Source organism: Zingiber officinale, chromosome 2A, assembly GCF_018446385.1.
Source record: "Zingiber officinale cultivar Zhangliang chromosome 2A, Zo_v1.1, whole genome shotgun sequence".
NCBI classification, from domain to species: domain Eukaryota; kingdom Viridiplantae; phylum Streptophyta; class Magnoliopsida; order Zingiberales; family Zingiberaceae; genus Zingiber; species Zingiber officinale.
Window position 1 is genome coordinate 106,124,455 of NC_055988.1, and position 72,089 is coordinate 106,196,543.

At 37.4% G+C, this 72,089-nt stretch overlaps 3 protein-coding genes and 1 long non-coding RNA gene across 20 annotated transcripts; 3 read left to right on the forward strand and 1 right to left on the reverse strand.

The window, feature by feature from the left end:
• Positions 1 to 9,677: 9,677 nt before the first annotated feature.
• LOC122043874 (CBL-interacting protein kinase 21-like) lies at positions 9,678 to 10,847 on the forward strand. The gene is made up of 3 exons (XM_042604442.1): positions 9,678 to 9,975; positions 10,215 to 10,354; positions 10,398 to 10,847. Exons 1-3 carry the CDS (start codon positions 9,678 to 9,680, stop codon positions 10,845 to 10,847), a joined length of 888 nt encoding a protein of 295 aa, XP_042460376.1.
• A 3,725-nt stretch (positions 10,848 to 14,572) lies between these two features.
• LOC122041869 (RNA-binding protein 38-like) lies at positions 14,573 to 19,308 on the forward strand. 2 transcript variants are annotated; one of them, XM_042601726.1, is made up of 6 exons: positions 14,573 to 14,973; positions 15,056 to 15,188; positions 15,632 to 15,743; positions 16,079 to 16,115; positions 17,803 to 18,103; positions 18,175 to 19,308. In XM_042601726.1, the coding sequence occupies exons 1-6, from the start codon at positions 14,794 to 14,796 to the stop codon at positions 18,273 to 18,275; spliced, it is 864 nt and encodes a 287-aa protein (XP_042457660.1). In that variant the 5' UTR covers positions 14,573 to 14,793; the 3' UTR covers positions 18,276 to 19,308. The 2 variants fall into 2 exon arrangements, with proteins under 2 accessions (XP_042457660.1, XP_042457661.1); XM_042601727.1 differs by having other exon boundaries at positions 14,576 to 14,973; positions 15,584 to 15,743.
• Positions 19,309 to 50,980: 31,672 nt separating this feature from the next.
• Positions 50,981 to 63,222, forward strand: LOC122041871. Of its 16 annotated transcripts, none has more exons than XR_006129094.1 (8): positions 50,982 to 51,261; positions 51,527 to 52,042; positions 52,127 to 52,350; positions 52,418 to 52,474; positions 52,542 to 57,535; positions 58,158 to 58,230; positions 60,869 to 61,179; positions 61,379 to 63,222. It is a non-coding gene; the product is annotated as an uncharacterized LOC122041871 (long non-coding RNA). The 16 variants fall into 16 exon arrangements; XR_006129102.1 differs by having other exon boundaries at positions 50,984 to 51,261; positions 52,127 to 52,734; positions 54,339 to 54,446; positions 55,301 to 57,535; XR_006129107.1 differs by having other exon boundaries at positions 50,986 to 51,261; positions 52,127 to 52,734; positions 54,339 to 54,446; positions 56,571 to 57,535.
• On the reverse strand, positions 61,483 to 65,465 carry LOC122041870 (PHD finger protein At1g33420-like). Its single transcript, XM_042601728.1, has 5 exons — positions 64,873 to 65,465; positions 64,567 to 64,693; positions 63,386 to 63,601; positions 62,547 to 63,140; positions 61,483 to 62,444 (listed from the first exon to the last, which is right to left on the reverse strand). The coding sequence occupies exons 1-5, from the start codon at positions 65,225 to 65,227 to the stop codon at positions 61,604 to 61,606; spliced, it is 2,133 nt and encodes a 710-aa protein (XP_042457662.1). The 5' UTR covers positions 65,228 to 65,465; the 3' UTR covers positions 61,483 to 61,603.
• Positions 65,466 to 72,089: the final 6,624 nt, after the last annotated feature.

Here is a 72,089-nt window from a genome sequence, read left to right on the forward strand (position 1 = left end):
AAAAGTACTCGAGAAGGAGAAGATTTAGAGGTGGTAAATCATTAGGACTAGGCCTTGGATTAGTCTCCTTAAGAGACGGATACCAAGTAAAACCAAGGTATTGTACATGTGGCGTCAAGTTTAATTCAAGTATTCCGCTACACATTTAAATAACAAGCCCACAATCAAGACAAAGTGATCCAAGCTATTCAACCCCCCTCTAGCTTCCAAGGTCCTAACAGGAGGCTCCTACCTTGGGCATATGACACTGTGCAGAGACAACAGAATGAAAAATTTGTTGGGAGATCTTTGGATCGGCTAAAAAGGGGGTTGAATAGCCCGTTACCCAAATCGCTTTCCTATGTATTTGTTAGAATAGTGGAAATACAAACAATACAAATATGAATATGAAAGCTAAACTACAAAGACAAGAAATCAAACTATTGTACGTCGATTTACGTGGTTCGGAGATAACTTGCTCCTACTCTAAGGTTGTCCGTAAGATGGACGATCTCTATTCATTGGTGAATTAGCCTTCAACAAACTCTTGCTACCTCAAGTCTCCTTGTGAGTGAAGAAATCTCACCACAATACCAACCAAGACCTCTTGGATTACAAAGAGCACTTAAGAACTAGTGCCTACTTATTAGAGTTAACCATCACTAATTTTGTCAACTCTAACTAAGCTCCAAAGCCATGGTTATATAGACCACGGGTTGGAAAACCCCACATATCAGTCGATTGGTAAGTATACCAGTAGACTGCCCTTGTGGAAAATTAACCATTACACTTCAACGGCTCAATAACAATCGACTAGTGACTTTACAGTCAACTGCTCCACGTTAGCTGAACAAACAAAAATATTATGTTCACTCCCAGTCGACTGAACCAGTTAACTGACAAAGTCATCAGTTGACAGGTAAACCCTAAGTCTGGCATTTTACCTTGAGTACAATCTCTCAGCAGTCGAACCCTCATGACTCACTTGACTCTTCCTTGTAGCTTGACATCTTGTCTTTAAGCCTACTTCCTTTGGCTCTTGTCCCTCGGATGCATTCAAGTCCACAGTTTGCCCCAATGTCATCTTTCGCGTATGCCTTAAAGTGCGCTTCCCTAGGCTTATCTTTGTTACCTAGCTTGTTCACGATCTCTTCGATGCTCCATCCTTCACCGGACCTGAAGCTGTCAAGCTAAGTCATATGTGTATCTTGCAAATCTGCACAACTCAAATATACATATCAAATATAATGATAAACCTAACTTAAACCCTTTGCCTAAATATAAAAACTCATGGTCACAACAGACCCTCAAGATTGCTATAACAAAATTCATTCAACTTTATCTCCTACATTCTCTACCTCCCTGTCGGGCAACCTTGCTGGCATCTCTTCTTTTGTTTTCCTGATGATAATGTCTGGATACAAATCAATTTGCTACAAGTTATTTGTACTTGATTGCTAACATAGACAAGTCATTGTATCTTGAAAAATAGATACTCTTGTAAACCTCTAAGCACCATCAAAGAGGGAACAAATCTATTTTTAAAAAAATTGTGGTAGACTAAGACCTTGGTAGTGCTCAGCGCATCTCTTTGCCTGAAAGCCCCCCTTCTCGCCTGGCAACCTAGCTATCTTATCGGCCTTGACTTCACCAAGGTTTTCTAAAGTATTTTTAAAATCATTTTCAAAACAAATTTTCAACTACGATCTATGAGCTAAATGCACATGACCTGCATGTTAGTTTTTCCCATAAATGTACTTCACAAAATCTATGTGTTTTAATAAAATTAAAACTCAAATAGATATACTAAATCAACATCTTGAGTTTTACTTATCTTTCTAATATTTTACTTGTATCTAATATATTTTAATATATATACAAGTTAACTCTTAGTCTTTATAAGATGTAAAATAGATTTTTCCTAAACTAAGAGATCATGCACCTCTATCTAATTAAGCATTTTAACTTTTCAATTTATGTTATTGTTCTTAATTTCAAGAAATTAGGAATTTATGCATGTAAATGAATATGACATACATCAAATGAGCATTTTACAAAAAAAACTATTATAATTTAATGATGCAGGTATGACATAACATGTAACATTTGTCAAAATAATATAAATATAAAATATGATATCATGGCATATGATAGGGCATACAAAATATGACAATTTTAGCATAAAGGCATATCTAGATTTACTATCTATATTTTAATAACTAATCACTATGACAAAAGAGTCATAAGTTGCCCTCATTTCCTTAGAAAATATCAAAATTCTAACTTAGCATTCCTTTAAATTGTATCCTATTTGTGTCAATTTGATCAAGCTCAATATTTTAAAATTTTTAATTGGCACACTTTTACTTTTTAAAAGTAAAAAATTAACTTCTCATTTTTAAGCTATGACAATACTTTGAAAATTTCTTAAAGTGTCAACTTCACTATGGTTGGGTTAACCACCCTTCCAATTAGAGTTGACACATTCTAAACTCTTTTCGTGTATAGAGATCATACTCTTAGGAACCCAAAATCTATTGATGCTCATTAGGTGTTCTAGGTATTCACTAGGGATAACTTCCTTAGAAATCTTCCTAATAACTTTCCTAGGCTTCTTAGAAGATTTAATCACACTAGTCTCTTCAAAGTCAACTCTAGGGGTAGTCTTCCTTGTAATCTTGACTTGAGTTCTAGACCTAGAGTTAATTCCATAGCTATATGGAACTTTATAATATAATTTCTCCATTAAAACAAACTATTGCTCTATGTCTACCATGAAGAAGTTCTCTATTCTTGATTTTCATAAGTTGAAGCTTCCAACTATGAAGGGAGGAGGTGCCCAGACATCATATCTAAATCTATCTCATGGATTCATTTTGAAGTTGAGCTCCCTCAATGATGAGTCCTTTGACATGTTGATATTTAGGACTTCACTTTCAACTTCTTCTTCTTCCTCTAGTTCATTACTCTCTTTGACAATTAGTCCATAGAAGAACAACCTCACTTTGATATCACTTGTTAGGACATGTATGAGCTAGGGGTGAATAGCTACCTTCACCTTTTCAAACTTAATTTGCAGCGAAAACTTGGAGCATAGACTCCACAATGCTAACTCCATTTTTACTTGGCATCCACCTCCTTGAGGTGACTAATTCAAAGGTTCACTCCTCACTCACAACTTCACTATAAAAACATCCTTCTCAGAGACGGAGAATGTTGGATCGGGATGCACGTAAGAGGGGGGAGGGTGAATCAATTGGTTTTAAAAACTTTTCTTTTTCTTTTTAAAACTAAGTACAAATGCAGCAGAATAATGAGAAAACAAGAAAAAGAAAAACACACATTCTATTTTTACTTAATTCGGAGCCTTCGACGACTCCTACTCTAAGATCCAGGTCTCATAGACCTATCGATGAGTAATCCATTAATAACCTCTTGCGGAACTACCAGAAGAGGGGATCGACTACAATAAAAAATAATACAAGTGTAACACACTACACTTTCTTTTTCTGTAAAAATTAAGTACAAAATTTACTTTCGTTACTTAACACTCGTAGATGATATGATCAAATTCGATGTTGGTCGACTTTTCAGTGGTAGTCGACTGCAATAGTATCGTAGCAGAGCAGCAACATAAAGCTGAAGCAGTTGGAACATTAAACGGATGCATAGAAGCTTGTAATTGAAGTGTTATGAAAGCTTTGATCGAATGTTTCTTTTATAAGGGATGGAAGGCGCCTTCGATAGCACCGAAGGCACCTTTCATAGGCAAAAACTTATCCTGCAAAGCCAGTGTTGTATCACTGTTGAGATCTTCTGAGTCATCTGATTGAAGGTGTCTTTCAAGCTCCCAAAGGCGCCTTCCATGAACAGTACTCAAGGCGCCTTCTATCACATTGAAGGTGTCTCGGATACTGTTCACCCAAGGCAACTTGTGCTCTTACCCTACAAGTTCATGTTCGTCCAAAACAAATAATAATATGCAAAACAGAGTTAGCACAATAAATCTAGTATTAAACAGTAATTAGATCTTATCTCCTCGAGACCAGAATTTAGTCAGGGTCTAAATTTAGGTTTTCGAAATAGACCTAAATTGGACCGACGCCTACTATCCTCTCAATCGGGATGATTCCTTAATGAGTCACCCTCCTCCATTGACTTACCTCCACTTACTATAACGCCCACCCTCCCTGCTAACCCTAAGGGACGGGGCTACAATATTCTACGTACGTACTACAGCGGAAGACTTAAAATTTATTTTTCTTAACTTAATTAAAACCGAACTACACTAACATGGTTTCATAACATGATAACGAAATAAATAAAAACTTAGTATCAAGTCACTCATATTGTAATACATTTCACAAAACCAAAGCATAGTTCTTAAAGGTTTTAAAGCAGGTTCTTAATTAGTTGCCTAGCCACCGCCACACACATCTTTGTTGCCCCTCCTGCTGCTCCTTTAACTCATCCAGCTTTTTCCTTTATCTGTGGTACAAGGAAAGTAAGCTATGAGCACTCATGGCTCAGTAAGTTCCTTTCCTACTCACTAAAGCCAACAATCAGCACATAATCAAGAATGTATCAACAAGTCATAATCTCAGCTAATCATGGCATAACATAGCATTCTATTCAAGCTTATCATGCATCATAATATAATCACAACTAGTCATGGCATATCAAACATCATCATGGCCGAAACATATACATAGTGCATTGCATAAAACATAGCTAGACATAGCATAACAAACAAGTATCATGGTATATCAAAGCATGGCCGAAACATGTATATCAAAGCATCATAGCTATGGCCGAATATGTACATCAAGGCATCATCAAATCCATGGCCGAAATCTATATATATCAAGCATCAACATATCCATGGCCGAAACATGTCTATAAGGTATAGCATGAACATAACATAAACATACCTTATCATGGCATATCATAATCAAGAGCATAGCATGAAACATAGCATAATCAAAAGGTGTATGCAATATGATTTTGGAAAACATGTATCCGAAAAACATGTGTATGTCTCATGATCTTTAAAACCATTCTCTTTTATATGTATATATACTTGAAAATAATCTCAACATAAGGGGGATCCCGGCTATGTACCACTTACATATTGCGCGCAACCTTGTAGGTCTAAGGTAGCAAGTCTTCAACCCTACAAGGCAAACATACTAGGCCCTTAGTCCTAGGGGCACTTAGGAGCCCATCCCTAACGAGGTCCTTAGTCCCCGGGGCGCTTATGGAGCCCACCCTTGGTACAAGCCACTCACACATAAAGTAAAGTACATGTCATACATATCATGTATCATAAAAGCATGCATCACTTAGGCACACATCATAAAAGTATGCATCACTTAGGCATACATCATGTCATAAAAGTATGCATCACTTAGGCATACATCATATCATAAAGGTATGCATCACTTAGGCATACATCATGTCATAAAGGTATGCATCACTTAGGCATACATCATATCATAAAGGTACGCATCACTTAGGCATACATCATGTCATAACAATATGCATCACTTGGCATAGATCATAAAAACATGCATATCTTAAGCATAAAGCATATCATCAAGCATGCATATTTTATCCACATAGCTTATCATAAAAGCATGCATATTTTAAGCACAAAGCATATCATATCATAAAAGCATGCATATCATATCATAAGTCATAAATCACAAGCATACATATTAAGCATAAGGGTGTATCTTGTGATTATCCTATCATAGGAAACATGGTATCATATTTATCTTGGTTCTAAGCTTCCTAAACCCTTGTGGCCGAAACCCCTTTAGAGCTCAATTTAGGCTAAACACAACATCCAAGCATGTGGTACCTAAATTATCATCATAACATTTTCATAGGAAGCATTATAAACATGATTAACTTAGTTTCTAAGTTCTTCAAGTCCCTAATTTCATGTGGCCGAAACCTTAAGGTGTGAAACAAGGTTCCATATGACATAAAAACATAGACAACTTGAAATCATATTTATAACATTTTTACCAAGAAATAAGGTAAACACATTTGACATATTTGAATTAGTTCCTAAGTTCTTTAAGCCCTTAACATATGTCATGGCCGAAATTTAACAAGTTCTCATTAGGGCTACAAACAAGCATACAAGCATGTGAACTTGGACTAACATTATGTATAAATTCATACAAAGCATCATACAATAGTTATGGCCGAAACATACCCTAGCATCATTTTAGGTCATAAAACAACATATAGCAATTGAACCTTGGCTTTCTACTTATCACATTTCATGTAGGGTGACATGAGCATATTTAATTTAAGTCCTAGGGTCCCTAGGGTGTCTAACCCTCCATGGCCGAGACTTACAATAGTCCTTTTAGATCATGGAAAAATTATACAAGCATGTGACACAATCAATAGGTTATCATATTTTCATAAGAAGCATTTTAACACCTTTGGTTTAAATTCTAAGGCCTCTAGGTCATTTAAACCCTACTTGGCCGAAACTCATCAGTGTTTAAACTTGCTTCAATAACATAAAAACATGTGAAGTCATACGAGTTTCATAGCATGTGTAAAGACAAGCCTAATGAGTATACATATGAATTGTGTCTTAGGCTTTCTAGGTTTCTTTTTCTCTTTTTCTTTTATTTTTTTCCCATGGCCGAAACCTACCATTCTTTAGCTAGGTTTTTAAGTGGCCTAAAGCATGAAAAATCTAAGTAAGTTTCATGGCAAAAGTTACTAAGAAACATATATACAAATTGGTTCATGAGTAAACTAGGACCCCTTGTGGTTATACATGATATATGTTATGCTACTAATTTTTCTACACCCTAATTAAGCATGAGGGCATTAAACAACTTTCATATCTAAACAGCACAGAGGTCTTGAGCATTTTAAAATTTTGTTTAAGCTTTCTAAGCTATCCATCTCATCATGGCCGAAAAACACTAAGAAGGAGTTCATGAAATTCTAGCAATATTCAAGCATACAAATCCTTTAAGATCTTTGTATTCTATAGCATGAGCATGGTTATTTAAATTTAAAGGTCTTCCTAATCCTAAACCCTTCCTTGGCCGAAACATATGAGTGGGTTTTCTTTTAGTTTCAAATATCTTCTAAGGAAGAAAACCAATACATAATCCTTAATATTTCATAGGGAGAACCTTGTACTTGTTGGGTAAAACAATAAATTTCCCTAGCCTCTTAAGAATATTTTTGGCCGAAATTCTAGGGTTCAGTACTCCTCTGATCAAGCATCATATAGGTATAAAAGCATGAAGAAGAACCCCTCTACATAGCATAGAAAAATCTATCATATAGTGAAGACTAGTTAAACATCATTAGATTTTGAAAGCTCTTCTTGGCCGAATTTTCTCAAACTTGTTTCTAGGTTTTAAAATCCTCATAAAATCTGAAAAGTACATAAAATGCCTTGTACCACAGGTGAGGGGAAGCGTACATCCTTTTTCGCTTGTGGATCTAAGGTATGGTGAAGAAGAAATAGTCTCTTTTTCTAGTTCCTTTCCCTTGATTCCTTTGCTAAGTCCTCCTTGTATCTTAGGCTTTCTTAGGGACAAACTTGGCTTTGGGGCCGAAGATGGAGGAGAGGGAACTGTGGTGTTCTCGGTGAGGGAGAGGATGAGTGAAAGAAAAATGAGAGAAAAATAATTTTCTCTTTTCTTGCTCCCTTTTATGTTAAGGGGGAAGAGGTAGCAAACTTGATTTTTGCTTTCCTTCTCCCTTAGCCTTTTTCTCTATTTTTATTTTATTTATCTTATTTTCCATTTATTCTCATCATTCATGATAAAATAAGGGGGAATGAATCCCCTTAACTCCTCTTTAAAATTTCGGCAAGATCAAAGAGGAAGAGGGAGAGAAAGGGAGGAAGGCAAGTTGCCTTTCTCTTGCTCTTTTCTTGTTTTCTTTTGGCTATCTTTTATTCTCACCTTTATCATGAGTTTCTCTCCTTTGCTATCAATATCTTTTCTCTATCCCAATTGGTTTCTACTAATTAATTCTATGAATTATAATATAAGAGGTTCAAGGTTCAATCCTTGACCATCACTTCTTTTTATTTCATTTTATTTCTTTTTACTTCAACTCACTTCTTATTATTTTTCTAAGGCAAATTCATCATTCTCATATTTATTCTTAAAAGCTTAGTGGGTGTTACACTTACCAAGTGGCAAGTTACCTCCTTGACATCCAATCTGACACACCAGGTCTTCCTACTAGAATCCCATATCAGGACTTCGTCAATTGAGAATCGAACATCCCGATATCCTGTCGGAATCGCACATCTGAACTTCCACCCGTCGGGAATCGAACATCCCGACCTCCTGCCAGAATCCCACATCTGGACTTCTCTAATAGGAAATCGCACATCTCGGGTAGACTTTATGCCTTGTGTCTGGTCCTCTTGACTCGTCAAATTACTATACCCTGCGCACTCGGTAATAAGATTAGATCAACAACACATCTAACTTTAATCTACTTATCATTCATCAAAACTTAGGTTTAACTATTGGCGCCAAATGCACTAACAAAGAAGTCTCGTACAAACTCGAGCATGAGAATACAATAAGAAATGAAAGCAAATACAATGAATACAAACAACTTTACATGAATCTTGCTTTCTTGTTGCTTGGAAATACCTTTTGATCGATTAGAAATGTAGCGGCACTTCACTTCAAACTTCTCAAGAATTGGCGTGTTGTTCTTTTTGTGAAATCCCCTTTTCTAGGGTTTCTCTCGGGCTAGAAAATGCCTCATAATAGATTGATCTTACCCTCAATCGATTGTCATGTCAGATCGACCATTCAAAACTTATAGAATGACTCTTTTTCGCTTGTCCAATCGATTGATGAGTCATACTAATCGATTAACAATTTCTAATCTATTGACTCAATCAATTTAGAAACTTTCTATTCTCGCGAAAAGCACTCTAATTTATTAGGCCAATCAATTGGAGCTACTAAATTGATTAACTCAACCAATTGAACAACCTTTTGTTCTCTTCACGAAAATACTCCAATCGATTACCTCTAAGCCCAATTGATTGACTATTCGATTCCGGCCCTCATTGTGCTCTCGTGAAAAAATTCCCGATCGATTATCCCTAATCGCATGGCCTTGGGATAATCGATTGTCCAACCTTAAATTTTGAATCCGAGTTCCTTTGCCCAATCCTAAAGTCATATGTGACTCGTTAGGACTTTCTGTTGCTTAGCATCCAATTAACCTTGACATGTCAAGACTTTTTCATTAAGTATTGGTCATCCTTGATCTACTTGGGCTTTTCTTTAACAACTTCCCATTGGACTTTTAATCACTAAGTGTTCGTTCAACGTTTGATTTACTTGAACTTTTTTCATCAAGTATCCAGTCCTTCTTAAGCTACATGGATTTTTCTCTTGCTAACATTTTCGTTGAACTTCCCTTACTTAACCTCCAGTTAGGACTAGTCACTTGGTAGACTTCTCTCCCTTGCCTAACCTCCATTTTTAACTTCTCTTTACCTAACCTTAGTTAGGATTTTCCGTTGTCTAATCTACCGTTAGGACTTTCTCAGTCAAATATCTGTTCTTCCTTTGATCTACTTGACTTCTCTTTTTATATTGTCAGACATCGAAATTCAAACTCAAGTCCATCCAAGCTTAATCAACTTGGTCGATCTTGATTCGAGAATGATTGCACTAACATATATCAACGTGCCCGGTAAGAATGACCTCAAGTTTTTTGACTCTCGTAAAGTTAGGAAGAATGACCTTGAGATCCTCCATGGCGATATGAAGATCTATTCATTTGACGAGGAGGGGGGTGAAGTCAATGACAATAAGATAGCGAGGTGGAGAGCTGTCAAAAGGGAGAGACCTTTGTACCCAAAGGATGTCAATGTTTGGCACTTGTTCGAAGAGGGGCCTAAATTTGAGGATGAGCCATTAAAATACGACTCAAAGGTCTACAATGAAGAATATGCCGAAGGTGTCAAGGCATTCTTAGGAGCAGAAAAGCCAGCATAAAAGAAAGCACCATTTGTTGACAATGATTGTGAAGAAACAGAAACAGAGTTCACGGGAGATCCAGTATATATATATGACGAGTAGACCGTAAACGAAGTATTGTTGAAAAGAGATGTCGGGAGGGCTTTGGCAGTTCGGCACTCCTGTTTGATGCCGAAATCAGTAGTGAACGATGATTGATTGTGGAATAATCTGTTTCAGTCGAGTCGACGTGTACCATCCTTGGTAAGGTCTCAGTGAGCACAACTAAGATTTACATGGTCCTGGAATATGTTAATGAGGGCAAGTTGTTTGACAAAATTGCGTTGAAGGGAAGGCTCTCAGAATGTGAAGGGAGGAAGGTCTTCCAGCAGCTGATTGATGTTGTATTACTGCCACGATAAGGGTGTCTACCACATAGACCTAAAGCCAGAAAACGTTCTTATTGATGCGAAAGGGAACGTCAAAGTATTTGATTTCGGCCTCGGTGCTTTACCACAACATTTGAGTTCTGATGAATTGCTGCACACAACCTGTGGAAGCCTCAACCATATTGCTCCTGGGGTCCTTTCAAATAGAGGCTATGATGGTGCAAGATCAGATATATGGTTTTGTGGTGTCATTCTATATGTTACTCTGACAGGATCTCTGCCATTTGATGACAGAAACCTTGTTGTACTGTATCAGAAGATTGTTAGGGGCGATATAAAGTTTCCTAAATGCCTCTCTCCTGGTGCTCAAGACATCCTAAGGAGAATCCTTGATCCAAATCCTATCACAAGGATAAATAATATAACTGGAATCAAAGAACATGTTTTCTCCTGCTGTCCCATTGATGATGCTGAGGCCATTTGAGAGCTAGGAAGGAGGAGATCTAAATAAGCCAGATTTTGACAACGAGGATGAATTGCTTGGCCTTCCAAAGGGATGGGATTAGGGATATCAAAAATGAATCCGATCCGACGACTCAACCCGAGTCGACCTGAAAAAAATCGGGTTCGGGTTGGGCATTTTCGGATTCGGGTCAGGTTTGGATTGGAGGATTGGAGAGTAAAAGAGTCTCGGATTGGGTCGGGTTGGGTTCGGGTTGACCCGGGTTGACTTAAATATAGAATTTTGTGGGTTTTTTTTTTTTGTGTTAAATCAAATTTTATTTTAAAATTTAGATGTGTTTATGTATATTAATATCATGTTTGTATGATAATGATGGAATATTGAGATAAAAGTGAAGAATTATAGGAAAAATAGTTCAAAAAAGTTATTTTGAATCGGATTTTCGGGTTATATGGGTTGGGTTCGGGTTGATCGGGTTGGTCGGGTTTGGGTTGAGGTGTTTTGGGTTGAACTCGGGTTCGGGTCGGGTTCGGGTTGGGTTAAAAAAAAAAAAAAAAACTCAACCCGACCCAACCCGACCCGACCCACCCGAATTGACACCCCTAGATGGGATGGGAGTGGAAAAGAGCAAACCGAGTGGGCTTTGAATCCCATTCTCAAGCATAGTGTGTTTAAAGATTGAAAGATTAAATCATGTGAGATATTTAAAAAGATCAACGATAATATTTATCGATCGCGTCTTCTTAGTCACTTAAAGACTCCTGATATTTTTAATACAAAATATTTGATTCTTTTCCATGACGATTCTTTTAATGATGATATAATCAACAATTCGAGAGTTAATTTTCTTAGCCCTACAAAGAATAATGTGGGAACTGAAGAGCAATTATATTTTAATCCTTTTTATTATTTTTATGGAGTTGAGATTTGAAGGGTATTTTAATATTAGAGTCTTGAGTCTTTTAAATAATCAATTAATTGATTTTAAATCCTTTAGTTTTAAATTAATAAAAATTCACGTTCGGGTTGTTTCTTTCCAAATGTCGAGTGTGGTTGACTATATTTTGATATTATGTGAAATCAACATATTTAAAAAATTATTTTTAATATTCATACGTGAATTAATGGATTCAATAGTTTTGTTTTGTTGTATTAAAATGCAAAGAAGGAAAAGAGATGACAAAGACAAAGACGAAGACGAACCACGAAGACAAATTTATCAATCTAATGAAATTCTGGGATGCCAAGAATTGAAAGATAATGAACTTAAAAGTCAAAAGAGAAACGACTTACATAACTCCTCTAAAATTATTAATAATTAAATATAAAATTGATATTTGACTTATGGGCAATCCGTGAGCCGTAGAGTTAAATTTCATTTTTTAAAAAAACATTTTTTTTATTTAGGATTTAATGTGCTAAATAAAGTGATTTTTAAAAAAGAAATTAACACTAAATGTACACCGTTTGTCCATATATATGGGTGAATACAAAACTGATTTAGTTCAGATTTTTTGGAAGTGAGAATAACTTTAAAATAATGACAAAAATTTTTTGGAGCCTTTTAAAAGGTTTAAATATTTTTTTTTTGTCTAAGACTTGGTCGTTAAGCTAATTAAGTTTTCGTTCAATGATCCTCGAGTAGTTAAAAATGATGACCCCTCAAAATTCATATCATTCTACTCATGAAAAGGGAAAATTGCTGAATTGCCCACCCTTGGATTTTTTTTTTTTTTTTGTTCAATCTTCAGACCTCAATATCTATTTAACATTTTGACTTTTCATTTATATTCATTACAAATGCATAATTTGTAATACTATCTAATGCGGTGAATAAGGTAAGATCCAGAAATAGGGTCAAAGTTAATAAGACCTGATAATGTGGCGGTCAAAATTAAAGAGATGTCAACACTTAGGACTAAAACGGTAGCATGACACTGGACTAGAATGAGAGTCCCCCCTCCACCACCGTGACTTGATGAAACCCGAGCCATATTAGTGCGATTGGGAGTCAAGTCCTCTTGATATGATTGGATATATATGATAGACATACGGATCGACCAGATATCCTTGGTCGAGCGCAGAAGTCGAATCTTCAACGTGATCAATATTCCTTAACTGATCCGACCCCCATCTGAGAGTGAGGTCCGGTTGGGCTCCTTGGTTAAGAGAAGGTCGAGTCAAAAGGAAGGTCGAGTCCTCAAGATGGTTAATATCCCTTAGCTGATCCAACCTCATTTGAGATGAGGTCCGACCGGACGTTAGAGGGAACTCGATCGGCATACTACCAAAGCGTATTCAGAGTCCGCCAACCCAATGATCTAATATTCCTTTTTGGCGTTTCATATAATGATTGTTAGAGAATAAGGGAAATATTTCCTGTACATACTAAGGAAATTTCTATCCTGTACTTTACAGAAATTGTGGCTCTATTTTATGAAAGTTGTCAAAGCGTCAGAATAATCAATCTTTTTTAGAAATATATTGATATTCATGTACAAAGAAAATTTAGTACTCTATAAAGGGTCTCCTCCTAAAGGCGCAGGTATGCACAATTCAACACTTGGAATTCATTACTCATTTTTATTATTTATTGCATTGGATTTTCTCCCGACCACTTGCCTGATTTGAATGTCGGAGTATCTACATCAAGTATCCTTCCTTGACTCAGTTGCTAACATTCTCTTTCGTCTATATTTTTTTACACGTAGAACCGCTCGACGCTATCTTCCTCCGCCCAAAATTTTTTCACGATCAACAATAAATCCAGCTAACCTACTGGTCGTCTTTCCTGATTCTAAATAGGATGAATATCCAACTACTCAACTAAAAAGTATAATATATATCTACTTAATTTATTCGATAAACTAATTATTGAATAAAACTAATATGATTATTTGTAAAGCACTAAAGTATATGAGTGTAAGCATGTGCTCCCCTGTCGAAGAACACACCGGCTGCAAAGCATGTGGCGCTTCCTCTCGGTGCATATATCAATCCACTCCAACTCCTGAGGTCATCGTTGGCAATCCATTGGACAAGCACCTTTGCGGTTTGCCCAACTCGAATACTCCCTCTTCTGTTCTACTCCCCACATACCGTACGTGACAATGTGGCAAACTCACTGCCACCAAAGTGCAGGTGTGGTTTTATCATGATACACTCCAACGTTGAAGCCCCTTTAATTTACCTGGTTTAATCGAGTTTTATTTGATAAGATAATTGAGTCAAATCTAAAATGAATTAAGTCGTTCAAGTTTGATTTAATTTTTTTTATGAGTTTGAGTTTGATTCAATTTTTTAACTTTAGCTTTATTCGTTTATATGTAATTGAACTCTCAATTTAAAATTATTTGATTGTTTAAAATTTTTACATAATTAAACTTATTTATTTACTTATTTTTAAAGTTTTTTATTTCTTCAAAAGGTTCTTACAAGTTAAAATTTGTCCATTTAATTTAACGAGTTAACCAAATTTAATTAATTTTATATGTATTCAACAAAGATAAATTAAATAGGCTCTTACTAAGCCAAAATTTATTCAGTTTAATTCATTCACCACCCTACCTTTATCCGGCTAATTAACTCGATTTCTTGCCTACAAGTGGCCAAAAAAAAAAAAGGTGAAATCGTTCGCTTGGCGCCCGGTGGTCATCACGAGAGAGGTAAATCACGACAGCCGAAGGGACAAGTGGTGATGGGATGAGTCGATTTCTTGCCTACAAGGTCGCACATATGTTTGCATGACCTAATTAGAGTTAGGCCAATGCTGGCTATTTTCTCTCTCCTCTCTTTTGTGTTTACTAGGTCTCTTGCTTTCTCACTGGCCTTCAACTTTTCTTAATCTGTTCCTCCTCTCTCTTTCTCTCCCTCCTTCTTCCCTCCCTTATGCTAGGCATCAGCTCGCTTCTTTAGGGTTTCATCAGCAGGCTGCTGCTGGAGGCTGGATTAATCGGAGATCAGGAAGATGAGCCCTAATTTAGTAGGACAATTTGGAGACACCACCTTCACCAAGATCTTCGTAGGGGGGCTGGCTTGGGAGACCAAAAGCGAGACAATGAGGAAGTACTTCGAGCAGTTCGGGGAGATCTTGGAGGCCGTGGTCATCACCGACAAGGCCACCGGGAGATCAAAGGGATATGGATTTGTGAGTCCTTCCTGTTCTCGATATACCATCATCATGCTCTATATATATATCTATATGCGCGTCTATAATGTTCCGATCGCAGGTGACCTTCAAGGAGGCGGCAGCGGCAGTGAAGTCTTGCGTCGATCCAGCTCCGGTGATCGACGGTCGGAGGGCCAACTGCAATCTCGCTTCGATCGGCGCTAAGCGGTCTCAGCCTACGACACCTCGCCACGGTACGACTGCTCATGATAAGCTAGCCAGTTTTAATTTTGCATCAGAAATTATGCCTTCAAGCAGAAGCAATGAAGGAGTTAATTAAGTATAGCTTAATTAATTAGGTATCATGGCACTAATGAAGTGCCTAGACCTGCAAATATTATTATATTGATTAAGGTAGAAGCTAAGAGAGCTGTCTGGAAAGGAATCTCTTGGCTTTGGGTAAAAGTGGGCACGTATAGTCAAGGTACAGGATGTTAGTTATCCTAGGAGTGAGAGATCGATCCAGACAATAATGTTCGGCTTAGTGCACTGTGCACCCTTTGACCGGTCTTGATTCTCGAGCATGAAACCTTCAAATATGTTTTTTTTTGCCATTTATGATCATGCGTGATCTCTCGTGCATTTACAGGGGGAAACAGGAGTTTTAGGGCGGTGAAACCTTTTCATAATGTTACAGGATACCAGCAAGGTGTGGGTGGTGCTGGTGCTGGTGCAGCTTTACCTCCAGCCATTGCCAGCTGCTTCCCTCATTATGCCATCCAACAAGGTGTCCCTTTTGGTCTCTACGGGTAAGCCTCCGATCGAGATGATGGGTAGTTAGACTAATCTCTTTAGTTAATTGCGTCATTAGTGATGATTAATTGGAAAGAGGCAGCACATGCACGCTGATAGCTAAAGCTGCCATTTGGAGTGTGCACAGTTGTGCATGAGGAGGGCCTTTGAGGGCATGCTTGCTGTCTTTGCTTTTTACAGCTCTTTAATCACTTCTTCCGGACTCTCTCTCTGTCTCTCTCTCGAAACAATTATATATATAATGCAGTGTAGTGTAACATAACAGAAAATTAAGGTCCATCTCTAAATATTATAAGTTGTATAACTTAATTTGTATGTCATTAAATTGCAGGTACGCTCCTTACTCCTTGGACTACAGCTACCCTACGGTATGTTGCTTAACTCCTTGTGTTTTTTTCTCATTACGTGCTAATTACAAGCTCCATATATTTCTTAATTATATATGCTCCTCTAGATATTGCCGAACTACACCTTGTAATTAATTATGCAGTTGAAACTAACTTTCTACGTACGATAAATTGTAATTAATGAACTTGAGATGTTAAAACTTTGGAGGAGTTTTTGAATGTTCCTTTGGGCACTTGATCTTAATGAGGGCGAGAATTTTGAAGTATTTTCTTTTATGTTCTTCTACTTGAAAGATTTCCAAGAGTTTATATCTTTAGTCAATTGAAATAGCCATTTAATTGAATGTTCATATTGCTCAAAAATTAGACTTTCAATCTCCACTACAGCTTGAATACTACTAGTTGTTATAATATTTTCAAATTGCTATAATATTTCTTGTTTGTTATTGTAGTTTCAGCCTGGGCAAACTCCTTACATTTATACCTCTAATCATGATTTCAGACATGATTAAAATCCTAGAAAAAAGAGTTCTAACTTCTAATCATGTGGCTTACATGTGGGGCTATGCTCTTGCACATGATAGGCCACCTGCATGCACCACTTGTTAACCCTAAAAAATAACTTTTATAAAAGATTTTTCACAAAGGAACACTTTGAGAGTTATTAGGAAAGAAATCAATTTATATAGATAGCTAATTAAATTTCTCCATCTAAAACTAATGGACATAGAACCACCTCCTAGCTTCAATAATTTAAATGTAATATACCAAAGGATGATAATATTTAGGACAATAAATATGGTTGCGGTAGAAATTGATACAAAAAAAAAAAAGTAGCCGTCTTTATTGATAAATCTGAAAAAAGAGTTGATAGAAAATAAAAAGTACAAAGTCTTATATAGAGAATTATTAGAAAATCTAAACCCTAAATTAAAAGGGTAAAAGACTAAATTACTCTCAAAGGTATAAATAAATAATTCTAATTATATAATCTAACAGTCGCAATGAAAGAGATGATGACAATCCACATCATTCGTCCTTGAACAGTAAAACTTTTCGACTTTAGGTGCAACTACATGATCATAGGGCAACAACTTTGATTAATAGATAGATGACAATTGATAAGATATTAGCCACAATATTTTACATACTTAAACTATACAAAAGCTTCAAAAGGGAGCTAGCTTCTTTTGAAATTTGACAGTTTATAATTAAGTCAATAACAGACCACATGAATACTTAAATAGGTCTGAAGACTTTGACAGATGTCCAATCTAGATGTAATGTTCAAAGACCCCTTAGTCATTGAACACCAACTTTAAACTTTGTGTTGACATGTTTCACATTTCTTACAACATTCATATATATCTTATATATATAATTAGAGACCTGTGAACATGAATTCAATGGTCAAGCACAGCACATGGCCTGCTACCTTTTCATCCCCAAACAATGTGTAGGTTATCAGTCCTGATAGAGCAATGGAGGTGTCAGGTGTGGACCAAGTCATTCACTATTATATTAAACTTTGGTTCAGTGAAAAGAGAGTTAAGCTTTAAAACCTTTCCATTGTCTTGTACTTTAAAATCTAAATTAAAACAATTGGGAGCAAGTTAGTTAGTGTTGTTTGCTAATTAATTTGTTAGATTACAAGTAAAAGTAATGCTATTGTTTAGCTTAACTAGACTGCATGATCAATTTTGGGCAGAGCTATTACAATGTGTATGAAGGAGCCACCGCACAGTATCCGGCATATGGCTCGCCGGCGACCTACTACCCCAATTATTTCCAGTTCGGGGGTGGCGGCGGCGCCACTGGCAGGACTGCTCCGGCAGCAGCAACTGCTCTGGCCAATGGTGGACAAATGGGCTACAACGTTTCATACCCAACGGCAATGCTCCATTACCCGACGGCAGTGGCATCGACCCCGACGGGAATAACTGCCTTCGGGCAGCATTTCGGAGCCGGGCCATTGCCCATTGCTGCAACTTCTACTGCACAATCTGGAGGTACACATATTGAAGTAGTGTACTATTGTTTTCTTGGTTACGCTCAGTGACTGAAATTTCCCTTAAACTAGGCATAACGACGACCCTGCCGCCGTCGCCCACCGGCTATCCTTACCGCCTGGTTCCCGCTCACTTCTCTGCCTCAACGGCGCCACAGCAGCCCTTGGCTTAACCATGATTCACGTTGATTCTTCCAAACTCTCCAAATCATGCACCATATTTTTTACAAGTCATGCATACCTCAAGTTTAGTCCCATGGAAGGGGCCTAAACTATCCGAATTCTAGTGTTGAATTTGGAGAATCCTCAAGTTGCCTTCAGGCCCTCGGTTGGGTTCGAAGCAATCTTCTCCCATGGCGGAGAACACTAACTTTGCATATATAAATCAACTAATTTTCCTTGCATGCATGGCCTTAATTAATTAATAATTTCAAGTGTTTAAATCAGTCCGAGGAGGACGCCTACCACTAAGACGAAGCAAATTCAAGGAGAGAACAAGACAGTTCTTCTCTTGGAGATCAACACCAAGAGCGATATCAGTGGGGTTTAGGAGGCTGTGAGAAAAGAAGAATTAATTGAAAACCTCAGTGACTCCTTCCCAACCCATTAACTCGACCCAACATTGGGTTTGAGAAATTAACCATTAGTTAAGGTAGATGGCAGACACCGGTCACACTGAGCTTATCCAGGAATTGGTGTGATCAAACAGGCATTCATGAGGTTGTGGTAGAACACCCCATGCAAGCAAAGGCACAGGTTCAAGGAGCACTGCTGATGTTTGTTTATTCTCGGCATGCTCTTGGCACTACCTCCTGGCCTCCATCACTTACTGACTCCATTAATGAGCTCCACAGGGTCTGGGGCTCCAAACATGAAGCTGAGGGTGGATATTTATGATCCCTTGGGTTCCACACTTTCATCTCTCTCTCGTTCACTCACTGATCTGCATGCATGCATCACCATGGTTTAGCTTCACAGCATATCTCTTCTCTTTTGTTGAGGACATTTGGAGCTTTTAATTTGTGTATTGAATAAGTACGCAAGACTTATGGATTGTAATAATACGAAGAGTACTTAACATTCATATTCAGGCATCATGAGTTGTGTAAGGGATATTCAAGGCATGCGCTGCCTTTGATTTCTTTTTGTACTTTTAGGGTGTGGCCTTTGTTTAAAATTTGGCTTTTAGTGTGTTCTTAATTGTAATTATTCAAGTCATCATCGTAAGATATTAGCCTTAACTAGAGTCGCCAAACGGACCGACTCGTGATAGAATGGGCCGACTCCTAAAGGGATGGACCGGCCTGTGGTGGCTCAGGACAATGATATATAATTTGTAAGTGTATAGTTGTCGTCAAGTAATAAAAAATATTGAACCTACAAGGAATGGATATAAGCACTAGAGACTAATTACGATGAATTAACTAAACGATCGGGAATTGAGAATCTTTGCACTAAAGTAGAGAGAAGTAGAGAGACATAGAGTAAAGAGAGCTTGGTTGAGGAAACTTGGTCGAGGAAATCATTCTAGGAGCTCGGTTTGATTGTGATATTAATCAATGTATTAGGAATCACCAATTATCCATCCTCTATCCCTATACATATGTAGGAAGTTTTAATTCAATTCCGAGACTATCCCGTGACAGTTGGGACGGAGTGTTATCTCTATTGGTATCAAATGCTACCGAATGGAAGTGGTTCCTAGGAAGTTCGGTTCAAGGGATATTTTTATCACTAAGGCCCTCGCTCATATACATTCACAAGGATGCACTAAACATTTGATAACATAGATATAGAAATAATCCATTAAGTCTAATTCCATACTTCCTTATAGAGAATTATCCTCAGTCATATGATCTAGAGCATCTCCTCTACGGGGTAAACAAATCAATACAATCATTCAATCATACATGAGATTTAAGTACAAATACACCGTACACATATAAGATCAAATAAATACAAGACATAAGCAATGTCATATGGAAAGGAAATTGACAAATTCAAAGAGTATACATTAATTTCATACCACAACTACTTCCTCAATTCTAGAACAATGAGATATACTCCATGAAAGGAAGAAATGAATCCAAAGACATTAAAATTAAAAGCTTAAAACTCAATCTACAAAGAGAAGGGAGAAAAGCTTCTCCAAGTCATTGAGTGATCTTTGGATCTAATCCTAAGCTTTTAGAGTCAAAGTAGATAATGAAAATAGATTCAGATCTTCGATTGGAGTGCAAAGAAGGTGTAGATCTGGACCAAGATTAGTCTTCCAAGAGGGAGAACCTTCCTCCTTTGAAAAGGGGAAGAACTCACCTTTATAGAGCTAAACACGACCCTGCACATGACCCGTGTCACGACCATGCCTTTTGGCACAGCCACAACTTAAAATGGCTATGTTGAAATGGCATGGTCATGCCAATTGGCACGACCAAAGTGTGAAGCTACTCTGCTAGAATGGCACGGTCGTGCCAATTGGCACCGTCATACCCTATATTGACTCTAGTTGAGTGGCATGGTCGTGCCTTTAGGCACTACCATGCTTTGCCTGCCCAAGGGTGAAGAGCCACGGCCGTGTGAAACTACATGGTTGGGCTCTGCTCTTCTTCTTTTGTCTCTCTGAAGCACGTTTCAACACCATTTTCGCTCCAAAAATGCATCCTATCAACAGAAAATCAAACAAGAGCAGATCTCCGACAAAGAGAATAATTATACTAAAAATATGATAAAGACGAGTGAAAATACATAAAATATGTGCAAAGAAAGCAAGTAAATGTACGTTAAAACATGCATAAAAGTATATATAATCTACGTACATCAGACAGGGTGGCCGACGAGTCATCTTGGCAGATTAAAAAATCCTCAACCTAACTGAACTCAACTCAAGGTATATATATATATATATATATATATAGACTGATAGGACAATTAGGTAAATCAAATGGCGTTTGATCCATTAGTTTTTATCATAAAAAATAACTTCACCTCCAATTTGTATTATGCCCATGTATCCCCTTGCGAAATAAACCTTGGCATAGCCAAGACTTGCAAAAACACCACTATTTATCAAAAGTTAGGATTTGAATGAGGTTAAGTTGTGTGAGAAAAGAGGGTCGAGCAATCGCTAGTCAACAAAAAGGAGGGGCAATAATGATACATAGATAACTTTGGTGTGCTAAGAATTGGTGATGATCATACAACAAAGTACAAGCAAGAATTGGTGATGACCACACAACAAACTCCAAACTCATAAACCCCACTAAAGAGGACATAATATACAAAATAGGGTGATAATGCATGTACAAGAGTTAAAACCAAGTGGCTACGTACTAGAGTACGCTAAAAAATATTCCACTTTAGCTTTAAATTTAGGATAATTATTTTTTCCTTAACATGCGGACCAACCCAAGACAGGCGCAGGCCAACCCGCGTGGGTCACGGGCCCAAGTGGGTCAATGTGTCTGGATCCATCTTTAAACGGGTTGATAAAATTTCAACCTAACTCGTTTAAATTGTTTAAAAGGGTGGGCCAATCTGACATGCCCAACTCAAATTGATAGTTCTAGTTTTGGCATACTTAAAGCAATTGATTGAGTAACAATAACACTTGGTCGAGTGACTAGGTGGTCAGTCTAGCAACCACAAATGTGACATCAAATGGTTGGCAGAGTGCAACAACATATGCGACCAGGCATCATTTTCCTAGGCAACATTGAAATGACAAGGTGTTTGATAGATTAACCAAGTACCCATAGTTCAATTCCAAGCTATGCCATAATATAGGGCATTTTTCCTAGTGGTATGGAAAATCTGGGAAGTTAGCTACTAGGTGAGGAGTCGCACGTGCTTCCGAATTTATCTTGGTGGCGATAAGAGCTTTCGTGGGATCAAGTGAGTCACCTTTAAGACTTAGTTGGTTCGAAGAACTAGATATCTAAATTATAAAAACAACATATGTGTTATGTAGGTAGGCAAATGAGTGATTGATGGACAATATCATATGCAATAGGTTGAGTGGGAACTTCTCCTCTCCGCTCTCTCGTTCTCCAATGTATAAATGTAAACGAGCCAAGATGAATCAAGTTTCATGATGTTCAAACTTATTTGATAAGGTAAATGAGTCAAGTCAAGCCGAGTCTAAAATGAACCAAGTCATTACGTTGAAATGGTTGTTCAAGATTGATTTGATTTTTTTTTATTAGTTTGAGCTTGGTTCAAGCTTGACTTAAATATTATCAAACTATCAATTCAAACTTATGTAATTGTTTGAAACTTTTATATTTGTTCCGGCCAAATACCGTGGATAGTCAAGTCACCAATCAACGAACAATCCAATGTACACCCTCTCTGGAGATTGTCGGTGCAGGGGATGAGGAGGACATAAACACACTTCAATAGAGGGTTAGAATGATGCCAGGGAGAGATCCCGGTAGGCCACTCTGATGCTTAAATTAGGATTTGCTTGAGGTATGAAACCTAGCGAAAGAAGGAGAAGAAGATGAGAGCTTAGTGTATCCGATCGAAGAGAGTGTGTAAGAGAGTGCCCCCCCCCCTCTTTGCGCTTACCTCCTCTGGGGTTTGTATAACTGTCAGAAGTGTATCTTCACATTAGATGCTATTGCATTCTCATTTATCATCCTCGTATAGGTCAGTGAGGGGACTATTGGAATGTATACTGAAAGCCTAAGCTTTGTAAACATTTATTATGAATAAAGAATCACATTTGGTCTAATTGTCTACATTTGTTTGTAGTTGTTCATTTAATTTATATTGTAGATAACATAGTATGTGGTGTCACATACAGAAGATGATGTTATCAGTACCTTATAAATTATAAACAGTAGCTCACGACCAAAATGGAAAAGGAACAAACCATTAGAAGGTCGTAGTGTAATTAGGTATTAGTTTATCTTGACTATATAATTACACTAGTACACTCAGAGTGTATTGAGTAGGACCATTTGAGGTCGTTTCTTTTATACTGACTTTATAAAGGAACAAAGACCTCAGTTATTATGGAAGTGTGTGCTCTTAATCCTAATATAATAACAAGCACATATATTTGATATTTATTTCTTTAATTTATCAATGGGTGAGATTTAGTTCGTTGAATCAATAAACCCGATAAGTTGGGAAATTGTATCACTTATAGTGTGTGTTGTTGATTATAGAAGGAAACGGTGTCCTAGAGATACTAGATTGATCATGTCCTCAAGAGGAGCTCATAAAGATTGTCATGTTAAGCCCCTCAGGTGGACTTAGTCCGACATGACAATAAGGTTGAGTGGTACTACTCTTGGACTTAGATATTAATTAAATGAGTTGTCAGTAACTCACTTAATTAGTGGACATTCGATATCTTAAACACATGGAGACTAACACACTCATAATAAGAAGGAGCCCAAAAATGTAATTTGGGATTGGTGCGGTAGTTCAATGATAGTTCTCTAGTGGAATGAATTATCATTGATAAAATTAAGTTGTGTGTTCGGGGCGAACACGGGATGCTTAATTTTATCGGGAGACCAAAACCAATTCCTCCTCTCGGTCCCTATCGTAGCCTCTTATTTATAGAGTTCTATACCCACCTATACCCACCTTCTATACCCACCCAATAGGGGCCGGCCAAGCTAGCTTGGGAACCAAGCTAGGGCCGGCCTAGGTGGTCGGCCCTAGCTTGAACCCAAGCTAGTGGGGGCCGGCCAAATTAAATTAAAAAGGGATTTTAATTTTAATTTTTATTATAATGTGGAAGATATAATTTAAAGAGAATTAGAATTAAAATATCTCTCTTGTAAAAGATTTACAAAAGATTAAAGAAAGAGATTAGATCTCTTTCCTTATTTGTAGATTGGAGAGATGTTTTATTTTCTCTTTAAAATTATTCACATGTTAATAAAATTAAAATTATAGATATTTCCTTTTATTAACCATGAAGAGATTTTAAAGAGAAATTTTATTTTAAAATTTCCGGAAACAAATTAGGAAGTTTTAATTGTTATTTAAAACTTGTCCTCTTTTGTTTTCCAATGATGTGGCCGGCCACTTGAAATTGATTTGGGAAATTTTATTTTATTTCTCTCAATTAAATCAAGTCAAGGAAATTAAGGAAAATTTATTGTAATTAAATTTCCTAATTTGCCTAGGCCAAGGAATATAAAAGAAGGGGTGAGGGTGCCTTCATGGGACACAACCTCTATTGTTTTCTCTCCCTTTTTCCTTGGTGTTGTGGCCGGCCATTACCCTCTTCCTCTTGTGGTGGCCGAATACTTCATCTCTCTTGGAGTTCTTGTGGTGGCCGGATACTACTTGGAGAAGAAGAAGAAGAAGGAGAGAAAGTTAGCATCTCTTGGAGCTTGGTTAGTATTTTGATTTTCTTCTTTGGTAAAGTTCTTCCTTTGTGGCCGAACCTTGCTTGGAGGAGAAGAAGGTGGTTGGTGGTTTCTCATCTTGGTAGATCGTTGCCCACACAACGTCCGAGGTTAGAAGAGGAATACGGTAGAAGATCAAGAGGTTTTTCTACAAGGTATAATTAGTAATTTTTATTTCCGCATCATGCTAGTTATTTATGGAAATAATACCAAATACAAGAGGCTTATGATCTAGTATTTCGAATATGTTTTTCGATGTTGTGTTCTTTTGTTTTCTTTCTTTTCCTTGTGATTTGATTGTTCTCTTTGGTTAACCTAAAGTTATTTTAGGAAATTAAATATTAGCTTTCTATTAAAGGTTTTGTCTAGTCGGTGGTGGTTGCTCCCATATCCAAGAAGGCCATGTGCCTCGCCACGTCAGTACTGGGAACCAATTATGGAAATTAATATTTAATGGAATTAATAACTTAAGGTAATTTGGGTCAAACGTGTTAAGTTCCGCAGGAGATCCAAGTCAAAACCTAAAAGAACAAATAGATTAAGTTTTGGATCAAACGTGTTAAGTTCCGCAGGCGATCCAAAATTTAATTTAAAAGAACACATGGTAGCTAGGAAAAGGTTCAGACCTTTGTACAAAATTTTTGTACAGTGGAACCTCTAGGCTTTTCGAGTAGCAACCAACAAATCTTTCATCTTCTTTCACACTACTTTTTCTCTTCTTTCACACTCGACGATGATGAAGAAGCATTTATAGTAAGAAAGCTAAATAAGTTTTTTAAAACTAATAGATTTAATAAGTTACAGGCCCAGAAGTTTTTTCCAAGAAAGAGGAAAATCAAATTCTATAACTGCTAAGAATGAAGACACATAAAGGACAATTGTCAGAAACTAAAGAAAATGCATAAAGAAAAAGACAAACGGCCAAGACAGAATAAACACAAAAATCTAAAAGCCACATGGGATGAGGCATTGTTAAGAGTCTGAGATCGAGGCCTACACTAGACTTGTACTTATGACAAATCATCATGAGTATCGAAGAAAGCTCATTTGAAATGAGCATCGATGAAGGGGGAGCTTCAAATTACGAGTCTGACACGGTAGGTAAGGTACGACTCTTACTTCCTGATCAATTGTATGAAGGTATAAGATGCTATATAGAAGTTTATGTAAATTATGAACTAAATATATGAATTTAAAAATATAAAACAATGATTTAAAAATAAATTTAGCCAAATCATGCTCATTAGAACATTTTGACAAAATACAAAATAAAAAAAATTAAAATATCAACTAGAATAATTGAAAAAGGACTCTACATGCCTAAATTCAATTTTTTTGCAAAGTTCCAAGTTTAGAAATTATGAAGGACTTAATTAGTATTTTAAATTTTATAAGAGTCAAATTATAAAAATTTCTAAGAATTATATTCCTAGAAAATACTTGATAAATTCAGTAGATAGAAACTTATATTAGGTTTCTAAATCATGCTTAGTATGATTAATGTTAATTTGTATGTATTTTAGACTTAATTTGCTTTAATTTTTAAACATTACTTACAATATTAATTAGTTCGTATGCCTACTATTCATGTTTTTGTTGAATTTTTTTCTGCGATAAAAAATTAAGTAATCATTAGTACAATTTTTTTTTGAATTTTTGACTAATAATTAATTTTTTATGAAATTTTTGAATGAAAGACTAAATTTTAAAAATTTAAAATGTTTTTAAGATTAAATTTAAAAAACCTATTTTTCGGAAACTTACCGTCGAATTTTGAATGAGTAGAAAAATTAACCAGATTTTTAAGATTCAAATACTATTTTTAATTATTTTATTTTTAAAAATAACTTTATCTATTCAAAATATCTTGTTACACTTAAAATAAATATATGAAAATTTTTATCGTCCTTAAATTAATTATGTTTCACCTAAAAAATAATTTTAATTTTTTTGGTCAAAATAGAGAATTAATTGATAAAAAAATATTTCTTTGAGAATAAATTTCAATAAAAAGACATATCTTTGGAAATCTATTTTGTACCCCTATAAATTTTTTTAATATTTTTATAAACTATTTTTCATATTTTTTTCTATTTTATTTTTGATATGATCAAATAGAGAGAAATAGGGATTAAGTTAAGGGTGGGAGTTTATTTATTGCAAAATTTAGGTTTATTGCAATTTTTTATTGCGAATTAAAAATTAACCAAGTAAAATGGTTTTCTTATTTTGGTTTAACCCTAACTTAATTTAGGTTGATACACACAAAAAAGGAGAGATTATAAGTACTCATGGTTGGTTTTGATGCGATCAACCAAATTAAGTTAGGCTTTGCGATTTGATGTCATGTGTCTAAATGTGCAATGACTTAGGAGTACAAGAAGTTAAGTGGAAGATGTACCTAGCGAGAAGGATGACATGGGAAGCAAGTTGACAGGCTCTGCGCATCCGAGGGACGATGTGCCGTGGAAGAGTACACTGGCGGATGAGAAAGGCATACGTGATGCTTCTAAGGGACGAGAAGCTGAGGAGAAAGTCTGCTCGAAGAGAAGACCAGAGTTGGGTTTGGGTGAGCTTAACTCTGGGCGGCAAGAAGATCACCCAAGCGATCAGGCAAGTTAACCTGAGTTGATTGTGTCTATGCGCCTAGACCAATTTAGGAGCTCGAAGCCCAAGCGCTTTGATTGGGTCCAAGCACCTAGGATGTCTCAACACTCGTTGTAGTGAGGATAAGACTAGAGTCTACGTCAGCAAGACTCCAAGCGCCTGGACCGATACAGGCACTCGGATATAAATAATTTTGTTGACGAAGTGTCGTTGCTGAGTGGATCAAGGCGACCTTTTTCAGGCGCCCGAACCTCCAGGCACCCGGGAGCTGCCATGTTAGCAAACGACTAGTTCAGCTAGTAAGCTATAAATAGTCCTGATCCTCGAAGTTTAGTACAACACACTTGATTTAAACTTTCGAATTTTTTGTAATTTTATATTCGTGCTTTAACTTCTATAAGAGGCAACTCCTGGTCTGACACTTTGCTCGAAGGAGTCTTTTTAGTGCTTTTACATAGTTCTTGGATTAGCAACTATCTAATTACAAACTAATAATCTATAATCTCTTATTTCATTTTTATGTATTTATTTTTATTAAATAATGTGTTGTCTTTGTTAAAAGGAAAACAAAAGATTGTTTTTAAATCTAACTTAAAGGACTATTCACCCTCTTCTAATTGGCCACACGGGACCTACAATCTTAAGCAAGCATCCTGTGGAGATGTGAACTCGAGATGATTGAGTATAAGCAGAAGTACTCGAAAATGTTTGAATAGCCAACAAAAGATTCAATATTCCTCACAAAGGAGAAATATACCCTATGGTCATTTGTTAGAATTATTATTCAAAAATTTTTGGACAAAACATCACATGTTAAGAGTATTGAACTCTTGGACACATGTACGAGTAATTTGAATTCATAGGTCAAAGAAATATTACTTGAATTAAGTATGACGTAGTCAGTTTAGTAGGAACTGACACATAAACTATGTATTGAACCAAATAAGTATAAGACGAGTAAAAGGAATGAAACACAGTATTGCTCACGACAACAACTAGGAGAACGATTCTCCTTATTGTTCAACGGCTCACAGTGTTCCTAGAGAGCTGATGGTTGTCGGACGACTGGAGGAAGACTAGGATTGGCTGGAATCCAATGAAGACCCCCAAAACAGGCATTCTCGGAGAACCTCAAGCTCGGAATCCATGAAGACTCCCAAAAGAGGTGTAGGATCACTACACTATTGAGGTTTCATTCCACTAAGAACGGGGACGAGATGACAAGCCTCAAGGACTACGCTATGAGAATGAAGGAGGGGCAAAATGACATTTACTATATCACCGACAAGTGCAAAAAGGTTGTTGAGAATTCGTCGTTACTTGACAAGCTTAAGGAGAAAGGCTATGAAGTTCTTTTCATGATTGACGTGATCGATGAGTATGTTGTTGGTCAGCTGAAGGAATTCGACGATAAGGAGCTCGTGTCTGCAACAAAGAAGAGACTGAAGCCGGATGAAAGTGAGATGAAAGTCTGGTAACTATTAGTCTGGTTACTATCTATACTATTTTAAATTTAAGGATGAGTTCTTTTTAATCTGGAGTGACTGATAAGGATTGCTAATTTTTAGATGTTTTGATATTTATGATAATTTTCATCTTTTGTATTTTAAGGTTTTGGGTCTATTTAAATTTGTGCTTAGTTAATGTTATGAGAAGTTTTTTGAATTAATAATTATTTTCGATAGTGCTAATTTTTTTTTTTTAATTTTTTGGTATTCTTTCGGATCAATATGTTTTAGAAATTTATTTTCGGTGTTCATGTTCGAACCAATTGAATCAATATAGCATGTAGGGTAACTGTTATCATGTCCGACGTCAAGTTATTGTTGTGTGACTTAAAGATCACATGTTTGAATATTAAAAACAACCTCTTGTAAAGTAATAAGGCTGAATACAATAAATCTTTTTCCAAAATTCTACATTAACAAAAGTTTTGTGCACCGAATTACTTTTCTTATTTGAGTGATTTTTTATTTATAATATTTTGTGCCTCGATCACTATCTCTTTCAGTCTCAGAGGATTTCGTGGCTATGCTGAGCTTCGTTATGCTGGTTTGGGACTAGTTAGGTTTACTATCGCAGGTGTCGTAAGATAGGCGTTTGAATCAGTTCAAAATAACTAAATAATTTTAAACGAATCAAAAAGACCATGAGGGATGCAATTGCAGTGATATGCACAAACTATATATTAGTCATTAGATATCCTTGTATATCTTTTTTTTGGTCAGCTCAAACAATGACATTTACTTTTACTTTTATGTATTTTCAAAGTATACGTAAATGTAATTCCATGGTTTGAGAGGCCTATCGTTTATGTAATTCCATGGTTTGAAAGGTCTCGACACATCTTACTTCCTCTTGTTCCCCATGCAATTTCAAAGTATCCATTTATGTAAAATTGTTATTGTTAAGATCCATGCATGCTAATAATGTCTTAAACATCTTTTGCACTGATTGTTTAGCCTTAATGCAACCCTGAACCTACTTCCCCTTAGCCTAAGATAGAGGGTGTTTTAAGAAAGGAAAGTAAAAGAGCTATGCTAATATTCAAGAACAATTAGGGGTGAAGCTTGGATAGAGGAGAAAATGAGAGAAAAAAAAAGTTGAGATGATATGTGTACGGAGAAAAGTGATCAAGAGTTAGGAGAGTTTGAGTCAATTGTATAGGATGTGTAAGGATATAAAGAGACTAAATAAAGATAATGTTATTAAACAAGATTTATTGATTTGAATATTGTTATTAAACAAGATTTATACTGTTAAAGCCTATCACTTGGACAGGTCAAAATTGGTCTTAGGGTTCTTACTAGACCTCATCCTGACCAACTTCCCACCATCTATCCAGCCCTTGGGGAGAACTACAATGAAACAGTTGTCCCTTCAATTATTCATGAAACATTGAAGGTAATGGGTGCACAATACAATGCTAGCCAGCTGATTACACAAAGAGAGTGCTGTATAAAAAGGGGATAATACCTCTTAACCTCTAACACAAAAAAGATGAAGAGAGAAAGAGAGATCGTGTGGAGTAACAAGACAAAGACATACAAAAGGAGCAAACATAAGGAAGGAGAAGAAGAAGAAGAGTTACCGTGGTTCAGCGACGTGCCTACTCCATAAAAACGGCCGAAACTTTATTAGAATTCTCTTTACTCAAGAAAATCACATTCAATGATTCTCATGATTGCCCAATAGGTTTACAATGATCCCTATAAATAGTACATAAACCCCAGACCCGATAAAATCATAACAGAATCTTGTTATAAAAAATCGTAACAGAATTTTGTTATGAAAAATCGTAACAAAATTTTGTTATGAAAAATCATAACAGAATTCTATTATATAAAATTATAACAGAATTTTATTACGAAAAATCTTAACAGATTTTTCTTCCATGATGTCCCTTGCATTGACCTTCATCTAAATATAAACCACCATCAACAATCTCCACCTTGGCGAATATTCACTCCTTCGAAGAACATGAGTATCTGAACAAAAACTTCACCTGGATCTCTGGGTCTGGACTTCATTCCTCTAGCATCTAGAAATATAGATCAAATTCAAGCAATGCTTGAACTTCTCTGTGGTCATTGACTTTGTCAACATATCTACAGCATTATCTGCAGTGTGAATCTTCTCAAGTTAAATTTCTCCGGAAGCAATTAGCTTTCTAATCTTGTAAAACCTCACATCAATGTGCTTGATTCTCGCATGATACACCTGATTCTTCTCCAAATAGATATCACTCTGACTATCGCATAACAATTTGACTCCACCTTCCTGAACACTCAGTTCTCTGACCAACCCTATAAGTCATAAAGCTTCCTTCATTGCTTCAGCTGCTGCCATGTACTTCGACTCCGTAGTAGACAATATAATAATAGATTGTTTCATAGATTTCCAACAGATAGGTCCTCTTGTCATAGTGAACTTGTATCCTGTAGTAGACCTCCTGGCATCTAAATCTCCTGCATAGCCTGTATCTACGTACCCAGCAACTGAAGGATCTATCGATTGTTTACTGAATATGATGCCATAATCAGTTGTATTTCTCAAGTATTTCAAAAATCACTTCACTGCATCCCAATGTGGTCGATCAGGATTTGAGAGAAATTTGCTCACCATACTCACTTCTTATGCCAAATCTGATTTTGTGTAAATCATGGCATACATCAGACAACCAACTGCACTGGCATAATGAACCTTTGATATCTCTTGGATCTTGTCATCCTTTTTTGGACAATGTGTACTGGATAACTTGAAGTGACGCGCCATGCATGTGCTCACCGACTTTCCATTCTTTATGTTGAACCTATTTATCACCTTCTCCATATAACTACATTGAGACAATCATAATCTCCTCGTAGCTCTATCTCTGTGAATCTCCATTCCAAGAATCTTCTTGGTCTCTCTCAAATATTTCATGTCAAATTCCTTGCTCAATGACCTCTTCAATTTGTTGACATCTTTCATCTTCTTCACAACAATGAGCATGTTATATATCTACATATAGTAGTAAGAAAATCAGTGATTCATCTTGAAAGCTCTACACATATATACAGCAATCATACTGATATCTCCTATATCCATTTTGAATCATGTATGAATCAAAATATTTGTACTATTGTCTAGGATATTGTTTCAATCTATAGAGCGATTTCTTCAACTTGCAAACCAATTACTTTTGTCTGGGCTGACAAAATCCCTCAAGTTGTGACATAAAAATATGCTCCTTCAAATTTCCATAAAGAAATATCATCTTTATATCCATTTGCTCTAGCTCCAAATCTTGATATGCCACTAAAGTCAACACCGCTCTAATTGACGTATGTCTTACTACTGGAGAGAAAATTTCTTCATAGTCAATCCCCTTTCTATGTGAATACTCCTTTTCTACCAACCGAGCCTTGAACTTCATTTATTCTCCCTTTGACATTATTTCTTTCTTCTTGAATATCCACTTGCACCCTATAGCTTTCTCTCCTTCAGGAAGTTTCAATAGATCCCACGTTTGGTTCTTATATAAAGACTCTATCTCCTCCTCTATAACTGTCACGCCCCAGAGGAGTCTCTGTCCGAAGAAATTTCGGCAGCATCTCCCCTGTACGGCGGACAATCTGAAACTTTTCTACAAGCACTATATACCTCAGCCACATGCGGCTGGAATAATAACAATAAAAGAAAACAAACACCACGCAGTTAATAATAAAGCAGCCCACTCGGCTGTACCAAAACCAAAACACAAAACTGCTAGCCGGCTAGGCTTACACAACCATTAACAAATACACAACACCACATAACAACATCAACTCTCCAAAAATAAAACCAAAGTACAGAGCTAAACAAAACTGATACATAAAACAAACAAAACATACGTGAATCCGATAAGTCCTCTGATGTGACGTGGGGACCAGCAGACAGGATACTCCAAGCGACACCAAAACCAAACCTGGTACCTGAAAAAGATAGTATCAACGGGGGTGAGTTCAACAACTCAGCGAATACCAATGGACATGAGTAGTAAGATATATCTAACAGCAACAATCATGGAATACAGCTTCCTAATCATATATAGGGAATACGCAAAACTGAAAGGTAACTGACGAAGCTGTACTCACCAGGAACTCCTATCCAGACAAGTGTCAATAATCCTGTATGCAGGTCAAAAGTATGTATCCAACCAAAATGCAGCAATCAAATGCAGCAAACACAATCATAAAAATATAAATGCATCAATGCATATGATGCTAATGATGCGTCCTGGTCACCCCTGACGCCAGTCAGCCATCTCGCACACAAATGGTGAGACCGAGTGGGTAGGGCTGTGACAACCGTGCACTCTGTCGTCACTGCTCCTGATGATTGATCGAGTGGACGGGATGCTGTCGGAGTACTCCTGTCCTGTGACCCCAAATCATAAATGGGGGAGCTCAATGCTCTCAACTCCCGGTACACGATGACGGGGAGGAATCCCTGCCGGCTACCACGCTGAGTCACCTGACCAACGGAGCCAAACAAAGTCCCTGCTGCAACACACACTGCCTGAATCGACCACTAACCCATGAGTGGTGGTGTGTGCAGATCCATGTAACTGGCGATGTGCTCAACAATAATGGAGTCGACTATCGCACAGCATGCAATCATGATGCATGACACTAAGCATGACAATATCCTGATCAGCATAGAAAAATCCATATATATATAATATGGGTACCACAGTATCAGTAAGTCAAATCCACGGGTCTAGGGTATACAGGTCCTCTATGGTATAACAACCTAGATCCTGAACATATCCCCCCTCCATAACATATGTACCAACAATATGCATAGATCAAAGAAAAATGATCGAGGTACACCAATCAGATATGATATACAAAATGTAGGTATACAAGCCAAGTATGGTATAAAAACCTAGATATCAGATAATCTAGATACACATGCCAGAAATAAAATCCAGAACCTAGTCCTAACCTCAGTAAAGCATAGTATGTCACTTACTCTAGGAACTAAGGTACTCATGGTAATAAAGTACTCATGGTAATAAAGTACTCATGGCAATAAGATACTCATGGTATCAAATCACGAGATATAAGCACGGATACCTAACAAGCGACAAATCTAACATGCTATGGATATCAAACAGTGACATACCAAAGGCAAACATGTTCATTGCTTGTAGTTATAAAATGCTATGCATATCCAAATGACAATATCATAAAAGATAAGTCAAGAGGTACCCGCCTCCGATATAGATCGAATCGAACCAATCTGATGTCGAGACGCCCGTCTCGAATCACAGTCCTGTAACAACACGATATACAGATTTAGCTAATTACACAATCAACAACTAGCTAAACCTAGAACCTAATCCAATGTCGATTAGGTCACCCTGTTTAATTCCACATAAATACCCAAACCAAAGTAGATGATAAATCCAATAAGCAATTTGTACAGGAATGTATCTACTAGAATCCAACAAACATAACCACACTCACCTCAAACAGCCCCCAAAACTTCAACCGAAACCTTACTCAGCCGCAAGAATGCATAGGACAGAAATCTGCCTAGAGGAAGTCCATCAAGGAGTTGTTCCTATGCCTCCCACGAGTCCAACATCAGGAAGAACATCACAACGGAAACTAATGAGACCATTATCAATGAATTCTTCAAGATTCCAGACAAGCTTACCTAGATTGATCACCCTCTGGTGGTGGCACTCGAACAGAACAAAGAGGAGGAAAAGGGTAAGGATACAGCCATGATTTCTCGGTTAGAACCTGCTGTTCCGGTGATGCAACATCAATTCCGCAATGTCTCTGCTCTGTGGAGGAAGCAAGGCATGAGAGGAGATCGGCCAAAGATGGAATCAGGGAAGGCTTGTCCGGAAATGGGTTGATCGCGAGCGAAGATCGATGCTAGGGCTTGGCTCCCCCTTCCTTGCCAAAGATCTTCCTGTGCAGGCGACAACCTTGAGAGGAAGATGACCCAATAACCTCCGGTGATCAGCGGAGAAGAAAACAGGATCAGTGACTGCACAACACCTATGTGATCGGACGATGTCTGCCGGCAGCGCAGCATCAAGCAGCGTCGACTCGAGAGGAAGGAGAGGGAGTGGAGACTCGGTCAGGTTGTGAACCCAATATAGGGCTCAGGAAATCGGCAAAATCAGGCGGCGATGGCTCGGGCGGCAGTGGCTCGTGCTCGCCGACGCTTGTGCAGGGATGAAGGAGAAGGGATAGAAGCTTCGGCGCCACCCAGAGATGAAGAGAAGTGATCGGCGCCGGTTGGGAAGGGAGGTTAGGGCACGGGGTCGGGGAAATCGGGAGAGGGAAGCGGCGTGGGAGAGGAGAAAATTTTAAATAAAAAGAAAAAGGGAAATAAAAGGAAAAGAAAAAATTAACTTTTCCTCACTTAAATGGGTAGCCTAAACAGGCTTTTCCGGGCCCCATCTTGATCCCCGTTAACTCGTCCGTACGAGCTCCGAAAAATTCTCGAAAAATTTCCAAAAATTCCTGAAAATTCCCTTATTAATATTCTCCTATTTTCGGTATTTTACATTCTCCCCCACTTATAAAAATTTGGTCCCCAAATTTCGTTATCTACCATCAGCAAGTACTAACAATAGGCAGGAAGTATAAATGCTGAACAGTAAACTGAATCACATACCTCATATAAACATATGGGGGTATCGAGCTCGGATAGTATCCTCGAGCTCCCAAATAACCTTCTCGTTCAAATGATACTGTCATACGACTTTAACCAATCGGATAATCTTGTTCCGTAACTAATGCTCTTTCCGGTCTAGAATCAGTACCGGAACCTCCTCATAGGTGACGTCAGGCTGAATAGAAACTGAGATATCTGTCAACACATGTGTCGGGTCAAGTACGTATCTCATCAGTATAGATACATGGAATGCATCGTAAATGCCAGCTAGAGATGGTGGTAGCGTTAGACCATAAGCTACTGCTCCAATCCTCTCCAAGATCTGGAATGACCCAATATTTCAGGGAGCTAGCTTACCTCGGAGACCAAATCTCTTCACCCCTTTCGTGGGTGAAACTCGCAGAAATACATGGTCGCAAATAGAGAACTCTAAGAGTCTCCGACTCCGGTCAGCACAACTCTTTCGGCAGTCCTGTGCCTCTGACACTCTCCATCTAATAGCATGGACCAACTCTGCCTCACGCTGAGCTCTACGAGGTTCCAACAACTGGGCCTCCCCAACCTCATACCAGAGGGTGGGTGTCCGACAAGGTCTACCATACAACGCTTCAAACGGTGCCATCTGGATAACCGAATGAAAGCTGTTGTTGTCGACGAGCTCTACCGATGGCATATGGTCCTCCCAACTGCTTCCAAAATCCAATACACATGACCTCAGCAAATCCTCTAGAGTCTAAATGGTCCGCTCTGACTGTCACCGAAATAGAGCTGCGTGCCCAAGGCCTGCTGCAGACTCTGTCAAAAACGAGACGTAAACCGGGGGTCTCTATCCGAAATAATAGTCAACGCGACATCACGTGATTTGCTGATCTCCAGGCAAAACAGATCTACCAATCGATCCAGAAAAATCAGTCTTCCGGATGACTAACGAGTGCGCAGATTTGATTAATCGATCAACGATTACCCAAATCGCGTCATGGCCTCGTCGTGTCCTCGACAATCCTACCACAAAGTCCATGGTAATGTGTTCCCATCTCCACTCAGGAACAAGAACCCGCTGAAATAATCCGACAGGTATTTAGTGCTCAACCTTCACCTGCTAACAAACAAGACATCTAGCTACAAATTCCGCGATGTCTTCCTTCATACCGTTCCATCAACAGGAACACCTCAAATCTCGGTACATATGGGTACTGTTGGTTGCTACTCGGAAAACCTATAGGTTCCACTGTACAAAAATTTTGTACAAAGATCTGAACCTTTTCCTAGCTACCATGTGTTCTTTTAAATTAAATTTTGGATCGCCTGCGGAACTTAACACGTTTGATCCAAAACTTAATCTATTTGTTCTTTTAGGTTTTGACTTGGATCTCCTGCGGAACTTAACACGTTCGACCCAAGTCTCCTTAAGTTATTAATTCCATTAAATATTAATTTCCATAAAAGGTTCCCAGTACTGACGTGGCGAGGCACATGACCTTCTTGGATATGGGAGCAACCACCACCGACTAGACAAAACCTTTAATAGAAAGCTAATATTTAATTTCCTAAAATAACTTTAGGTTAACCAAAGAGAACAATCAAATCACAAGGAAAAGAAAGAAACAAAAGAACACAACTTCGAAAAAACATATTCGAAATACTAGAACGTAAGCCTCTTGTATTTGGTATTATTTCCATAAATAACTAGCATGATGCGGAAATAGAAATTACTAGTTATACCTTGTAGAAAAAACCTCTTGATCTTCTACCGTATTCCTCTTCTAACCTCGGACGTTGTGTGGGCAACGATCTTCCAAGATGAGAAACCACCAACCACCTTCTTCTCCTCCAAGCAAGGTTCGGCCACAAAAGAAAAGCTTTACCAAGGAGAAAACCAAAATACTAACCAAGCTCCAAGAGATGCTAGCTTTCTCCTTCTTCTTCTTCTTCTCCGAGTAGTATCCGCCACCACAAGAACTCCAAGGAGAGAGAGAGAGGTTCGGCCACCACAAGAGGAAGAGAAAGAGATGATGGCCGGCCACACCAAGGAACAAAAGAGGGAGAGGAATAATAGATGTTGTGTCTTGTGAAGGCACCCTCACCCCTTCTTTTATATTCCTTGGCCTAGGTAAATTAGGAAATTTAATTACAATAAATTTTCCTTAATTTCCTTGACATGATTTAATTGAGAAAAATAAAATAATATTTCCCCAATTAAACAATGATGGTCGGCCAAATCAATAGGAAGCAAATTGGACAAGTTTCAATCAACAATTAAAACTTTCCTTATTTGTTTCCGGAAATTTTAAAAAATAAAATTTCTCTTTAAAATCTCTTCATGGTTAATAAAAGGAAATATCTATAATTTTAATTTTATTAACATGTGAATAATTTTAAAGAGAAAATAAAACATCTCTCCAATCTACAAATAAGGAAAGAGATCTAATCTCTTTCTTTAATATTTTGTAAATCTTTTACAAGAAAGATATTTTAATTTTAATTCTCTTTTAAATTAAATCTTCCACATAATAATAAACATTAAAATTAAATTTTCTTTTTAATTAATTATGGCCGGCCCTACTAGCTTGGGTTCAAGCTAGGGCCGGCCACCTTAAACCCAAGCTTAGGCCGGCCCTAGCTTGGTTCCCAAGCTAGCTTGGCCGGCCCCCTTTAGGTGGGTATAGAAGGTGGGTATAGTACTCTATAAATAAGAGGCTACGATAGGGACCGAGAGGAGGAATTGGTTTTGGTCTCCCGATAAAATTAAGCATCCCATGTTCGCCCCGAACACACAACTTAATTTTATCAATGATAATTCATTCCACTAGAGAACTATCATTGAACTACCGCACCAATCCCAAATTACATTTTGGGCTCCTTCTTATTATGAGTGTGTTAGTCTCCCTGTGTTTAAGATATCGAATGTCCACTAATTAAGTGAGTTACTGACAACTCATTTAATTAATTTCTTAGTCCAAGAGTAATACCACTCAACCTTATTATCATGTCGGACTATGTCCACCTGCAGGGTTTAACATGACAATCCTTATGAGCTCCTCTTGAGGACATTATCAACCTAGTATCACTAGGACACAGTTTCCTTCTATAATCAACAACACACACTATAAGTGATATCATTTCCCAACTTATCGGGCTTATTGATTCATCGAACTAAATCTCACCCATTGATAAATTAAAGAAATAAATATCAAATATATGTGCTTGCTATTATATTAGGATTAAGAGCACACACTTCCATAATAACTGAGGTCTTTGTTCCTTTATAAAGTCAGTATAAAAAGAACGACCTCAAATGGTCCTACTCAATACACTCTAAGTGTACTAGTGTAATTATATAGTTAAGATAAACTAACACCTAATTACACTACGACCTTCCAATGGTTTGTTCCTTTCCATCTTAGTCATGAGCTACTGTTTATAATTTATAAGGAACTGATAACATGATCTTCTGTGTGTGACACCACACACCATGTTATCTACAATATAAATTAATTGAGCAACTACATTTATCATAAATGTAGACATTTGACCAATGTGATTCTTATTTCTAGATAAATGTTTATACCAAAAGCTAGGTTTTTAGTATACACTCTAACAATCTCCCACTTATACTAAAAGACTAAGCTGCTATATCTGCTGTCATACATCTGATTCCTAACCCTTCAACATGTCCATCAAAAGCTCTTGCCTTAAGGACCTCGGTGGAAGGATCTATAGGTCATCACCTGATGCAATCTAGGTAGCAACAACTTCTCCTCGTTTATACGATTTCTCGTATTGGGTGGTATTTGCGCTCTATTGTGTTTACTTGCCTTATGGATTTATGGTTCCTTCGAGTTTGCTACTGCACCACTATTATTACAAAAAATTGTAATAATTTTTGGACAAATCAGAAATCATGTCTAAGTCCATCATGAAGTTTCTGAGTCATATAACTTCTATGGCTGCCTCAGAGGCTGTCACATACTCAACTTTTATGGTGAAGTCCGGAAAAGCACCTATCCTTAACACTCCTTCATAGTTATGGCTTCACCTCCTAAGGTAAACACAAAAACCTGGAGGTCGTCTTACTATTATCCCTATCTGATTGGAAGTCAAAATCCGTGTAACCCACAGGGTTCAAATCATCTGCCTTGTAAACTAGCATATAATCTCTAGTCCCTCTAAGGTACTTCAATATATGCTTTACCGCAGTCCAATGCCCCTGTCCAGGGTTACTTTGATATCTGCTAACTATGCCTTTGGCAAAACAGATATCGAGTCTCGTACGCATAGCATACATTAGGCTTTCAACAGCCGTAGCATAAAGAACTGCCTATATTTCCTTTATCTCCTTTGATGTCTAGAGACATATCTTTAGATAAAGTTACTCCATCCCAAAAGGTAAGAAACCTTTCTTGGAGTTTTGTATGCTTAAAACGAACAAGGATTTTTCCGATGTATGAAGCTTGGGATAAGTAAAATATTCTTTTCTTGCGATCCCTTATTACTTTGATCTCAAGAATATATACATTCTCCCAAGTCCTTTATATCGAATTGTTTGACAACCATACCCTTACTTCGACAACATTTTGATATTGTTTCCAACTACCAAAATGTTATCTAAGTATAGTACAAAAATACCACCACGCTTTCATCATATCTTTGTATACACAAGACTTATCCGGTTACTAAATCCATAGATCCGGATTACTTTGATAAACCGGATATTCCAAGACCTTGAAGCTTTGCCTCAGTCCATAGACCGATTGAGCTTACACACAAGATGCTCTTAGCCCTTTGCAATGAACCCTTCTGGTTGCTTTATATGGATGTTTTCTTCAAGACTTCCATTAAGGAATGTTGTCTTGACATCCACTTGCCAAATAGATAAAAGAATCCGATAGACTTAAGCATGACTACCGGTGAAAAGTTTCCTTTTCATCAAGCCTTGCTTTGAAAGTTACTACCTTCCTGCTCATCCTCTTTTCCTATTATAGACCTTTTACACCCAACGGCTTTTACATCATTTGGTGATTCTACAAGCTTCCATTTTATTAGAATACATATATTCTAATTCTTTATTCATTACTCTTTGCCAAGATGTCGCATCTTTATCATGGAGTGCTTCCTCATATGATCGGAGATCGTGTTCATGTCCTCCGGGATCGAGTCCAAAACTCTCCCAAAACATGAACCTATTTAGGTTGCATAACAACCTCCCACTACAACAAGACACTTTCTGTAATTGTGTATCAATTTGTGATACGTGTTGCAGTTTTCTTGTGGTATCTCATCTTGTACAGTTGGTACTAGGTTAGACATGTCCTTTATTATTTCCTTAAGAACAAATTTACTTATGAGCACGTGGTTCATTATATAATCTTTTTCTAAAAAATCAGTCATTGATGCTAACAATGACCTTCTGATTTTTAAGACTATAAACCTACTTTTGTTTATCTAGGATAACTTACAAACAAGTGAACTCCTATCCAACTTATCATTGTCTCTCTTTAACATATGTGATGGATTACCCGAATCCGAATATGCTTCAAAATAGGTTTTCACCTATTCAGCAATTCTATATGAGTAGAGAGTTCTAACTTGGAAGGTACTATGTTCACTTTCGTTATCAGAGTTTTTCCTTAAAACAAATTTGGTAATTTTCTGAATAACTCATCATCTATCTAATTATTTCATAAGAGTCTTTTACCTTCTTTCTACTACACCATCCTTGTTGGGGTGTACCAGGTGCAGTTAGTTGGGGTTGAAATCCAACTACTGATAAGTGACTCCTAAAATCTCTCAAGAGGTACTTGCCACTATGATCTTACCATAGTGACATTTACTTTAACATTTCTCCGCATCAGCCTTGTACTCTTTGAACTAATCAAAGTACTTAGTCTTGCGGTACATTAAGTAAATTTATTTGTATCTTGAATAGTTGTCTATAAAATAGATGAAATATTCAATACTACCTCTTGTCTGGATAGTCATAGGATCACATAAATCAGAATGAACCGATTTCAACATATCTTTGACTCCATACCCCTTGGACTTAAAAGCTTCTTGGTTATTTTCCTTCCAAGTAAGACTCGCAGGTTGGAAAGATTTCCACTACTAATGAACCCAAAAGTTCATCAGCTACCAATGAATCCTACTTAAGTTAATATAACCTAGCCTTAGATGTCAAAGATATAATTGGTTCATTTTCGAAGGTTGCTTTCTCTTAAGTTAGAAGATGTGTTATTAATTTCCATTTGTTGCATCATGGGAGTTATTGGATTATAAATTGTCAACCAACATACCAGAATAGATAACTTGCCTATTTTTCTTGATAACAACTTTGTTATCAAAATAGACACAATATCTATTCTATAATAGTTTAGAAACTGAAATCAAGTTCTTTCTAAACTTAGTATGTAAAGACAATTCCTAATAATCCAAATTTTATTCCTATTAGAGAATAAACCTCTCCCACTGCAACAGCTGCTACTTTTGCAGTAGTGCCCATGTGGACGGTGTTTTTTATTTTCATTTAGTTGTCGGGTTTCCTGGAACCCTGCAATGAATTGCAGACATGATCAGTGGCTCCCATATCTACACACCGGGAGATAACTCCACTAAACATGTATCAACTAATGAATAAAATACACCTATATTGTTCTTAGTTCTAAGAGGACAGTCTACCTTAATGTCCAAATTCTATTTCCAATCAATTATAATTGGGACCACTAAGTCTATCCTAAAGTATATCAGCTAGGGATTGACCATCTTCCTAAGAATCACAAAAATATTTGGTTAAGACCAACTCCTTAAAAATCCCCATGAATTTTGTATGCCACGTTAGTGTGGACGTATACAAATTCAAAGAGGAAATTTTATCATTTAATTTTATTATCTCGTCAACCTTACTTTATGACGAATAAAATTAATAGTTGGTTTATCTTTAATCAAATATTTGGTCAAGACTCTAAATTTAAAATAATATTGATTCCTCTAACAATACTATTTAAATTTACCAACACCTCAAAATACCGTGAATTTTGCATGCCACGTTAGTGTGGACGTATACAAAATCAACATTTGTAAGAGGAGGGTTTTACCCATTAACTATCTTGTCAACGTAACTTTATGACAAATAAAATTATCTCAAACACCGTTAATTTTGTATGCCACGTTAGTGTGGACGTATACAAAATCAATCATTTGTAAGAGGGGTTTTAACCCTTTAATTTTATTATCTTGTCAACCTAGTTTTATGACAAATTAATAGTTGGTTTCATTTGGTCACACAAATAATAGCAGGACTCCGATGGGGAGGATACTATTAGATGTGTCTAAGTGTATACCATTACTTGACACTAAGTCCATTAATAAGATTATGCCCCTTCCGTTGGGGAAGATCACACGCTCTTAATTAACTTCCTATAGTCATCCAAAAATGGAAGTCTGTTCTAGTGATCCGCAAACAAGCTCATCCGTTATGGAGGAAGGCACTCAGAGCCAACGCGCAAGCTTGTTTGCATCACTTACAAACCAGTAATGGAGACCATGGGATTTACTTAAAAAAAATCCTCTCCCACTTAGTTATTTATTAATGAGGAATTTTAACTATGCTAGCCTACTAAACTTGTAAACTAACATGCACACACAGCACAATATAAAAGCAATAAATAGAAAATCTAATTTTCAACTATTATGGCTTTTATCTCTAGTTGTCCTCCGTGTGTTGTCATCCCAAGCTGCTGCCATATTTGGCCACCGCCACCGGGTCTAGTTGTTGCATCCATCTTGCTCCTTGTTCCGCTGCGCCTCTGGTCCTTAGAAGGTTCCACGCTTTGCAAGATTCGATCCGCGACATAAATAGAATTTTACAATTTTGATCCTATATTCCATAAAAGGAATGTACATGTATCTAGATCAAAATAAAATCCTAATAAAACTAAATACAGCTCCTGCTGTATTTTATAATACAATCATGCGCACACATATAAATGCCCTTGACATGTCCAAGGGTCCAATCACACACATAAAACTATAAGCCATAATAGTTGGATCCTGCATCCACAAAGTTAGCACATCCTACTATTATCCTGCCTAAATTATGTATGACATGTGCATAATTAAACTAATACCAAATACACAGAGGCAAAACCCTAGCTCTGATACCAATTGTTGGTTGCTACTCGGAAAACCTATAGGTTCCACTGTACAAAAATTTTGTACAAAGATCTGAACCTTTTCCTAGCTACCATGTGTTCTTTTAAATTAAATTTTGGATCGCCTGCGGAACTTAACACGTTTGATCCAAAACTTAATCTATTTGTTCTTTTAGGTTTTGACTTGGATCTCTCGCGGAACTTAACACGTTCGACCCAAGTCTCCTTAAGTTATTAATTCCATTAAATATTAATTTCCATAAAAGGTTCGACGTGGCGAGGCACATGGCCTTCTTGGATATGGGAGCAACCACCACCGACTAGACAAAACCTTTAATAGAAAGCTAATATTTAATTTCCTAAAATAACTTTAGGTTAACCAAAGAGAACAATCAAATCACAATGAAAAGAAAGAAACAAAAGAACACAACTTGAAAAACATATTGAAATACTAGAACGTAAGCCTCTTGTATTTGGTATTATTTCCATAAATAACTAGCATGATGCGGAAATAGAAATTACTAGTTATACCTTGTAGAAAAACCTCTTGATCTTCTACCGTATTCCTCTTCTAACCTCGGACGTTGTGTGGCAACGATCTTCCAAGATGAGAAACCACCAACCACCTTCTTCTCCTCCAAGCAAGGTTCGGCCACAAAAGAAAAGCTTTACCAAGGAGAAAACCAAAATACTAACCAAGCTCCAAGAGATGCTAGCTTTCTCCTTCTTCTTCTTCTTCTCCGAGTAGTATCCGGCCACCACAAGAACTCCAAGGAAGGGAGCGAGGTTCGGCCACCACAAGAGGAAGAGAAGGAGATGATGGCCGGCCACACCAAGGAACAAAAGAGGGAGAGGAATAATAGATGTTGTGTCTTGTGAAGGCACCCTCACCCCTTCTTTTATATTCCTTGGCCTAGGTAAATTAGGAAATTTAATTACAATAAATTTTCCTTAATTTCCTTGACATGATTTAATTGAGAAAAATAAAATAATATTTCCCCAATTAAACAATGATGGCCGGCCAAATCAATAGGAAGCAAATTGGACAAGTTTCAATCAACAATTAAAACTTTCCTTATTTGTTTCCGAAAATTTTAAAAAATAAAATTTCTCTTTAAAATCTCTTCATGGTTAATAAAAGGAAATATCTATAATTTTAATTTTATTAACATGTGAATAATTTTAAAGAGAAAATAAAACATCTCTCCAATCTACAAATAAGGAAAGAGATCTAATCTCTTTCTTTAATCTTTTGTAAATCTTTTACAAGAGAGATATTTTAATTTTAATTCTCTTTAAATTAAATCTTCCACATAATAATAAACATTAAAATTAAATTTTCTTTTTTAATTAATTATGGCCGGCCCTACTAGCTTGGGTTCAAGCTAGGGCCGGCCACCTTAAACCCAAGCTTAGGCCCTAGCTTGGTTCCCAAGCTAGCTTGGCCGGCCCCCTTTAGGTGGGTATAGAAGGTGGGTATATGTGGGTATAGTACTCTATAAATAAGAGGCTACGATAGGGACCGAGAGGAGGAATTGGTTTTGGTCTCCCGATAAAATTAAGCATCCCGTGTTCGCCCCGAACACACAACTTAATTTTATCAATGATAATTCATTCCACTAGAGAACTATCATTGAACTACCGCACCAATCCCAAATTACATTTTTGGGCTCCTTCTTATTATGAGTGTGTTAGTCTCCCTGTGTTTAAGATATCGAATGTCCACTAATTAAGTGAGTTACTGACAACTCATTTAATTAATTTCTTAGTCCAAGAGTAGTACCACTCAACCTTATTATCATGTCGGACTAAGTCGACCTGCAGGTTTAACATGACAATCCTTATGAGCTCCTCTTGAGGACATTATCAACCTAGTATCACTAGGACATAGCTTCCTTCTATAATCAACAACACACACTATAAGTGATATCATTTCCCAACTTATCGGGCTTATTGATTCATCGAACTAAATCTCACCCATTGATAAATTAAAGAAATAAATATCAAATATATGTGCTTGTTATTATATTAGGATTAAGAGCACACACTTCCATAATAACTGAGGTCTTTGTTCCTTTATAAAGTCAGTATAAAAAGAACGACCTCAAATGGTCCTACTCAATACACTCTAAGTGTACTAGTGTAATTATATAGTTAAGATAAACTAACACCTAATTACACTACGACCTTCCAATGGTTTGTTCCTTTCCATCTTAGTCGTGAGCTACTGTTTATAATTTATAAGGAACCGATAACATGATCTTCTGTGTGTGACACCACACACCATGTTATCTACAATATAAATTAATTGAGCAACTACATTTATCATAAATGTAGACATTTGACCAATGTGATTCTTATTTCTAGATAAATGTTTATACCAAAAGCTAGGCTTTTAGTATACACTCTAACAGTAATCTCATATCTGACAAAAAGTCTGGCTAAATCCGCGAGACCTGATAGCTGGCCGAAGTCCAATTGGATATGTGAACCTGACAACTGGCAGAAATACTTGGTGGAGCGAAAGAGAGTCAAGCGATTCTGCATGATAAGGTAAGTCATTAGAGGAGAGTATCCAGTGGGGGCGAGTCCCATTTAGGGACTTTAGGCGTTAGTCTAGTTGAGCTCCATTTTAGAAATTTAGACTGAGATTGTGACTAGATCCTGGTCTCAGGAAGATAGGATAGAATTAATAATGATTATAATTTATGTTAACTTTATTTTATAGGTTAAATATTTTTCTACTAGACTGACATATTTTTGTAGGAGCAAAAACTAAGTTAAGTCTCGGATGAACAGTGTTTGAGGGCCCTTGAAGGGTCATGGAGGTGTTGGAGTAATCCTAATGGTCCGTGCGACCATGTGTTTTGGTGTTTGGGCAAATGTTTAAGTTAGGTTCACCTTTGTATCTGATATGTGTATATGAGTGTGCAGGTTTACAGGATACACATATGACTCCGCTTGATAGCTTCGGGTCCAGTGAAGGATGGAGCATCTGAGGGACCGTAGATAAGGTAGCAAGGACAAGGTCCAAGGGAAGTGACTTCGAGGCATACACGAAGGATGACATTGGGGACGAGCAGTGTGCTTGAATGCATCCGAGGAATGAGAGTCAAAGGAAGTAGGGCTTGAAGGCAAGAAGCCAAAGCTGCAAGGAAGAGTCAAGTGAGTCATGAGTGTACGAGTACATGAGAGATTATACCCAGAGTAAAATCCTGGGGGGTTACTGTAGCAGCCAACGACACTCAGCAATTACTATAGCAGTCGACTGGCACACTATAGTAGTCGACTGGGGCATTGTAGCAGTTGACTGGTAAAGAGTCGTTGGCAGAATCACGGATTCTGTGGAGTACCGTTAAGCTGACACCAGTCGATTGGTGCAAATACCAGTCGACTAGTAACGGCAAATAGCAAGGTTGTTTCTCCCCAAGTTCTATAAGATGGAGCTTGGGATGGCTAGCTAAGGTGAGTTTACTTGAGATAGCCGGAGTTTACCGGAGGCTAATCCACCGAAGAATTAAGGGATCACCCACCTTACGGACAACCGTAGAGTAGAAGTCATAATCTCTGAACTACGTTAAAAGAAATGTGTTAGCAGTTTGTATTTCTCTTCTTGTCTTTAGATTAGCTTTTTGTATTCATATTAGTATTGCATTTCCGCTGTGCAAGCTAATGAATACGTAGGAAGCGATCAAGTTGGGGGCACCACCTATTCAACCCCCCTTCTAGCCAGTCATACGATCCCCAACAAAAGGTGCCTCAGAGTGGCATTGAGGCTCCCTGGATCTAGCAGAGGCGCCCTTGCACGAATGAAGTTTAAGGATAAACTTCTTGCGGTGAGGAGGCACCCTCACCCTTAAATGAATATAAACCGAAGTTCACATTGTTTATCGTAACCAAAGCTTATGGGATTAAACTTCGCGTTGGACGCGCCTCTAATGAGGTTGAAGGCATCCTCAACACTCTTTAAAAGAGCAATTCGAGCAACACAAGACATCAACTCAATTACAAGCTTCAAACGGCTCTTCCGCTACTCCAACTTGGCTCTACTAGTGCGCTACTGCTCTGAAACATTTGACCGCTATCGGAAGACCGACACCGACACACAAGAATGCTCAATTTCTATAGTGTTTTGTAACAATTTAATATTCTTATATTCTTCATACTTGAAAAAAGGGAAGTGTAAGCTGTTACACTTTCCTGTTTTCCGCACTTGCATTCACTTTCCTCTTCCAGTGATTTCGAAAAAGTTTTTTTAGTGGATTATCTATCGATATGGTCTGAAGGATTGTGGGTCATGAAGTAGGAGTCACCGAAGATTCTGAGCCAAGTAACTCATGTTCATGTTATGCTTTTCTCTACTTAACTGCTTTTTAATTGTTCTGCTATACTTTGATTTCAAAACATTAAAAAGAAAAGTTTTTAAAAAGTCACGTGATTCACCCCCCTCTCACGTGTGCACCGATCCTACAGGTGGTATCAAAGTCATGTTCGCTCTGAATTGATGCAATAACCAATCGAGCAAGGAGATTTTTTTTATTTTCTTTCGTTTCAACTTTAATTTTTTTTTTGTGCAAAATTCTAGGCGGCCTAGGAGACGCCTTTTATAATGCTGATTTTTTTAATCTATTTACCATGTTAATAAAAGTTTATTGATGAACATTATGTAGGATTGTACATATGCTAGAGGGGGTGAATATCGTTTTTCGCTTTTCCGGAAATCAAGAGTATGCATCGGAAAATAACATAGACGAAAAGCGAACGCTAACACAAGTTATTTTACTTGGTTCAGAGTCTTTGACGACTCATACTCCAAGACTCGCACTCGCTGAGTGCTTTCGTTGGGCAATCACTATAATCATGAAGTAAGTACAAAATTTAAGTACAATTGCATAAATTAAATTATACTGACAATACAACTTTGAAAACTTGAGAGCAGATTGTTGGTGCGACTTTTAGGTATCCCGGAGACCTTTTCGGAGCAGCGCGTGAGTACAAAAGTTGTAGTAATTGATGTTTTGAAGCTGCTAGCAGAAGACCTTTATATAGGCCAATTTCGGTCACCTAGACCATGCCGACATGGCGAGCTCTCGTTGAAACTTGATCTGTCAAGTTTTTCCACTTCCAGAGGCTTTGACTCCCTCCGGGCGCTTGGACCGTTGACGTCGGCTAGTCGTCATGCTCCAACTCAGCTTCTGGGTAACTTTTGTGGTCCGGATGCTTGGACCAACTCCAGGCGCCTAGACCGCCCAGGTGCCTAGCTAGGCACCCGCGGGCTAAGCTGGTCCGGGCGCCTAGAAGCGCCCAGATCTGGGCGCTCAGATCCCCTTTGGGCGCCTGGATCCCCTCCGAGCGCCCGAACCATCTTTTTTAGCCTTCACTTCTCTATAAAAAAAGTTAGTTCAGGTATAAAATTTATCCTACAAAGTAGAGTTAACACATTAAAAATATAATAGTAGTAGTAATTAGACCCTGTCTTCTCGAGACCAGGATTTAATCAAGGTCTCAGCTTAGGTTTCCTAAATGGACCTAAGTTGGATCGATGCCTACAGTTCTCTCAATCCGGAATGTGTCCTCACTGGATCTCTCCTCCAGTTGCTTACCTCCACTTACCAACTACACTCGCTTGACTTTGTCTTTGACCTATTAAGCCTTCCTGCCAGTTGTCAAATCCTACAGATCAAACTGGACTTCAGCCAGTTGTCAGGTCCCGCGGGCCCAACCAGACTTCCCGCTAGATATCGGATCCTACTGACATATATGGACTTCGAGCCCTTGAGCCAGTGTTAAATGAGCTCGAGCTCGGCTCGAATGTTAAACAAACCGACTCAAGCTCGACTCATTTGCATCCCTACTTCTGATGAACGATCTTATATATAACTTCCATGAACAACCTCAATTCCTCTTTCCCTACTTCACTATTTATTTTTTGTTTTTTACATGACCTTAGATTAACTAACCTCCATAGATAATGTTGCCTTTAGTCAGGCAAATAAAATTAAATTACGTGAATATCATGATTCTCAAGCTAATACTCTCTCTTATTAGAGTACTCATATCAGCTTCTCTATTACTATATCTAAAATTTAAGGTAAATAACTCACTTTATTAAATTTAGACAATCGTTTTTCACTACATACTACATCAACTATCCTAAAATTTTCATTATCTTTAATTTTTTATATTTTCTTCTCTTTCTTCTATTTTATTATTATTATATTTATGGAATGAATAGAAGAAGAGAGATTGAAAAAAATGAGTAGAAGAAAAGATATTAAAAAGAAATATTATTTTACTTTTAAGGTATAAGTTTCATTTATTAAATTTAGAGAATCATTATTCATTAAATCTAAATTTAAGGAATAGATAAGTTAACTGATGAAAAAATTTGTTAATTATCTTATTAAAAATTTAAGATAAAATTTTTAGATAAAATAATTGATATGAATATTCTTACTATTTATTATCACTATTCTTTTAATCCAAATATTTGTGCGCCCAATTAACCCTCAAAGCGAACGGGGATTTCTAACACGAGTTCGCACTCCGTGTACGTTTGAAAATATCCTATGTAAATTTTAAATCCTCCCATTAACACTAGGCTACGTTTGGTAGGGTGTAATCTGCCTTGTAATGTAATCAGGATTACATTACAAGGTTGATTATTCTGTTTGGTTTAATTTTAAACTTATAATGTAATGTAATCTGGATTACAAAAGTGAGTGAAATTTTGTAACAAAGCAAATACTATGTAATCGGATTACATTACGAGGTCACTGTTTAACCAAAATTTAAATGTCAAATATACCCCTAGTCCACCGTGCCCGCCATCCACTGCCGTCGGCTGCCGCTGCCCACCGCCGTCGCCCCCTCCTGCCGGTCGCTGCCGGTGATCTCCTCCGGCCGCCGGCGACCACCGTCGCCCGTCGGCGACCACCGTCGGCCGTCGCGCGACCACCGCGGGCCGCCGGCACCACCGCCGGCGACCATTGCTCGCCGCCGCCATCGGCGACTACCGCCGGTTGTCGCCGGCCTCCCGCCGCTGTCGTCGGCGATCGTTGCTGGCGACCACCGTCGGTTGCCGTCGGCGATCGTCGCCGTCGCCGGTTGCTGGTGGCGGCTGCCGACGGAGGAGGCCAACGACGACTACCGTTGGTTGCCGGAAGCTCCGGCAGAGGTGCGGCGGCCATCGGTAGAGGTCGCAGAATATCTTTGTCATTTTATAATAATACGAATTATATTCTTTATAAAAAATAATGGACACCAAACAAAATAATGTAATCATCCTTGTAATCAAAGATTACATACATTACATTACCAAACGTAGTAATGTAATCAAAATTATATTACATTACATTATAAATTTGATTACATTATAAGCAAGATTACATTACACCCAACTAAACGTAGTCATATTACGGTGTGTTCCATTGCTTTGTAGGGTTGGCGGAGGATAAATTGGGGATAAATAAAAAAACTATTTTTTTATTACCATTATAAACAATAAAAAAAAGAAATTTATAATATTCCCCTTTTTTTTTTTTTCTTATTTCTCCTGATTTAATTTCTTCTCTCTTGTTTTTTCCTCAACTAAAAATGTAAAGACGCGATAAAGGCTTATAGGTAGTTTTAGGTATGTTGCTACCGCTGTTTTTCTTGGGGCCTAAAATCGAAGTCTCGTTAGGGGAATTCGTAACCTTCGGCAGCCTCTCTTCCCTCCGGCGAACGTTCACTGCGCTTAGGGTAGAGCAGGCGCATCAACTCTCTTCTTCATCTGCATCGCCAAGCTACCCTTTGCTCAGCCGATTCCCCTGCTATTGGGTTCACCTGCAAGTAATCCTCGCGCGCTGATCTCTTCTCGCTATCAGAAGGTCCTTTCTTAGGTTCTTCTCCACTGATTATCTTCTCTTGTTGTTCTTTGTTTACTCGGTAATGTTGAACTTGAGCTCTTGGGGATCTTAGTTAATGGTTGCCTGTGGGTGGGAAAGTTGCTCTTTTATTGTCTTCTTTGTTGTAGTGTTTTAGGGATTTGTTTCTGAGGTGATGGTTCTTGGTGTTAGGGATTCTTGGTGATCTGTTTTCTCCCTTGTGATCGGCAGTTTTGATGGATATACATTGTTTCTTTAATTCTTTCAGGTGTCAGTTAAACTTCGAATTGTAGAGCAAGTTTTCCTTTCAATTCTGTCTATTTCTGGTTCAGGATAGATTCTAAACATCAGCCGTGTCTTTCAAGAGAAGAATGTAAGTGATCAATATAATTGTTCGGATAGATGGGTGAAATTATTTCATCTGCTGTATGATTTTAGATGAGAATAATGGTGGATTTAAGGTCAGTAACCCTCTTCTTTCGGTCAGAGAATCTCCTGGAATTTGATTTCTAGGGTTTCTTTAGCTTGCAAAATGTTACTTATGTTTACTGACTGCGATTGAATTGTGATGCCTTATCTGAGGAAGGTCGAGGTGAGCGTCATAAAGAAAACGTGTAAATGTTAACCACAGAGTAAACACCTTGACTCTCCCAACCACACGCTATCTGCTTGTCAAGTATGCATCAAGGATGGCAATCACTTCCTACTCTGGGAAGAATATGAAACATGGGAAAGGGGGAAAAAAAAACTTTGTCCCAAGAAACAAAGGTAACAGTGATCAAAGGTATGCTCTACTGAAGCCCTCATCAACTTGACTTTTTGATTTCTAGGGTTACTTTAGATTGCAAAATGTTTCTTCTGTTTACAGACTGCGATTGAATTGTGATGCCTTATCTGAGAAAGGTCGAGGTGAGCGTCATAAAGAAAATGTGTAAATGTTAACCACAGAGTAAACACCTTGACTCTCCCAACCACACGCGATCTGCTTGTCAAGCATGCACCGAGGATGGCAATCACTTCCTACTCTGGGAAGAATATGAAACATAGAAAAAGGGAAGAGGGGGGGGGGGGACTTTGTCCCAAGAAACAAAGGTAACAGTGATCAAAGGTATGCTCTACTGAAGCCCTGCCCTCATCAACTCGACTTTTTGATTTCTAGGGTTTCTTTAGATTGGAAAAAAACTGTCCCAAGAAACAAATGTAACAGTGATCAAAGGTATGCTCTACTGAAGCCCTCATCAACTCGACTTTTTGATCCACCTTAACATGTTTTTCTGATTTAGGCATCAAAGGATTGACAGCTATCAATGTTCATCCTTAGTCCGCAAGCTAACATTGTCCAATATGGGGAACCAACCAAACTTTTCCAGATCTTCTCATTGAAGAATTTACTCCAGAACTAACAAACCCTGTGATGCTGAAGCTATATTTCTCATTGGTCGTGAAATGTTGACTTTATTTTATGATTTCTGTTAGGTAAATTGACTTATATATCTCATCTTCATCTTCCAATCATGTTGGTCCTAAATAATTGGGTGTGCCTCTATTGAAACTTATATGGCTAGTAATATTTAGATCTTCTAAATCACTTTTAGTTGCACATTTATTTGTGTGATTGTTAGGAAACATGTATTAAAATTAATTTAATAGAGATGGGAATGTTAAGACGGTTACATTACTGGATAGGATAAAATAAAAGATATAAGAACATGTTCAAAGGTGATAAAAAAAGATTCTATAGGTAGAAATATTGAATTGATTAGAGTGGAAATTGGAAGGGGTAGAGGGAGAACAAAAAAAAATAGCTTAATAAAAAATGTGTTAATTGATTTAAGAATGACTAGTGATATAGCATTTCATTGAGCTCAATGGTAGGGACCGGATAAGATTCATATAGAAAACCCTAAATAGTTGGTACACACACCGATAATGATAGTCATGCTGAGTTGTTTGTGACTCTTAAAGGGTCCCATTACCCATATGTACAAGCCTCAAATGGATACGGGCTCTCTATGCCTCAAATGGAGACACTAGAGACATTTTTCAAGTTCATTTATTCAATAGTTGATACCACTTTGGTATCACTAACATTAGATACTTCAATATTGTCTGCATATTCAGGACATGCAACAACAACAACAACAATAACAACAATCAAGTCATATATTATTAGGTGAGGTCGACTATATGGATCCTTCTATGTCATTGGGCTCTATCCCTTATTATATAATTATCTATATTTAAATAAATTTAATACTATTTTTATCATTGTTAATCAGGTCTTCTTTGGTCTTCCACTTCCTCCCTTAATCTGCATATTTATCATAATTTCACATCGCTTAATTAGATCATTTATTGGTCGTTTAAGTGCATATCTGCATCATCTTAAATATGTTTCTCGGTGTTTTTCCTCAATAGGTGCAATCTTGACTTTCTATAATGTTTTCATTTCTTATCCTCTCCATCATATGTCCGCACATCTCCCTTAATATCCTTATCTTTGCGACTCATCTTCTGCTTGTATGCTCGAGTCATAGTCAAACATTCAACTATATATAACATAGCATATCTAACTGTCATTTTGTAGAATTGCCCTTTAAGTTTTAGAGATGTTTTACGATTAGAAAGAATATCTCTCCTTCATTTTAATCATCCTGCTTGTATTCTAGGTAAGACATTTCTTAATCCCTTCATTCTTTTGTAAAAACGATCTTAAATACTGAAAGCTCTCGGGTACAGATAACTCATCATCTCCTTTTGTTCAATACATGCAAAGTTAAGAAACATTCTGAATTACTTCTTCTGTTGGTTTAACAATTGCAATTTTCAAATGAGATGGAGGTAACGAAAATTATAGAGACAGCCATGACATTCTACTTTACCTTCCCAAAAGAAATTTCACTCCAATGGTGTGCAATATCAAAATTGCTGTGACATTTTTATTTTCTACAGATGTGTTTTTGTTTGTTCTCTTGAGCATTCCTTTCCCTATCTGAGGTACCTGATGAAATATTTTATATGCTTTCCTTTTAGTGGGATTGAGGGAAAATTGATTTGATTTTGACATCTTCTCTTGCTAGAGCTTGGCATTTACAGTGTTAGTGGGTAATGGAGGTGAAATAGGAATGCTGAGATGGAGTATAGTCCTCCCTTTCAGAAGCACTCACATAACTTATTGCACATTGTAGGTAGGGACTAGAATGTTTTTTTTTTTTCAAGGTTGAATAAGTTATATAGGAATATTTTCACCTGAACTTTCTTTTTCTTCTACAATTGAGACAAGTAATGCAAAGTTAATGGTCTGATCTATTGTGAAAAAAGTCCAAGATAACTAAACCAATCTATATGTAATGCAAACAAGGAGTCAAAGTTTTGAAAAGTTTTAGATGATTCATAAGGAATTGACTTAAATTTTGATTTTGGAATTTGATTTCTAGGGTTTCTTTAATGATTCAAAAGAAAGCTTGAATTGATTTTGGTGTTGCATCAATATGTTTTTTCTTACTAACAATGGGAATGACTTTTACTATTAAACAAGCATGTATGGGTGCTTATTTCTTGTTCTTTAACGTCATGCAAAGTGAGAACCTTGTGGCAATTTTGGCAAGTCACTTGAGTTTTAGGTAATTGAATGAAATAAATATTTTCATAAACTCACCACTTTGAAGAGAGGAAATAAGATGTGGTCATCAGGTTACTCTACCTAGACCAGCAGAATAGAGTTGGGTGTGAGAATTAGTGACAAAGTCATCCAAACTCATCTGCTGCCATGTTATCAAAAGAAGAAAAGTAAATTGCTTTCTTTTCTCTGTTTATCTTGAAAAAAATATGCTGCTTATATTTCACCTGCCTTTTTGTCCTTTTTTCTCTCTTATGACTTCTAGAAGTTATTTGCTGATTGAGCTTTATAAAACTAGCAAATCTTATTCTATAAGATCAGGCACGATATATGAAAGTGTAAGTATCCCGGGTTAGTTTTGATGTTGATCAACCAAGTTAAGTTAGGCCATGTGTGTTTGATGTCTTATGTCTAAGTGTGCAGGAACTTAGGAACAAAGAAATCGAATGGAAGACGCAGCGAGTGAGAAGGATGACACGAGAAGAGAGTCGACGAGTTTGGTGCATCCGAGGGACGAAAAGTTGTGGAAGAGTACACTAGTGGAGCGAGAAGGACGCGCGAGGCGTATCTGAGGGATGAGTAGCCATGAGGAAAACTACTCGAGGAGAAGGTCGGAGTTGGGTTCGAGTGAGCTCAATTCTGGATGGTCAGACCATCACCTAAGGGAGTGGAGTCAGAAAATGGTCACCTCGAAAGTTGACCATTCGAGGCATCTCCGATTGAACGGAGTCACCCTGATGACTTGAGGACTCGAGGTGCCTTAGATTGCTTGAGGCGCCTCGAATGGCTAAAGAAGTTGTTGTCGCACGGGACTCGAGGCGCCTCGGTTCAAGATTGCTTGAGGTGCCTCGAATGGCTAAAGAAGTTGTTGTCGCACGGGACTCGAGGCGCCTCCAATGAACCGAGGCACCTCCAAAGAGTTGGAGCCGTTGCCGAAGGGATAAGCCGTGGACTTTAGCTCAGCCTAACCAAAGTGCCTCCAACATGCCAGAACAGTTGAACGTTGGCAGCAATAAGGATAAAGTTTATCCAGTTGGAGGCGCCTCCAAGCATTCGAGGCGCCTCCGAAGTGCCACATCAGCAACGGTCACTTTTGATCAATGGATTATAAATAGAGCCCTAAAGCCAGTTCTAATGCAAAACACTCTGTATTCAATTTTGTAATTGGTTTTGCGCTTTCAAATGTTGTAAGGGGCTACTCCGCCTCCGACTTTGTAGAAGAAGGAGCTTGATAATGCATTCCAAAGTTTTGGATTAATAACCACCCAGGTTATAATCAAGTAAACTTCTGCCTCTTATTTTAATCTATGTTATTGTTGTTTTTAATTAATTAGTGTGTCCTTGCTAAATAAGTAGCAAGAAAAGTTGTAATTTCAATTTGCAGGCTATTCACCCCTCTAGCCGGTCCAACCGATCCAACCGAAAGATCTAGAATATAGAAGGAAACATAAGAAGAGTATGATCATAGTCTAATTATTTTTAAATGAAGCTATTTATGATTCCATTTAGAAGTTTATCCTTGGTTATGGTAGTATCAGTCTCCTTGAATTCATGTACTAGAATCTGTTTTATAAGAATAAACTTTTTTTATATTAATTTGGATAACTTTCATAGTCGTTATTCTTTATTTTTTGTGAAATTTGGTTATAAGATGCAAATGCATACTTATTAAATTGCTTCCTCTAATACTTAGGAACTTAGGAACAAAGAAATCAAATGGAAGACCCAGCGAGTGAGAAGGATGACACGAGAAGAGAGTCGATGAGCTCGGTGCATCCGAGGGACGAAAAGTTGTGGAAGAGTACACCAGTGGAGCGAGAAGGATGCGCGAGGCGTATCCGAGGGATGAGTAGCCATGAGGAAAACTACTCGAGGAGAAAGTCGGAGTTGGGTTCGGGTGAGCTCAATTCTGGATGGTCAGACCATCACCTAAGGGAGTGGAGTCAGAAAATGGTCACCTCGAAAGTTGACCATTCGAGACATCTCCGATTGAACGGAGTCACCCTGATGACTTGAAGACTCGAGGTGCCTTAGATTGCTTAAGGCGCCTCAAATGGATAAAGAAGTTGTTGTCGCACGGGACTCGAGGCGCCTCCGATGAACTGAGGCACCTCCAAAGAGTTGGAGCCGTTGCCGAAGGGATAAGTCGTGGAATTCAGCTCAGCCTAACCAAAGTGCCTCCAACATGCCAGAACAATTGAACATTGGCAACAATAAGGATAAAGTTTATCCAGTTGGAGGCGCCTCCAAGCATTCGAGGCGCCTCCGAAGTGCCACGTCAGCAACGGTCACTTTTGATCAATGGACTATAAATAGAGCCCTAAAGCCAGTTGTAATGCAAAACACTCTGTATTCAATTTTGTAATTGGTTTTGTGCTTTCAACTGTTGTAAGGGGCTACTCCGCCTCCGACTTTGTCGAAGAAGGAGCTTGATAATGCATTCCAAAGTTTTGGATTAACAACCACCCAGGTTATAACCAAGTAAACTTCTGCCTCTTATTTTAATCTATGTTATTGTTGTTTTTAATTAATTAGTGTGTCCTTGCTAAGTAAGTAGCAAGAAAAGTTGTAATTTCAATTTGCAGGCTATTCACTCCTTCTAGCCGGTCCAACCGATCCAACCGAAAGATCTAGAATATAGAAGGAAACATAAGAAGAGTATGATCATAGTCTAATTATTTTTAAATGAAGTTATTTATGATTCCATTTAGAAGTTTATCCTTGGTTATGGTAGTATCAGTCTCCTTGAATTCATGTACTAGAATCTGTTTTATAAGAATAAACTTTTTTTATATTAATTTGGATAACTTTCATAGTCGTTATTCTTTATTTTTTGTGAAATTTGGTTATAAGATGCAAATGCATACTTATTAAATTGCTTCCTCTAATACTTTTCATAGTTGTATGCTACTGGTAGTTTTTGGATACCTTTTCATTGTGATCGTTAGTACTTAGAAAGTTAGTATATGACCACCTAATCTTGTGCATCTTTTGGAGCCTGTGTTTTCAAATCTCAAGTTTCACTGCTAAGTAGATAGTTTTTCTCTGCCCTTATCAAATTATGTTACATTTAGTTCCTTTTTAACTGTTCCAAGCATTTAACAATCTCCCTATAAATGCCATCCTTAATCTAAGTTTTTCTTCTTGTTTGTCTCTTTTATAAGATGATCTACTTGTGAGTTGTGACTAATTAAGGAACTTGCATGAATTCTTCATTTTGTTCCTGGAAATTAATTTTTTTATATCAACATCTCACTAGATCATCTAAACTTGTATACAGCTGCTGCCTTCACATTGTACCATGATGGAAATAACACCCTTTTACAGATAAAGATCCCTACTGAAATTATGAGGTACTTTTTCTCTTCACTTTGATTCTGGTGAATTGTATTTATTGTGAATTGTACTCTGCTAATGCATATTGTTTTGCTGCTGTTTTTACTGATGAAATTCTGCTAGTAGTGCCAAATGTGTAAATATTTTGAAGCAATAGATTAGCACAATTCATTCTGAAGGATAAACTACACGACTTTTGTTGGCAATTAATAATGGAATATGGTGTAGATTCTATGGTTGTCTGTCAATCAATTGCTAGTTTTAGTCATGCAACTTTATACAAATTCCTTGATGAGTTTCAACAAATTCATGGGAACTATATACTTAAACTCATTATGTGCATCAACAATGTCGGTAATTTAATTGTAAATGTATTTGAAAATTTCTTGGAAGACAAACCCTTGGTTGTTTACTTGAATGAATGGGCAAAAAAGTTGGTGGATTGTGTCAGAGTGATTGATGATACAATGGATGAACACGATGCAAGTCCATTTTAGTCCATTCTCCCAAGTAAATTTTATTCCCATTCTCCCTGTTCTACCTATCTTTCCACTTAAATTAAGCAAAAGTTACAATAAGAAACTCTTATCTATGATTCAACTAAGAAAGCAATGGCAACTTCATATCATAGTTTCACAACTTAAATGTATAATTCCAATATTGACCAATATCAATATTGGGTTGGCATCGATAAATGTCATTAATATTCATGCTAATAGTGCTACCATGTGTTAGTAGTTGGTATTGTTTAGAACCGATTGAGATAGGAATATTTGCTTCCTATGACTCTTCCTTTCAATTCATCTGCCAATCATGGAGGGGAGATAAATAGTAAATGCTTCCATATCTTATACCAACCAGAGCAATAGAAGTAAAAAAGGTGCAATGCTTTCAAGTTGGAGAAATTAAGATGCTTCCATATCCTATATATTTGATACGGGAACATATTCCAACTCTTGTTATTCTAGTTCATATCTAACTCCTATATTTATGGATATATGAAAAAATCAATTTCAATACCAAACATCCTAGTAGCATTGTTTAATGAGTCACTAATCTTATTAGGGTGTTAGAAGAACCAATGCTTGCATCTGATAGCCATTGCATATTAGGAAGGTATAATCATTTGTTGATATTTGATTATTTGATATATATTGTAATTTATTGCTCTAAAATTTTAATTCAATCAGCTTTCTAATTGCTATAGGATATATTTGGAACTAAACAAACTAAGTGGAAAGATACTATAAGATGAAAGTTCATTTTGATTTTGAGTTGATTTCAGGACTCTTTAAAGCATTTTGATTATTGACACGGCATGATGAAATTGGATTTTTTTTACTTGGAAACTGAAACTTTTGCATTCAATGATATTTTAAACGTTACTTCAGGATTCAGGTCGATAATAAGGTGTCATTTTGGGCAAAAGGAAACAAAGGTCTTAGGAAATTATTAGTTTTTTCTTGGAGTGTTAGCTTTGAATAGTTGAACCTGCTAACACCGATCTTGGGACGACCGGCCTGACATTACGGAAGTTTTCCACCGGCCGCCAGGGTGTCAACTTTGAATAGTGGTTAAATGGGTGGAACCTCTAGTAATGAATCTCCAGAATGGGTGATGGAATTGAGAATAAAATTATCTCAGATTTTCTCAAAGCGGTAGATTGGAAAATCAGAGAGCACACATTTTTTATGCTAGAGAAATGTTAAAACTTATGTTGGGTTTACTTGGATGGAGAGTTAGGAAAGGGAAGGAGAGAAAATGGTTCACAAAAGTGCACATGGAGATCCGTCACTTTGTATACATTTTTATGCCATTTCATTCATCCCCTTTTTTTCTACTATCTTTCCTTCCAAGTAAAACCCATCCTTAGGATTTGTTTATCCCAGAGGACAGAAGCACTTTCTGCTGAAAGGCATGAGAGTCAAAACGCTAAAATTACCCATCTGCCATTTGCCCACATCATACTTAGGAGGAAAGGATCCAAAATTTCTTTCCACAGGCTCAATTTTTTCCCCATAATTCATCCACCTGAAATCAAGGCAAAAGCTTGATTCCATTTTCTTCTCTCCCCCTCGCATCCTCTCTTCCACATTTTCCTCCTAAGTTAACTGGTTCTTAAAAGATCAATGTTTTACATCAAAGATTACCAGTTAGGAAGAACAGTAGCCCATTCACAACTTCAGCAGTTTGTTGCAGCAATGCAAACTAAAGCTGGAAATGTTTCTAGTTTCTAGTTTCTGCAACATTTGAGTTCTGGATGAGAAGATTTTACTGAGTATCAAAGACACTGAATATAAATGGTTCCAAGGATGTATGTCAAAACTTTGGCCAAAGCTGAAAGAGTTTATTACAATTATTTAGAGGAATCTGAAGAGTAGAGTTTATTACAATTATTTAGAGGAATCTGAAGAGTTAAGCTGCAAAGGTGAATATGGTAGAGTAAAAGAGAAGAGGAAGTGATGCAAAAAGTAAGGCATGTCAGAATGGGATACTTAGAACTACTATGGATGCATAACACACTTTTCTCCGCAGTTTACACGAAATGGGAATGCTTGCAGATTCATTTTCAGTTGCCTTTGTTGTTATTTCAGTGCACTTGTATGCAAAGATTTAGGATTCGCAATAATTTTCATTTTCCTCCTTGTGGAACAGGCATCTCATAGCCAAGATTATGAAGTTTCCTATGTGGAACAAGCATCTTTATCCTCAAGATCACGAAGAACCTTTCTTTTGATCATTCTTTTTGCAGCTAAAGATGGAAGAGTTTATTACTATTATTATTTAGAGGAATCTGAAGAGTTACTATTATACTATTCTTTTTTCAGCTAAAACTGCAAAGGAGGAGAATATGGTAAGGCAAACGGGATGTATGTATGAGGCAGCGATGCCAAAAGGCATATCAGAATGTGATACTTGGAACTGTTATGGATGAATAACATGCAAATGCTTTTCCACAATTACAGGTGACGGGAATGTATGCTGATTCATTTCAGTTGCAATGCAAATAGGCATGTTAAAATGTGGTAGAACTATGCTGGATGCATAACAAATTTTTCTCCACAGTTGACACATGACGGGAATGCTTGCAGATTCGTTCCATTTCCTTTATTATTATTATTATTTTTTAAGGTTAGATTCATTTGTTCATTCTTTGAACTGCAGAGTTTCTGATGCCAAGTTAGAACTCAATGTTACTCTGAGGATGCAGGTGGACTAGTAAAGCCTTGTGAGTTCACAGAAACTCAATCCATTATTGCCAGGTGCCAGAATGCAAAATTAAACAGACTTGCATGCATTGAAAATTTACTACAAAAAAGGCCAGAGTTCACACACCAGCTTGCATGATCTACATACATACGTCTCAAAACTATACAAACACAAAGTTAATTAGCCAACGGTTGTCAGGCATTCGAAGCTACCAGCTCTTGCAAAAGAGGACCTTATTTCATCCTGGCATCGTCCAATAGGATTACCATTTTCAAGCCCCCCTGATGCTTTGCCTCTGCGTTTGCAAATGCTTGTACATTTTTCACAAACAAATCTTGCAGGCGGATCCTCTGAATCGTCAATTCCAGCACACCTGGTGTGATGCCAGACTCCGCAGACATCACAGGCCATCATCCTCTCTCCATCATCATCCTTGGCGCCACAAGAACAATCAACAATCCAGTTGTCCAACCCTCGTTCCTTTCGGTATTGCCCAAGGTTTTGGTTGTTGCCATCGCATCTTCCTCTGATCTGAACCATCCCACGTGAGCCGAACAGAGTCTTGATTGGGGTCACATCACTAGCATCTTCATAATTGACTAGTTGCTCAACTTTAAACCTTTGGAATATCAAATAAGTCTCTTGGAATGCTTTTGTAACCATCTTTTTTAGGTCAAAAATGGTGGCTTCCACCGGCATCACCAAGAGTTCTGGTGGTAGGACAATGTAATCATCTGGATAGTCAACAAGTTCAACATGACACCATAGAGCCATGACAAATGGATTTGTCGGCAACAGGTTTAACACAGGCTCATCATAGTGCCTTATAAGTTGCTTGCAGTCAAGAAGCTTAAAGGCAGAATTGAGAGCAGCTTCTCTCACGGTTTTAGGCCTGTACGGCTGCATGGTAATTGGATTGAGCAAACTGTCATACAAGAATCTAAGGTCATGGACGAGCTGCCCTCTAGACAGTCTGGGAAGACAAGGAGTGGCAGTCAACTGGGAATTTGTTGCTTCAAGCCTGAAATTTACAATGACACAATGCCACTTATTTCAGATGTAACAGAAAGGAGCACGCTGCCAACTGCAATATGATAGAGCTACAAGATTTATTTGAAATTACCTGTATTCAATTGTCTTTGAATCCAGATTGTAGCGAGCAACTATCGATCCATTACTGACTTGTTCTCCAACAATAACCTTGAGACAATAGTCAAGCAGTTCAGGTGGCTTGATGGCATGGCATGAGGCCCGTCTAAGGGCACGCCAAGTCACCCATTGAGGGCCCACAACAGCTCGAAGAAACTTAATTACAGTTGCCTTAGCTAAGTCCACTTGATCCCTCGACCAAGCACAAAGAGCTCCAACTGCAGCCACTTCTGCAGATTTGTGTCCAGCAGGAGGAAAGTGTAGCAGCTGCATGAGATAGCAGAAAAGGTCTCTGATGGTCAATAGTTGACAGTCCGAGAGGCTACAATACAAGCTAATAGTGTTCTGCAGTTGTGTCCGGGGGAATCTAGTGCCAGAAAGGAAGATAGAAAGTTGCAGACTGGAAAGGGTGTCGACGGCCTTCTGATATGACTCGGCAGTCAGAGCAAAGCTGCCAGTGCCAAACTTATACCCCCAATTCCCGTACCAAGGATGACCAACGGTGACAGCGTGGAGGAGGCGGTAGTCCATCCCATGTTTCTTGGATATATCCATGACGCTCACCTTCCTGTTAGAGAAATAATTTGGTCATATCCAGATAGATACATGTAACATAAATCAAGGTAATAAATCAATCTTCCACATCAAAACTGCTATAGATGTAATCATATTGAGTACGTTGTTAAGGTGTCATTAATGCACGACCGACTAGTTTACTTTTACAATGAAACACTAATGAAATTGCATTAAATCCCAAGATTTTCTTTGACAATGAAACACTAAAGTCTACTTAGATAGGACGATTGAACAAACCTGACGTGGAGCATTTTGCATAGGCGATCCCAGAAGCTCATAATATTGAACCCTGTTAAATATTTAGAACCTCCTTCCCTGCCGTTTACTCTGAGAAGATGGCCATATCCATTAGCATGCACTATACCATGCAGCAAGTGCGTATAATCCTGCAACAGCAGGCATGCCCAGCTTTCATAGCTGTCGTAAGTTATCTCACAACTGCATGAGAGACACCTGTAACATGAATTCATATAAGAATTCAAGTCCACATCACTAAAATGTTTCATCTGAAATACCAAAAGGCATCAAGTACAAAGTAGCAGAGTATCATTGTAAAAGAATCATAAATGAACCTCAAAATATTTATCACTCCAAAGTTTTTTTATTAGAATTTTTTTCTACAACATCAATCAACATCATCAATTTACATCAGTATACAAAACACACTCACGCAAGTAAATTTCCAGAAAATCTAACTTTATTAATATGACAATGAGTGTATGGCTAACATGCCTAGCCATTGACAATATGCTTTTGTTGCTCTAACTCTTATCAATACGTTCATTGTTAGCTAAGCATGTACACCGCTAAAAAGAATACACTGGGATATGTAGACTGAACCACAAAAGATATGGTACTCACTCGCATAATTGTCCTTCACAAAATCTAGATTCATGTTTCAGATATTCAGAGAAATCTTCTTGTAACGCAACACCAAGTATAAAATAAGTATAAAATGATAAGCAATATTAGCATGCCTAGATGGCCAACGAAATCATTATACAGCCAGAAACAATAGACGGGACAACAATATGATTTCCCCATGAAAATTAATCCATCTTTAACATCAATACCAAATGTTTCAACCATATCAGCACACTTAATATAAATTGAATCAATCTGGGGAAACAAAATTAGAATGTGCTCTTGGCCATTGATGAAGCCAAGTACAGCTGATAAACACAGCAGTTAAAAATATATGCATTACTTAAAGGATGCACATCCCGTGAAATGTTTAGATTTGGTTTGAAAACACTGTGAACTGCTAATTTCGCCTAGAGTATAATTTCCAGTGACTAAAAGTTTGGACTTGTCGTCTCCCAACTTCCCTTGAACTTAATAACGCTACATTAAAAGCTCAATTGCCATTCAACTTTCATTATCATGCATAAAATTGAAGGTCTAAGTGCAGTCCCCACCTTAAATTAGAGTATGACAGCAGTGCCCCACAGCGGGTGCAGGCAACACCAGCACCAGACAAAGAACTCTTGTCATTTCGGATTATGAAATGGTATCTCTTCCCACACACTGGGTGATCGCTCCACCCTGCCAAAACATCAATAAGCATCACAGACAAAAAGTACAAAAGATCAAATACGAAAATTTATTATTCTTTTTTTTTTAATACAATCATTTGTATCTAGAATTGGGAACTACGGATTTTTTTTAAGAGTATAAAATTAAAAAATTGAAAAAAAGTTTAAAAGAGAGAAAGATCAACTCACCGACTACTCGGCATTGGTCGCAGTATATCGACTTGGATTGGAGCACGTCTTCCTCCAAGACGTATAGCTCTACGTCTGGCGCCGGCGTCCCTTCTCGGCCGTCAGCGCTACTGACGCGGAACGGCACCCGCCAAGTGAGCAGATGCGGCCGATCGACGGAGGGGGCGGCTGAGGGCGCGAGGATCGGCAGCGCCGCCAAGGGCCGGCCGTGGAGCGAAAGGAAGATCCGGATGTTCTCCCGAAACGGCCCGTCGAGCCCCACCGCGCCGACGTCGCCTGGGAAGGTTAGGAAGTCGAAGGGGGTGGCCGTGACCCGGCGCTTGGCCCTTTTCTGAGGCCGATCGTTTACCACCATGGCGGCGTTCGGGGACCGTCGAGGATAGGGATCGAGGGAGACGAAAGGGGAAGGCGAAGGGAGGGCAGATCGAGGGTTAGGGTTACGGATCTCTGCGGCTTGTAAAAAAAGGGGAAGACGAGGGGACGATGGAGATTGAAGAGGACTAACTATGGTTGGGTTAGGGTTTCCGAAAAAGAGGGCGGGAGAATTGAGGGACAATGGATCGCGCCTTGCCTTGCCTTTCCTTGCCCTAACTTTTTTTTTATATATATATTTTTTAAATTCTAAAAATAAGGCGGCGTAGGAATTAGGAGGATAAAAAGGAATCAAACGCCTCGGGTCTCGGGACAAGATCTGATCAGAGACTAAAGTTACCAAAATATCCTTTCGGATCGGATCATGAGTCATATTGGATTTGTTTATTCGGATTCACATTGTTAAGTGGTGAGCTTGATAATTACCTTCTTTTTGTAATAAAAAACGGGGCGGGATCTCCTGGTCCGCAATTTACGGACCAGGGGATGGTCAACTGATCTGGACCTTTGATTTGAATGGACCCCATCTTTAAATAAGTGGGGTTCATTCAAATCAAAGGTCCACATGTAGTGGACCATCTCCTGGTCCGCAAATTGCGGACCAGAAGATCTGTTCTCATAAAAAACATGCCAAATTTTCTTCCATTATTTTTTTTTCACAAGCTATTTTCTTATACTTGGAAAAACTGCTTTGGAGTAAATTCTATATTAGAGACTATGAATAATAAATTGATAATTGACATATTGCAATCATATTTATTCATTTTTAAAAAATATTTTATAAGTGTCGTATGAATTCATAAATTATGATTGCTGAAAATTCACCCACACTCATATGAATTCAATTCAAGGCACCCAACTAATGCTTAAAAAAAAGGTTTATATATATATATATATATATACCCTACACACTTATTTGATAAACAATGTATGAGGAGTGAATCCGGATGTCTGGATTACTCTTAGGTTTCTCGAGTGGGCACTCGGGGCTTCCGAGAGTGATTTAGGTATCCATATTCACTCTGAGTCACCAGCGTCACTCAACCGAACGGGTGTATAGGTTAACAATTATATATATATATATATATATTCAGTATTAATTTTGTATAAATTTCTTTATTATTTTTAAAATAAATTTAATTAATTCGGTGTTAACCGAAATAATCGATTTTTAATTTGATTCGGTTAATTCGGTTTTAGTAAAATTTTGATTCAATTCGATTAATCAATATTAAATCGATTATCAGTTAATTCAGCTAATTTATGGATTGAATTAACCGAATACTCACTCCTGTATAATGCGTGCTTGTATGTGATTGTGCATCGCTCCCCATGGCATAACACAGGCAGTAGGTGCATGACATCTCTACATAATGGCCAAGGTCGATTCTCAGGAACTGACGACCTAAGGTTTATCTCACCATACGCCTGACGTTTGTGTACTTATATTTACCTCCCTCTATATCCATGGGATCATCATTAAGGGGTCATCAATGTTGGAGCAATTTGGGTACCCTAAGTTTTGATGTTTGGGCAAAGGTTTAAATTAGGTTTATTGTTGTATTTGATATCCATTGTGAGTGTGCAGGATACAGGTACAACAAGGAAAGTCCAAGTGTAATCTTGGCAAAGGAGGAAAGTCCAACGATGAGTCTTGACGGTGTAAATCCAAGCATGTAGTCTTGGTAGCGTAAGTCCAAGTGTGACTTGACAATGGATGAAGTCTCGGAGGCGCGACCTCTTGGCAAAGGAAGACCTGACAACAATGATAAGGCCGATGGAAGCTCCAGAAGGTAAGACGTGAAGGATCGGGAGACATCCGAGGAACGCAAGATTGATGGAGGAGGCTAGAAAGCTAGGTCTAGGTTGGTCGGGCAAGGACGAGTGCCGAGTGAATGTACTTGGGGTTTAAATCCTAGGATTAGGGATTACTGTAGCAGTACTGTAGCATTACTGTAGCAGTCGACTGGTGGTTTCATCAGTCAACTGGTACAGTCGACTTGGAGCGAACAGAGGGTTGGTATCGAGCCGTTGGGTTGTAATGGTCAAATTTCCACAGAGGGCAGTCGACTGGTAAGCGGGATTTTCCAACCTGTGGCCTATATAACCAAGACTTGGGAGTTTGGATGAGGTTGACGAAATAGAGGTGGTTAACACTTATTAGTAGTCTACCTGTGTCCTAGCGTCTCAAGTGTTATTGTGAGAATTGTGGTGAGGTTTCTCCACCCATCTCAAGTGTTATTGTGAGAGTTGTGGTGAGGTTTCTCCACCCACAAGGAGCTACGTGAGCTAGTCGGAGTTTGTCGGGGAGTTATCCATCGACGGATCGGGATCGTCCACCTTACGGGCAGCTGTGGAGTAGGAGCCCTAATCTCCGAACCATGTTAAATGATCATATAGCTTGGTTTGCATTTCTTGTCTTGTATTTATATTATCTTTCTACTTGTTTGTTTGTATTTTCCGTCGCGTAATTAACAAGTGTAGGAAAAAACGATCGATTTGGGTAAGACGCTATTCATCCCCCCTCTAGCAGACGTAAAGGTTCTAACAATTAAGGTAGCGAATCTACCTTTGTGTGTGACTGTGCATCACCCTTTTTTTGTTTGCGGTTAAGTGAGGTGTATGACGTAAGGTGTGCGGGATAGTTATATATATATATATATATATATATATATATATATATATATATATATATATATATATTTTGATACCCTGCACACCCTTATATGGGCAACTGTAGGCAATAACAGATGTGGCCTAGTGACACAGCGTTAACTTAAAATTTTTAATCTCTCTTTTCCTTCGCGTGGGCTTATTTGTTCTCGTTCTCTTCCTTCGCTTTCCTCTCTTCCCTAAAATGAAAAGCCCTAAACCCTCTTCGTCAATCATCCGCTCCTCTTTTCCTCCGTTTCCAACCCTAGATATAAGTCATCTTATTCAACTCTCAACTCATGCTAAGTGAGTTAGAGTTTTCACTCACAACTATACAGTTGGTCATCTTCCTCCTCTCCTTTTTCTACTCTTGTTTCAGAATCGTCATTCCATATCGACCTTATGAACTCCAATTATTGATTTTAAGGTTCCGACACAAATATTCAGCTAGTTTTCTTTTAAAACCAGTATCAATGTGGTGGTTTTGAAAGACCAACACAAACTTAAGATGTTTTTCTTTCTTTGTCTTTTACCCATTGTAGTTTCTAAGAATTAACTATTTAAAAACCACTAGCAGAACACTTTGGTGCTTGATTTCGAAGAGCATGACAATGTTGGTTTTCAATAATTGCAACATTAGTACCGATCTTTAAAAATCAATGATTGACTATAAGTTGGTGCTAAAAATCTATTGGCTATAAGTTGGTGCTGGTTTTGTGTAATCAATGGGATATTGAAGACCAACACTAATGTTGCAATTATTGAAAACTAACACCATCATGTTCTTCGAAATTAAGCACCAAAGTATTTTTTCAATGATTTTTAAATAGTTGATTCTTAGAAATTATAATGAGTAAAAGACAAACACTCAACATATTTTTGCAACAACTTTTTATGCCATTTTTAAACATGAGTAGAAAAAGGAGAGGAGGGAGATGACAAATGTAGTTGTGAGTGAAAATCCGAACTTGGCGCGAGCTCAGTATAGTTATGAGCGAAATCCTAACTCACTTGGTGCAAGCTAAGTATAGTTGTGAGTAAAAATTCTAACTCACTCGGCGTGCTGAGAGTTGAAGAAGATGGCATGTATCTAAGGTTAGAAGCGAAGGAAGAAAAGAGCGAATGAGCAACGGAGAGGGTTTAGTACTTTCGTTTTAGGGAAAAGAGGGAAGCAAAGGAAGAGAATAAGAATAAAAAAGTCAAAGGGAGAGAGATTAAAAATTTAAAGTTGATGTTGCGTCACCATGCCAAATCTGTGGTGTGTATGATATAAAAATTATATATATACTCTCTAGCATGATACATAATAAATAAAAATTAATAAAAAAATTTATACTAATAACTCATCAAATAAATTTAAAATATAAAAAATTTAAATAATCAAACTTAAAAAAAATAGGTTAAACGTAAACAACTATTTCAATGTTCGATTCAATTATCTCATAAAAAACATTAACATCTTAAAACTTATTAAACATGACACGTTTTCAATCCTAGCCGTCTAATCTTGAAAAAGAATGAGTTTATTTTTTTTCTATCACATAAATTTAAAACATAACGTATGCACACTAAAAAATAATTTCTAAAATAATCTAAAATATTCGACTGATCCTCTTCTAAGTTTCTAGCCGTCACCTCTGGGCAATATAATAGAGTTTAATTTAACTAAACCCTCTCCTCACCGAGCACACCATTCAAAGGAAAACATTTTGAGGAACATAACATCATTTCTTATGTTTGTTTGCGCATATCAAAATGAGCAAGAGAGTTACTTTTTAATGTTAAGTCATTTGTCCATTAATATGGAAAATGTGACAACAGATTGATCAAGCATGAGATACGTGGGCTTGTCCCTTCGAATGTGTCTAATAACTAACGCATGAAGTGTTATTATTATAAGATCTGGAGTTCGAATCTCGGTAAAGTCGAGATAAATGTTTCCTTTATGTATTAGTCATTATTCCAAAGATTAGTAGTCGTCCGTGATTTACCTCCTCTATGTTGGTTCTGGGACAGGTTGATAAGGGCGCTGGGGACGAATGTATTTATCTTTTGTCACCATGAGATATGTGGACTAGCATCGATTCCTGATTTACTTTTTTTGTATTAGTCTAGAAATAAATTGACAGAAATATTACGATGAACAAATCATCTTTTTATTACATGAGATATGTGGGCTAGCCCCACTAACAGCTGAATTAATAAGTAGTAGAATTGTAATACATAATCAAGGTTTGAACCCTCAATGTTTCATTTTCTAAAGAAATAAGTTTCTTCCATTTAGAGTATCATTCGATATCATAATTTATCACCCTTTCATAGGACGAACATCTTGGTATAAACATTATCATCTTTTTAACACATGAGACATGTGGGCTAGCCTAGGATGTTTTCGTTTTTTTTACCTCGGAGTAATAGTTAGATCCTTTAATGGATAACTAAAAACATAAGGTTTGAATTTTAACTATAGTGTACTACAGAAGATTTTTCTTCTAGTCAGAAGTCGTCCTAAGAATGTTGGTCATTTGTATGAGTTTTCATGAATATTTTTCGATTTATCTTGATGACTAATGAAAAATTTCTATGGAATCAAATCAATCACTTTCAAGATTAATCAGTTTGAACAATTAGATAACTGAATTAATAATAATAATAATAATAATAATAATAAATTAAGATGTTTTCTTTTCTATAGTGTATTGTTTGAAAAAAATTATATTATAATATTTGCTATATATAAATTTATTCCAATATAAATAATTTATGAAATTTTCTCTTTATCTTCAACTTTACATATTTTCTAACCTACACAAGAATTAGCCGTACTTATTGTCTATATATTTTAAAATTTTAATCAAACATCTTCATTCCATACTTGTCATAGCTATTTTATTAGTAAAATACTAGACTGAGAGACATATGATCATGCCTATGCCATAATGTTTAGAATGAGCGAATTAGTTGAACCTTACTTCCTATGACAAAAGGTGGTTCATTCGTCATCCTCAGTAATTTATTTCTAAATTAATATAAAAAGATAAATCATAAATAATTATTAATTATTAGTACATATGATTAAGATATGGAAAAAGAAAATTGAACCTGGGTAAATGATGGCCAAATAATTTATATTTTAAATTTTTTATTTTGGTAAATGTCGATGAAGCAGAATATCTTGTCTTCAAGTAAAAAGAGTAGGTTTTTTTTTCTCCTCTTGTTTAAATTACTTATTTAGCTACAACTCAAAATATGCTGTATTTTATAAAATAATATTTGCTTATACGATACCTAAAACAACAATGCACAACTCATATTCCTTATTAATTTTGGGTGACAAAAGTGGAATTTAATGAATCATTTGAGTGATTTCACATGAACATTGAGTAATGATAAAATTATGATGTAGGAGTATTAGTTGATTTTTTTTTATTATTTTTAGTAAATTTTAGATTTTTTTAGTATTTTGGATAGTTTTACGTAGTTGGCGTTAGGAGAAGTTTTTTATATTAATAATATTTTTTGACAGTATCATTTATTTTTTTACATTTTGCTTTTTGAATCAACATATTTTAAAAAATTATTTCTGACGTTTGTGTTTAAACCAACAAAATCAATATAACTTACAAAATAATTGTTATCTCACTTAACATTAGTTGGTATTAGAACTCTAAGTCCCATGGATAGTCGTCGTCATGATTGAGGTCGTGACACGTAGATTTTGATTGAGGAAGTTTCACATAGTGATCATAGCATCTAAAATGAGATACTTAAAGATCTAGTCCGGACTGGGTCCAGGTGCCTTGAATGTCCCGGTGCCCATTGCAGCGAGGATTAGACTGGAGTCCACGTTAACAAGACTCTAAGCGCCCAGACTGGTCCAGGTGCCCAAACGATGATAACTTCCTTGATAAAGAGTCATTGTAAAGTGGATCAAGGAGACCATGTCTAAGCGCCTAGACTGGGTCCAGGCGCCCAAGAGCTTGCATGTCAGCAAATGGCTAGTTCGACTAGTGGCTATAAATAGAGCACTAGTGTTCGAAGTTTAGTACAATACACTCGATCTAAACTTACAAATTTTGCAATTTTCTGTTCGTGCTTTAACTTCTGTAAGAGGCAACTCTGCCTCCGATGCTTTGGTCAAAGAAAGAGTCTTTTTAGTGCTTTTACATAGTTCTTGGACTAACAAGCAAATC

Coding starts and splice junctions, on each gene's coding strand:
- LOC122041869 (XM_042601727.1), top strand. CDS start 14,794: ATGAGCCCTAATTTAGTAGGACAATTTGGAGACACCACCTTCACCAAG. Junction 16,116..17,802: donor TGGACTACAGCTACCCTACG/GTATGTTGCTTA, acceptor AATTTTGGGCAG/AGCTATTACAATGTGTATGA. Junction 18,104..18,174: donor TTCTACTGCACAATCTGGAG/GTACACATATTG, acceptor CCCTTAAACTAG/GCATAACGACGACCCTGCCG.
- LOC122041870 (XM_042601728.1), bottom strand. CDS start 65,227: ATGGTGGTAAACGATCGGCCTCAGAAAAGGGCCAAGCGCCGGGTCACG. Junction 63,141..63,385: donor TGCAAAATGCTCCACGTCAG/GTTTGTTCAATC, acceptor TTTCTCTAACAG/GAAGGTGAGCGTCATGGATA. Junction 62,445..62,546: donor TCAAAGACAATTGAATACAG/GTAATTTCAAAT, acceptor TGTAAATTTCAG/GCTTGAAGCAACAAATTCCC.
- LOC122043874 (XM_042604442.1), top strand. CDS start 9,678: ATGATTGCACTAACATATATCAACGTGCCCGGTAAGAATGACCTCAAG. Junction 9,976..10,214: donor CAATGAAGAATATGCCGAAG/GTGTCAAGGCAT, acceptor AATCTGTTTCAG/TCGAGTCGACGTGTACCATC. Junction 10,355..10,397: donor CAGAATGTGAAGGGAGGAAG/GTCTTCCAGCAG, acceptor TGCCACGATAAG/GGTGTCTACCACATAGACCT.